At 54.5% G+C, this 70,053-nt stretch overlaps 1 protein-coding gene and 1 long non-coding RNA gene across 2 annotated transcripts; one reads left to right on the top strand and one right to left on the bottom strand.

Moving 5' to 3' along the window:
- The first annotated feature begins 26,801 nt into the window (after positions 1-26,801).
- On the top strand, positions 26,802-64,698 carry KLF13 (KLF transcription factor 13). Its single transcript, XM_086364173.1, has 2 exons — positions 26,802-27,940; positions 64,191-64,698. Exons 1-2 carry the CDS (start codon positions 27,340-27,342, stop codon positions 64,478-64,480), a joined length of 891 nt encoding a protein of 296 aa, XP_086220299.1. The 5' UTR covers positions 26,802-27,339; the 3' UTR covers positions 64,481-64,698.
- LOC147349512 (uncharacterized) lies at positions 57,169-58,722 on the bottom strand. Its single transcript, XR_015149905.1, has 2 exons — positions 58,452-58,722; positions 57,169-58,058 (listed from the first exon to the last, which is right to left on the bottom strand). It is a non-coding gene; the product is annotated as an uncharacterized LOC147349512 (long non-coding RNA).
- Positions 64,699-70,053: the final 5,355 nt, after the last annotated feature.

Raw genomic sequence — 70,053 nt, 5'->3', positions numbered from 1 at the left:
ATAAGTTTATACTCATTTTGCCTAAATAACAATGATATTAAGTAGGTGAAATTCAAATCAAAGACAAATTCAAGAAAGCTATAGGGCACAGATAATTTTTTAAAGGCAAGTTGTAAGAAGACATAGGAAATAGCAACTCACTCGTGTTCTTGCCTGGGAAATCTCATGCACAGAGGAGCCTGGAGGGCCATAGTCCATGAGGTCACAAAAGAAACAGGCACTGACTGAGCAATTGAGCATATGCACATAAGAAGACAGGATAATTCTACTTGGAAACTTTACACAAAGACTAGCTGCTGTGAGTAAGTATAATCACTTAACCCTGACCTTCTTGGCAACCAGGGCAAAAAAAGGAAAATAAAGCATATTACAAAGTTCCTGCTGTTTATCACAGTTCCACTGCTGCTTATCAGAAGGCTTGGGGAAGAAGGCTTTTCTGAATTCAGAACATATGAATTTTAGACCAGGAATAACACGCATATGCTCTATGTTAAGTTACACCCTTACAAGATTTAAGACAGCAACCCATTATCAAGTGCATTTCTATATCTGTGGTGAAATTTACCCATTTCTCACTCTAAGACATTAACAGACCTTAACGCCTGACCAGGGCAGGTTTTCCCACCAAATGAGTTGGCCACTAATTTATGAGGAAAGTCTTGATTTTTCAGAAGTATTTAGACTTTGGAACGGTGCGTAAGAGACTATGGGCCTATGACAGAAGCTGTTAATTAATCTCTAGAGATAGAGAGGAATGTTTTCCTAGCTCAGAATTCTAATTCCGCATGGATCTCAAGGATGTTACCCAACAAAACAGGCAAGTTTGCCCATGGGTGTTTTACAAGAAATGCATCCTTCCAGCAAACTCTACTGAACACCTTGGAGGTATTTGGTCTTCAGTCTGCACTTGGGAGGCAAGGGTGGGGGAAGGCAGGGCATGGAATAGGTGAGAGATGACCTCCACCCTAAGGGATGCTTTGGGGAGGTGGGTGGGGCTGATCCTGGGAGGGGGCAGAGCTACCTGCAGAGTATGCCTGGGTTGCAAGTGAACAAGACCCAGGCTCAAGCTGGAGAAAGTGGCCAGAGATGGACTATTTCATGGCAGGAAGTACAGGGAGAGGCAGGAGTAGCAGTGAGCACCTTATGCCAAGCCCGGTCCTCCTCAACTGTGGCTTCAGCCTCAGCTGGTAAGAGATGTGACATCCTGACATGGCAAGTTCTGTGAGGCTATTTTAGCAGAGAAGCCGCCTTCCCTGGGGACTCCCAGGAGACCTGTACTCCTATCTCACTGGCAGGACAGAAAGGGGCTGAGGGTAGGATGGCTGCCATGACCCTCAGGGCCGACCCCCGGGTCACCAGGGAGAGGAGGGGGACCCAGATCAAAACTGGCTTCAACTGGATGGTAGGCAATCCCTGTGCCCTCAAGGGTTGGGGAGGACCAAGGAGGAGGTCACTTCTAAAACTTGATGACAGTGTGCAAAGGCCTGGGGTTAATGTGCCTGGAGGGCATGAGGCAGGTACAGGGGCCGGCACCAGGCCCTGGGGCTCCAGGCTGGAGCTGCTCCTTCCAAGTGCAAAAGAAGCCTGGTCTGACCTCAGTGTCAGCACCAGGGGAGGAGGGCTGGGGAGTGCAGCCCACGGCTGAGGCAGCAATGCCGAGGGAGAGGATGGGCTTGCCAGCTCTGCATCCTAATGTGGAGAGTGACCAGTCAAGTTGGGTACACTGTTTTTTTGGTGGAGGTGGGGGTTATTTTTTAACTGTTTGGCCACTGGAATCTTAGTTCCCTGACCAGGGATAGAACCTGTGTCCCCTGCCATGGAAGCTCAGTTTTAACCACTGGATCACCAGGGAAGTCCCCAGACACACTGTTGATGAAACACCTTCTACTCACTCACCTTGACATACAATTGCCTGGATGGCCAGGCCCAAAGGGAGCACCCTGGACACCCAGCTCAGCCAGGGAAGCAGCCTGGCCTGGCCACACCTGCTTCTGATGGCCTGGGAAGCAGGTGGGGATGTCTGCCAGGGAACCTGAAAGCCCTGGTGCTGATTCCAAGGGGTGCAGGCTCTGGGTGGGTGTGTCCGCCGCAGAGAGGGGCCCAGCTGGAGAAGAACTCAAGAACAGGGTCCTCCTGGGGTTCTAGGTGTGTGGGGCACTGACCTCCATACAGTGTGTGACAGAGCAAAGAAGAAGAGGAGGAAGGGTGGGGGGCAGAGGAGGATGCACCAGGCCAGAAGGAGGGCAGTAGCCTCTTCACCAAGACGGGGTCTTCAGAAACATAGCTGGGGGTGTATGCTTTTCACATTGGTTTGTATTTGTTTGTAAGTGCTTTTTCAACAGTGTAGTATTCCACGGTGAGAAGAGGTTTCAATACACCAACTGTCCCCTCATCATTCCAGAGTCTGGAAAGGGAAGGGCTGCTGTGGCAGGCATACACACCCTGGGCTCTGGAGGAGTCTCTGCCTTTTGGTTGGGGTATTTGGGGTCCGCTTGCTTTTCAGATGGTGATCACCCCAAGCAGCTCTGGGGGCTCCCTGCAGGGGTCAGCAGACACAAGCAGAACTGTCTTGGTCTTTTCTGTTGTGTGGAAATCGCATTCCTGGGGGGTCACCTCTGAGGGGGCCCCGAGTTCAGGGGCTCTGTTTCCTTCCTGTCTGCTGAACATGGCACAGGCTGGAGGCCCTGGGTTAGGACCCCTGTGCCCAGGGAATGGGCAGGCTTGTGCCCACAATGGACCCTTGGTGATCCCCAGCCCCGCTCTGTACCTCAGGTCAAGGCTCTAAGGGTGCTAGACTCAGAGTCCCTCTCATGGAAAAGGTGTCAGGGTCAGAAGCCAAAGGACAAGGCCCAGATGAAGTCCAGGTCCAGGTGCTGGGCACACCGCAGGAAGAATCCCTGTTCAAAGACTCTGGACAGAGGCCCTCCCACGGGCACAACGACTCTGGGTTTTCTCCTGTCTCCATGGCCCCCGGCCAGGGCTCCTGCCTCGTGGGGTCAGATGCAAGGAATCAGGGTCCAGACCTGGAGGAAGGCCATGGGGCACAGCCGGAGGGCCCACCGCCCACCCTCCACCGTCACGTGCTCGCCCACCAGGCAGAGGCCCACAATGCGGCTTTGTGTGGCAGCTGGCTTGGTGCACAGGCCGCGCGTCTGGTGCAGCCCTGGCCAGCAGGCGGTGCCAGCCTGAAGTGCAGAGATGCCAGGCTGGGGAGGGAGGGTGTCTCCTGCTCAGTCCTCCAGGGTCCCAGGCCAGGTACCATCCAGAAAACACCTGGGCTGGGCCTTGCTGCTTCCCTGGACCCCTGGAATCCTGGGACCCCAGGGCCGGGGGGCAGGGGTCGAGGTTGCGTCCAGGGAGTGGGCAACCGCAGCAGAAGCCTGGTCATCAGTCCCACTACTGGCAGGGCCTGCAAGGCGCCCTGGCACCACTAGGCCAGCTCAGCCTGCCTTGGGGACTCCCGACAGAGCTTCCTGGTCTTAGGGGAAGAGAAAACCAGGCCAGCCTGGTCAATTTTTATAAAGCTAAATGTATCTATTTAAAAAAAAATTTTTTTTAAAGAGAAGGCAATGGCAACCCATTCCAGTACTCCAGTATTCTTGCCTGGAAAATCCCATGGACGGGGAGGCTTGGTGGGCTGCTGTCTATGGGATCGCACAGAGTTGGACACGACTGCAGTCCCTGGAGTTGGACACGACTGAGCGACTTCACTTTATTTTTTCACTTTCATGCATTTTTTTCACTTTATTTTTTCACTTTCATGCATTGGAGAAGGAAATGGCAACCCACTCCAGTGTTCTTGCCTGGAGAATCCCAGGGACAGGGGAGCCTGGTGGGCTGCCGTCTATGGGATCGCACAGAGTCGGACACGACTGAAGCGACTTAGCAGCAGCAGCAAGAACATTCTTTTTTTTAAAAAACCATCATGGTAGATAGAGGCTGTTTTTGTCACAATAACTCTAATTGACAACATAAGAAGTTGGCAAGGACTTCCCTAGCGGTCCAGTGGTTAAGACTCTGAGCTTTCACTGCCGAGGGCATGGGTTCGATCCCTGGTCAGGGAACTAAGATCCTACATGCTGTCCAATGCAGCCTAAAAGAAGAGGAAGAAAAAGAAACTGGTGACTGTTTTCATGCCTTAAAAAAAAATAATTTGGTTCACGGAGGCCCCAAATACTGACCCCACAGCACTGGCCAGACCTAGGTCTTCAGAACTGGTACTGGGGGAGGGGTGGGGGTCTCTTGGGGCCCCCACTTTTCTTCCCTCTTGACCAGGGAGAGGGTTTACTGTTGGGGTTCCTCAGTGACGACTGAATCTCTGAGCAGGGCTGGGTGTAGACAAAATATGTGCCTAGGGGAGACAGTACCCGCTCTGCTTCCTTCCCTGCCCTCACCAGCCTCCATCCTGTGTGGTGCAAGTCTGGGAGCCGGTCAGAGCAAGGGCTCAGATGTCCAGCCAGCCCAGCTCTCAGGAACACCCTGGCCAGGGGGACCCCTTAGAGGACAAAGGCAGTACTGGTGGGCTGCTCACGTTGTTCCCCCTCCCCTGACTTGCCTGGCTTCCTCTTTAAGTGGAGCAGGGTTGGGGGTGGGCAATAGAGAGATGCCTTGAGGCTGAGAAACAGCCTGGATCTGAGAAACTGCCTTGCCCAGTGGGCCCTGACTGTCCCCCTGCCTGCTGGGTCTGAATCTGCAGGGACTTAATAGGACCAAACCCACCACCCAAGACCTTATCAGAGCTGGAGAGGGTCCCACCAGAGCAGGCCCTCAGCAGGGATGGTCGAGTGCAGGGTTCTCCATAGAAAGCCTGGCAGAAAACCAGCTTTTCATTCACTGAAATGTTCAGGAAAGAAATGCAGGGGCACGTCTGTTCTGGTTCCACCTCTCAAATGACATACTCATACGTCAAACTTCATCTAAGAAGGAATACTCTCAGATGTTTTTGGATTGGATTTGCAGCAAGCTTTTTAAAAAAAATGCAAAAAAGGCCTTTCCACCTGGGCCTGAGTCTCCCAGAGATCTGAACTCATTTCAGTTCTGTGGATGCTTAGGAGGGGACTGGCTGCTGAAACAGACTTCCCCAGCCCTGAGGGCCCCTCTCCCTAACATACACACACAGCACAGAGTAGCAACCCCCCTAGTCAGGGTGAGGTAAGTGGAGAACTGCCTCTGGGTTTGAGGCACCCCCACCCAGTCCAGGCCATTCTGTGTGCCTGGCGAGGGGGTAGGGGAACTGTAGGGCTGAGGGAGCTGCCATGAGCCCTGAGCTGAGACCACATGCCCAGCCCAGATCCCAGGAAGTCACAGCCTGGGAGGAAACCTGGGGAACAAATGAACAGAAGACACTCCAGCTTGAAAGTCACAGCGAGAGGAGTGGGCATTGAAGGCCCCAGAGCAGAAAAATATGCCCAGGTGTGCCATCCTTCCAGGCCAGGAGGAGAGTCCCTCATCCCTCACTGGCACAGCCAGGCTCCAACCCCCAGAGACTAGTCTCTGCAGAGCCAGGTTCGCTGGCTCCTCCCCGAGGGTGGAGAACCTGGGGGCCAGGGGAAGGGGGTGTAGCCAGCAGGTCAGAAGCAGCCACGGGTCCTCTCTCTGAGCCAGTGTTCTCCTCTGTGCCATGGAGACCCCTGGAAGCAGTCACTGGGGTCTCTACTGGGAGGGAGGGGAGAGGTGTCATGCCCTCAGGACCTGGGTGGGAGGTGGGGGGCAGGGGAGAAGAGAAGGAAAAAATGAAAGACATTCCCCTAGCCTGGGTGGAGGAGGTGGACCTCCAGTGCCTAGCTGAGCTGGGGTCTGAGCCCACTCTCTGGAATCTCAGATAGGGACTGGTATGGCCCAGAGAGACAGAACACTCTTCCCAAAGCTGTGCAGGGTCACACTGCCCGGTGGCATTTAGAATGAAAGGAATATAATCTTTAAATAGGTTCAACTTAAAATAGAGTCTTATCTCTAAATGACAGATGCTTCAATACACAGTGTCTCTGTCATTCGCTCACGGCAGATAGTCTCCGTTTGTTCAAGACCATGGGGATGTTTTGTGATTGCACAGTGTAAAGGAAATCAATCCTGAATATTCACTGGAGGGACTGATGCTGATGCTGAAACTCCAATGCTTTGGCCATCTCATGCAAAGAGACAACCCATTGGAAAAGACTCTGATGCTGGGAAAGATTGAAGGCAGGAGGAGAAGGAGGTGACAGAGGATGAGATGGTTGGATGGCATCACTGATTCAATGGACATAAGTTTGAGCAAACTCCAGGAGATGGTGAAGGAGACAAGGAAGCCTGGCATGCTGCAGTTCTTGGGGGTCACAAAGAGTCAAACTCGATTGAGCGACTGAACAACAACAGTATAAAGGGACCACACCTGAAATATGACTGTGGGCAGCCCTGGCCCAAAGCCAAGCCCATGGGAATCACCCCCACTCCAGGAGTGTGTTATGCCAACAGCCCAGAGCCCTGTGCCTCACCAGAGCCCACCTGGCTGGGAGAGGGGAGTGAGGGTCTGACTCCACCTGGGGGAAGGTGCAGATTGGGGGACTTCAGGCTGCCCCAGTGGCCAAAGCCTGGCCATTCAAACCACTCTCCAGGCCAGAAACCCCTTTGAGAAGATAAAACTTTTCCTGCACTGACTGGGGATCATGCACTAGTACAGGTGTCTGTCCATGTCCCACCTTGGAGGCGGGGGTGGGGAGGGGCAGCAGGGAGACTGTTATTCAAACCCATCCCCCGCCAAGGGCATCCTGCGAAGCCACCCACACAAGGTGACACTTGACCTAGGACGCAGTGTGGATTTTCCCCATTTCTCATAATCACTGTAGGAGCTGTTGCACACCGGGTGTGGCCCACTGTCCCACTATCCTGAAACAGAGCTGGAGATCTAAGACCCCACCTAATTCCAGCCCTGGTGCCTGTGTGAGTGAAGTGAGTGGGGAGGAGGGTGGGCACAGGGTGTGGTGGGGGGGATGAAGGCAGACAGTCTTGATAGGCTGATGGGCAGGCTGTAGGGTGAGACAGCCGTGAAGAAAAAGGACTGGGAGGCTATGTCTGCAGCCAGCCTGCTCCAACCAGGCAGGGGTGGAGGGGACAAGGCACCCACCCCCCACCCCAGAGATGGAAAAGCTGCATTAGGAGGGAAGTAGACAGGATATCCCCCAAATCCTTGCCTGCTCCTGCCCGCTGTGTTGATCTACAGGGCTTCTCCATGGGGAAAGAGCCCTGTGTGTCCTGGAGACAAAGGAGAGGCTGCCCACTGGACTGGGGTCACCATGCCCAGGGGTCAAAGATCCCCTGCAGCCCTTCCCAGCAGGATCAGACCTGGGAGATGTTGAAAACTAGAATCAGACCCCTGTCCCCACCCCCACCCCCCATATGGCTCGTGATGTACCAGGGGAGGTTGACTTCAGGCCATGAAGCTAGACAGGAGTGGGGGTGGGGGAAGGGTCACCTCCTGGGGAGCCAGGGGCAGGGAGGTGGGTGAGGTGGTAGGATGACTTTGCAAACAGATTCAAAACTGAAAGGACTAGGGTGGGGGTAGAGGCAAGGGGTTTGGATTCAGGTAGCAGCCCCTGTGGGCGGCAGGGCCAGGAAGCTCCTGTCCAAAGCCGTCTGCCTTCTTCCTCTCTAGTCCTTATTTATCTGGAAGAGGCTCTAGGGACAGGAACTCAGGGCTGCACACAGTCCTCTTTCACGAGGGCGACGGGGGACAGAGTGTGGCTGAGCCCTCCCTCTGGGACTGCAGTGGGAGGCTGACAGCCCTTGCATCCATGGAGCCCTGCATCTGCTCTCAGGCCCACTCCCGCTGTTTCCTGAGGTGCAGAGGCCTCATGGGTCAGATCCTCATTTTACAGATGGAGAGTCACACCGCTGTGGCCACATACACATCCAGGGTGAACCAGAGGCAGCCCTGCTGGGGCCTGCAGCCTCTTCCTGGGCTCAGGGCCTGCCCGCCTTCTGAAAATTACAACTGCCCGCTGTTGCTATGGTGACTGGTTGCATCAGCCTAGCACTGCAGAGCTGGGTGCGCCACTTTGCCCCCAAAACGGTCTGTTTCTGCAGGAGAGACTCTCAACCTCCAGGTGTGTGTGTGTGTGTGTGTGTGTGTGTGTGTATGTGCGTGTGCGCCTGTGTGTCCACTGTCCTGGCCCTACACGCTACCCTTTCCCGGCTCAGCTGCCCAGCTCCCTGGGCCGGTGGACCCTGGACCCCTGTGATGCTGGGCCTCCTCCTTTCCTAGGGCACTGACTTTGCTGTGCAGGGCGAGTGCTCCTACCAGCACACAAACACACCCCGGTTCTTATTTCAACTGAAAGAAAATGAAAGTGAAAGTCGCTTGGTCGCTTCCAACTCTTTGTGACCCCACAGTTTGTGACCCCATGGACTATACAGTCCTTGGAATTCTCCAGGCCAGAATACTGGAGTGGGTAGACTTTTCCTTCTCCAGGGGATCTTCCCAACCCAGGGATCGAACCCAGATCTCCCACATTGCAGGCGGATTATTTACCCACTGAGCTACAAGGGAAGCCCAAGAATACTGGAACTGAAGGGGACTCTTTCAGGAGTTCCCTGGTTAGGACTCTCGCCACTTTCACTGCCCAAGCCCAAGTTCAATCTGTGGTGGGAAACTAAGGTCAGATAGCCATGCCCTGGCCCATCCCCGCCAAAAGAGGACTGTTACATGAGTGGACAGATCATAATCCATGTGACTGATCCCTGGAGGTGGACACTTGGGTAATTTCCATTCTCTGACTGCTGCAAACAAATCTGCAAAGAATACTCTTGAATGTGGGTCATTTTGTACACATGAGGACAATCGCAGGATAAATTCCTAGAAGTAGTATTATAGGAAAATGGGTGTTTGCACCTCTAAGTTTGATAAATATTGCCACATGTCTGTCCATCATTATCAGCCACTGCGTGCCTGTTGCGTGCTGGGCAATGAACTCAATATTTTATCTGGATTGTCCAATTTCATTTCACCAGGATCCTGTGATAGAAGCTATTCCTATCCTCATACAGCAGGCTCAGAGAAATTTGGAAATTTGTGAACTCACCCTCCAGGCTAGTGTGTGGTGGGGCCAGAGGGTCCCCTGACTGTGTCGATCTGGTGTTCAGGCCCTTCCCTTCGGGCATGCAACCCCGGGGTAGGGAAATGGCCCTCCTCCCACCAGCTGTCTCCTCCTAGGACTGGCCATCCCACATCAAGATCTTGTCACATGCTGTACCTCTGCCCACAAGGCTGTCCACTCCAGATGCTGTCCAAAGGCTGGCCAGTGTGGCCTGAGCCCTGCCTGCACAGAGGAGCCTGGTCTAGTATTTCTGGCCAGTTGTGTGGTTCCCTTGCCTCCACTTCTTTTCTCTGGTCCTGGCACCTCCCGGCTAAACCCAGAGTCCCTGAGAGCCAGGGCCCGGTGGCTCAGGGACGCGCTGGACAGTGGTCACTAAGCCTGGCCGGGAGGGTCGGGGGGGAAGGGCAGGAACAACCTGCCTAGCACGGGAGGTCTTGCTCTATCTGCATCACAAAGGGGCAGGGGCGGGGAGGAGAGGGAGTGTGTGCTTCCCTCCACCCACCGCCACCACCACATCTGCATCACAAAAGTGGGGCCCGAAGTGCCCAGCGGCTTTGTTGAGAGCCCACAGCCAAGCCTGGGTGATTGTTCCCTAGCCCAGGTTGTCCCGAGCCACACAGCCACCCTGGCTGACAAAAGCCACATTGTGGGGCAAGCGGCAGCTGCCAGCATCTGCTCCCCGCGCCACCACCCAGGGGCCTCCCAGCTTCTCTGCGGGGCGAACATGGCCCGTGCGAGGGACACAGCCAGGGTCAGACCTCAGGCCCAGGGCCAGGAGAGGGGCTGACCTTGCCTGATGAAGTGAGGTCCGGGTCGTCTGGTGACTCACAGTAACCTTAGACTCAAAGGAGGGAGGAACACTGCTCTGAGACACTCACCTGCCACACCCAGGCTGGAGCACGGCAGTATCTGGAGCCCACTCAAAGCAGCCTTTTCAGATGGGGAAGCAGGTTCAAAGAGGTTCACTGGCCAGCCTAGTGTCACACAGCAGAGCCAGGGACCCAGTCCCTCAGTGGATGGTCCTCTCAGCTGCCCCCAAGGCTCCGGGCCCCTCCTCCTCCTTTCCTGTCCTGACCTCTCAACCTTTTCTCTCCCTCGCTCACCCCTCCCTCCCTAGGGAGGCAGCTGCCTGGGCCAGCCTGTGGACTCCTCTCAGAGCCCCCTCCCGCCCCAACCCCTGCCTGCGTGGATCCCCTAGCACACGCCTGTCTGCCCTTGCCAAGCTCTTTAGTGCCCTGCCATCAGCAGGCATCCCCTGCCTCCTGGAGCGCTGTTCTCCAGCCAGGCTGAACTTTCCTGCCCCTCAAGTTCCTCTCTGGTCCTGGGCTGCCTCTGCCATCACCCGCCAACCTTCCGTCCTTGGTGGACCCACCCAGCCGCTGCACACATCTCATCTTCCCTGGGGGCTCCTCTGGCTCCCCGGAGCTCAACTGCCTTCTCCTACTCAGGGCCTCCTGGCCTGGCTGTGAGCCTCTGTGCTTTGGCGCCCTTGGTGCTGAGCCCGGAAGCCACACCTCAGTGCCTACCCTCAGCCAACATTCATGGAACTACATCCGCTTCGCAACTGTATCCAAAGGAGAACATTGCAGCTACACTGTGGGCAGCTCCGGCTAATCTGGAGGGGTGAGGGGCGGGCTGGCCACTGAGGGAAACGCACCCACATGCCTGGGAGAGCGCATGTGGCCTTGACAAGGACATGGGGCAGGGCATCCCCTTGGGGAAGTAAGAGCAGGCAAGGTCCTCCTGGGGCATGGGCAGTGCCTGGAACTAGGAAACAGCTGAGTGGAAAGGGGCTCCCTCAAAGCTCTGTTGGGGTCCAGCCAGTCTGCATAGACTCCTGGGGAGGGCCCCTCCTCTTCTCTTCCTGTCATTTCCTTCTGGGGATCCCCATAGTCCCAAACTGACCAGAAGCCCAAGGAAGGTGGAGGGGGCCTGGGATCCCTGGGCTGGGGGAAGGTGGGGGACCCACTGGAGGAGTCCCAGAACAGGGCCCCCTGTGAAGGCCTGAGCCCAGCACAGCCGACTGGATGACAAAAAGATACAGCCACAGAGGAGATAATGCCCATTGGTCGGGGAAATCAGGGCTGAGCCTGGGTCTCAGGAGGAGAAATGGGGGCCAGAGAGGAGCAGAGGCAAGAAAGGAGGTGGGGGCGGGGAGGCTGCAAGTAGAGGCTGCAGGTGGGTTGGGCATAGGAGAGGGCTAGCGGGCTGGGGAGCAGTGGGTCACCCCAAACCTCAGTGTCACAGTGGAAAGGTAGCGTTTTGAGAAGCCTAGTCCCTGGGCCAAGAACTGAACTCTCGCCAGGGTGATCCCGTGTAACATCATTCATCTTAGCAGGAGAAGGCAGGCCGTGATGCATAATTAAAGGAAGAAAGACCAGAGAGTCCCCTGGTCCCCTCGTGGTTCCACCCGCGAGGAGGCTCTGAGGGGTTCCAGCCACCTTGGCCAAGTCCATGGAGAGCTTGAAAAACCCTCCAACAAACAAAAAAACCTTGAAACATCTAGAGGTGGGTCAGAGGTATGGAATGAAAAACCCTCATCCTCTGTTCCCTCCCCCCTAGGAAAACAAGCATCATACATCAAAGCAGGCTCATTTGTTAGAAATCCAATTAAACCTTACAGGCACTGTGAATTTCAGTGACTTCCTGGACTGTCCCACCTGGTAAACACCCTAAGTCAGAAAGCAAGGTCTAAACAGGTGCTGGGATGGCGGGGGTAGTGACACAGGTGCCCCAGAGAATTGCTTCCTCAGTTTACCTAGAACTGGCATGGCTGGCTAAGGTGAAGCAGAAATCCTACAGGTCCTGAGGTTCTGCCTTCTTCTTCAGCCCCTTAACCAACTTCTAGCTCCAACTGCAGACCTAGAGCTTTGGCCAGTGCCTCTACAACAGAAGGCCAGCATTTAAGGATGGTGAAGGGGTGGGGAAAAGGCACTGGGTACCCATGGGCACCCTGAGCCACTTCTCCAGCCCTGTCATCTTTGCATGGGATACCCCTGTTTATTTAAGTGACAATTGCCTGGGTTCTGTTACTTATAACTCAAAGCATCTCTAACTGATCAGTTAGGCTTGGAATCCAGACAGGGCCCTGGCCGTTCCTGAGCCTCTGTGCCTCTCTGGGTGGGCTTCCCTGTGCAGCAGAAAGTTACCCTACCTCCAGGTGACTGCAGCCATGAAATTAAAAGACTCTTGCTCCTTGGAAGAAATGGAAATGATGCTTTCAAATTGTAATGCTAGAAAAGACTCTTGAGAGTCCTTTGGACAGTAATGAGATCCAACCAGTCAATCTTAAAGGAAATCAGCCCTGAATATTCACTGGAAGGACTGATGCTGAAGCTGAAGCTCCAATACTTTGGCCACCTTATGTGAAGAGCCTACTCATTGGAAAAGACCCTGATGCTGGGAAAGATTGAAAACAAGAGGAGAAGGGGACAATAGAGGATAAAATGGTTGGATGGCATCATCAACTCAATGGACATGAGTTTGAGCAAGCTCTGGGAGATGGTGATGGACAGGAAAGCCTGGGATACTGCAGTCCATGGGGTTGCAAAGAGTTGGACACCACTCAGCAACTGAACAACAACAGGCTGTTTCAGTCAACTCCAGCTGCTATAACAAAATACTGTAGGTTAGGTGATTCAGACAACAAATATGAATTTCTCAAAGTTTGGGAGGTTGGATTTCCCAGGTGGTGCAGATTCAAGATCTGGTGGGAATTCTCTTTCTGGTTTGCTGTGTCCTTATGTGGTGGAGAGAAAGAGACCTCTTATGTCTCCTCCTCTTCTTTTAAGGGCAGAGGGCTTCCCTGGTGGCTCAGTTGGTAAAGAGTCTGCCTATAATGTGGGAGACCCGGGTTCAATCCCTGGGTCGGGAAGATCCCTTGGAGAAGGAAATGGCAACCCACTCCAGTACTCTTGCCTGGAAAATCCCATGGATTTTCCATGGGATAGGCTACAGTCCATGATGTTGCAAAGAGTCAGACACGACTGAGCAACTTCACTTCACTCACTTCAATCCCATCTTGGGAGCTCCACCCATGACCTCCTCTAAACCCAATTACCTCCTACCTTTTAATACATTGAGCTTAAAGCTCCAACAGATGGATGTGGAGGAGACAAATATTCAGCCCATACAATGGAGCCATTTCAGGGACCAGATACAAGTGCATGGTGTTAGCCATGGGTGGATAAACACGGACCTTTTGCTAGTGATCACTGCTCTCTTCCATGCATGATCCCCTTTCTTCTGAAGGGGATGCGTGTTCTTTTCTGTCTTTATGCATGGGTATGTTCTCAGTCTCTTCGTCATGTCTGACTCTGTGTGACCCCATGGACTGTAGCCTGCCAGGCTCCTCAATCCATGGGATTTCCCAGACAAGAATACTAGAGTGGGTTGCCATTTCCTTCTCCAAGTGATCTTCCTGACTGAGCAATCAAACCCATATCTCTCGTGTCTCTGGCATTGGCAGGCTAATTCTTTACCACTGTGCCATCTGGGGAGCTCATGTCTTTATGAGAAGAAATGAGATGGTGCCCAGGTGGGGCAGGGGTACAGATGACTGGGGGCTGAGGGCAGCCCTGTAGCTTGAGATAGATGAGGGTGAAGTCCCAGGGCTTGAGACCAAGCCAGTTAAAGGCAGAAAACCCCACACCTTTATCCAGACTCAACTCCATCCCTTTGGGTTGGATGAGGATGGCAGGGGGCAATGAGATATCCTGGTCCCTGGTGACTCCCTCACAGTGCCCCCTACCCAATGGGCAGGCTCCACAGAAACACCTGCAGTAGGTGTTTGGGAGGGAGTGCAGCTTTTTTAGTTTGGTTGATAAAGAAGAGATATGTGGCCAGAAAAGAGATTAAAATCCATTATAAAAAATTTAAATACGGTTTGTATATTATGTAATCATCATTAAAGGATGATGAACATTTTGAGTGCAACTATGGCTTCTTGGCTTCTCAAAGCCAAGAAATATTTAGGAGTAAGGTGTGAACACTGTACTTTCAAATGATTCAGGAAAAAATAGATACAGAAAGATATACAGAGAGAGAAAGAGAGGAAAGGATGGCAAAAACTCAACCACTGGTGAGTCTGCATAAAAGATGGTCATTTCACTTCTCTTTCAGGGAGAAAACTTTCAAAGTTAAGTGTTAGAGAAGAAAGCAAATGGCATTTGACCTTCTGCAGTGCCCACTGAGTTAGAGAAAGCCTGGGACACCTTGCCCTCTTGCCCTTCCTGCTACTACCAGGGACGTCTCTCACAGGCCAAGCATCACCCAGAGCCCTTCCTAATATTGAGGTGTTTATAGTGTGATGGAGAAGGATGCTTAGGATTTTAGGATGAGGATGCCGGGTGGTAGAGGTGGTCCAGCTGGGACTCCAACCCAGACAGAACCCACTCCCCTCTGCTGGCTGCATGTCCCCGCTAAGACATGGTGGGGCTAAGACTCTCTGGCTCCAGCTGCACGCTTCTCCCCATCCTCCCCCTGCAGCAGGCAGGTCTCAGATACTCACCTAGGGCAGCTGCTCTACTGGCCAGGGCCCTGGGGACACCTGCTGTGTGAGCCACCCACCAGCAGGGCTGTCCCTCTGTCCATCGGGCCTCCTCCTGGTGGATCTGTCCCTGGAGCCTCAGTGGGGCAGCAGAGGGTGCTGAAGCCAAGCTGCCTGGAGACAGCTGAGAGAGGAAGCCAGGGTGCAGGAGCTGATGTGCACAGCAAGTGGAGAGAGGCGGCCACAGTGGCCTCAGAAGGAAGAACCCAAAGGATGGACAGAAGGCAGCTCTTTTGTCCAAAGGTCCTGCTGCCATGCTTCTCCAGGCCTGGTCCCTCCAGGCCAATCCTACAGAAAGCATCCAGGGCCCAGCAGGCTCTGCTTAGGCATCCTCTCCTGGCTGAGGGACCATGCCTGCTCCAAGTATTGCGGGAGAGAGGCCATGAGCCGAGGGGCAGGCTGACTACACAGGAGAAAGCCCAGCCTGGCCTGATTCCTCCCCCAGGGAAGCAGCCCAGAGGTTGGGGCAGGACAGGTATGGCTGCTCCCAGAGCCCTAGATTCCAGGCAGTGGTACACTGGGAGTGGAAGGCAATAAGTGTCCACATCGCTCCATCCTGGGGTTTCCGGGACACCATATCTCCGTGGTCCCCTTAGATCCCATTGGTCCACATGGAGTCAGAGGCATGCCCAGGTCCGAGGGAGGCTGGGAAGACCAGAGACTTCATTTTCTCCTCTAATGCAGAGGCCCTGGGGAGACCCATCTGGGGTGCAGTGGATCTCTGCCAGAGTCACTCTCAGCACAACCCTCTGGGAAGTGGCCTTGGAACCATCTTTCAAACTGCTGGAATCTCTCTCCCTCTCCCAATAGACTCAGATTTCACAGGGACCGCAGGTTGTTGTGGAGATCTACCTCTCCTTGACACTGATGAAATTAGAGTTTATCTTTAAAAGGAAATAACACCTCTTTTTCTCGAAAAAAATCTTTGGTTTCCTGGAAGAAAGGAAGGGAAATTGGGCTGTAGCTTTTCAGGCCTCTGCCATGTCCTTCCCAGAGAAGGCAATGGAGACCCACTCCGGTACTCTTGCCTGGAGAATCCCATTGACGAGGAGCCTGATAGGCTGCAGTCCATGGGGTCACGAAGAGTCGGACACGACTGAGTGACTTCACTTTCACTTTTCACTTTTATACATTGGAGAAAGAAATGGCAACCCACTCCAGTATTCTTGCCTGGAGAATCCCAGGGACGGCGGAGCCTGGTGGGCTGCCATCTATGGGGTCGCACAGAGTCGGATAAGACTGAAGCACCTTAGCAGCAGCCATGTCCTTATGAGCTGCAGAAGATTGCAACACCATCCCGCTTCAGCATGGAAACGCCTTCACTCTTGCTCCCAGTGGCAAGTTTCATTTCCTGAAGAATGCCACAGCAATACCTCTCACCCTGTATGCTCTTGGAGAATCTTGCCACTCACCCACCAAGAGGTGTCCTCCTCTTGAAGGAGGGAGGCCTTGTGACTGCCCTGATGCAGAGAGTCCTGTGGAAACACTGCTGTGTGACTTCTGGGTGCCAGGTTTTTTTTTTTTTTTTTTTTGAGTGGGGGTTGCTCTGCCAGTTATTAGTTGTGGCATATGGGAACTAGTTCCCTGACCAGGGATTGAACTCAGGTCCCCTGCACTGGGGCTTCCCTGGTGGCTCAGCAGTAAAGAATCTGCCTGAAATGCAGGAGCCACAGGAGATGCAGGTTTGATCCCTAGGTCCAGAAGATCCCTTGGAGGAGGGCATGGCAACACACTCCAGTGTTCTTGCTTGAAGAATCCCATGGACAGAGGAGCCTGGCAGGCTACAGTCCACAGGATCCCAAAGAGTTGGACACGACTAAAGCGACTTACCATGCATGCATGCACACACCCCTGCTTTGGGAGCGTGGTGTCTTAACTACTGAACCACCAAGGAAGTCCCAACAATAAATGTTTATTGCTATCTCGAACAACTGAGTTGCGAGGCATTTTGTTATGCAGCAGTAGCTAAGACAGTAAACAATTATCAATAGCTAAGACAGTAAACAATTATCAATGACCGTCACAATGAGTATGTAGAGAAAACTGGTCTGTCATTGGAAAAGATGGCAGAAAGGAGCGAAGAAGTGATTCTTTTCATGGAGAGAATGGAGATTATTAGCAACGTTTAAGCTTTTTAAGCTTTTGAATATTTTTCAAATTTAATAGTGTTATAATAAGGATGCTCCTGAAGCCTGGAATTTTAGTGTGTGTCAGAGGGGCCAGGCTTGGGACAGTCATAGTTCTGGTCACCTTCTGGAGGAGGAGGTCGGGCTGCAAAGACCCCCAAATGGGTCAGGTGCCAGAGGTGTGGCATGGATGGGGGTCCACACAATCACCTCTCCCTGGCTTGTCAGAGGAGAGTCTGAGGCAGGGAACTCGCCACTGGGGTCTCTCCCTGACCTATGAGGGGAGTCTCAAGTCAGTCCCTAAGTCAAACACAGAAGAGGTCAAGTCCCTTGAAAATCCCACAGCTCACAAATAGAGTCCAGACCTCAGACCCAAGCCCACTATCTTGGCTTTTCCCTCACCAAGATGGAAAGAAAACCTTTTCCTTCCTTCTTTCCTCCCTCCCTCCCTTCCTTTCTCTTTACTGTACGACACAGAGAATACAACCAACATTTTATAATACTATAAATGGAGTATCTTCAAAAATTGTCAATCTCTATGTTGTCCACTTGTAACTTATATAATATTGCACATCAACTCTACCTCGATTAAAAAAAAAGAATGCAATTCACCTTGAGAATAAAAAAGTAACCAGATCACCACACATAGAGAAATACTTCAATGAATTTGATTTTTCTCATTATGGAATATTATGTTGCTTACAGGATCAAATTTTTATAAAATTTACAACAACAAGAACAACAAAAACCTTTTCCTTGAATGAGCACTAGGTCAGACATTTCTTGGTTTACAGGGACCGTGTTTATTTCACCTAACTTATTTTAGTTTCCCTGGTGGCTCAGATGGTAAAGAATCTGCCTGCAATGCAGGAGAATGGGGTTTGATCCCTGGGTTGGGAAGATCCTCTGGAGAAGGGAATGGCAACTCAGTCTACAATTTTTGCCTGGAGAATTCATGGACAGACCGTGGGGTCGAAAAGAGTCCAACACAACTGAGCGACTAACACACTTTGCTCCACAATAACCCTGAATGTAACAGCCTACAGCAACAACCCTTGATTCCATGGATCAGGAATTTCAAAAGGGCTCGGAAGAGATGGTTTGTTTCTGCACCACTGATGCTTGGGCCTTATGGCTGCTCAACCCCTTCTACACTCACATGCTGGCTTCCAGGTCAAGGTGGTAGGACATCTTACATGGAAGCTCAGGGAAGTCACACCACCTCCCTTTCATTGGGCTCCATGGATTGAAGCAGTCACCAGTGTCAAAATGTTCATGGCCATTTTTTAAAACTGTGACAACACTGCAACAATATTCTAAAGCACCTTACGATCTTGCAACAATTTCTCCCTTGAAGAGAGCTCCCACAGGCGACGTGGGTAAAGCTGCTGTAGGTAGAACTATGTGCATCACTGGGATGGTTCAGATGATGAGCCTGGCTCCCTCCCCCTCAACCCACCCACCAGTCTGGGCTGCAGTCTCTGAGTTGGGTCCTCCCACCCCAGGAGTTACTGCTTCATAATGAAGCGTGGGCTGATAAAGGTCTCTAAGGTGAGACTTCAAGGACACAGCAGAACCCATCCCCATTCACTGAGGACTCGTCTGGGAGGGGCTGTATGCCCTGAGGCACTGCATATGACATAGCATTGTCCAGTGGCTGGCCCAGAGCATTGGGCATCCGTGTCCCCTTGGAAAGGAATCTTTGGAGGGCCTGTCTCCCAGTGACCTGCCAGAGCCGACGCAGATCCCTCAAAGGGCCTCCGTCAGCCGTTCCCAGTGGGAATTATTTCTGCTCTTAGAGAAACGGACTTCTGGTTGGAGATGGCAACCTCTTGGCTGCTCTCAAGCTACCTGAAATGTGATTAAAACAAATTCATGGGACTTCCCTGGTGGTCCAGTGGTTAAGACTCTACATTCCCGATGCAGAGGGCCCAGGTTCAATCTCTGGTAGGGGAACTAGATCCTGCATGCTGCAACTAAGATCCAGTGCAGTCAAATAGATAAAAATCAATACATTAAAAAAAAAAAAAAAAAACTAATTCATTTTCAACTTCTCCTTTCCTTTTCCTTGGGGGAAAATATTTCTTTTTTGTCACCTGAAACAATATCCCTGGTTGTGCAGTTCTCTGCTTTACACACGAAAGAAGTTTCATACTAAAGACCAAATCCAAATCCCAAACCAGAAAATTCTGGTTCAAAGACCCTCGAATAAAAACAATCAGCCCATACTACATTTGCAATATTTTAAATCAACCAGTTTAACTATAAAATCAGGTCTAATAGCTACGGACTTTCTCAATGTATGGCTTCCCTGATGGCTCAATGATAAAGAATCCGCCTGGCAATGCAGGAGATGTGGGTTCGATCCCTGGTATGGGAAGATCCCTCAGAGAAGGAAATAGCAACCCACTCGGATATTCTTGCCTGAAGAACCCCATAGGCAGAGGGGCCTGGGGGACTACATTCCATGGGGTCGAAAAAGAGTCAGACATGACTGAGAGACTGAACAACTACTCTCGATGTACTGTCCTACATAGGAAGCCCACAATCCAGGAAACTAGATATGCATGTGAGGATGTGAATGATGGATGGATATTAAAGGTGACCACACAATCCTGGTGCCCATACTCAAGAGACTGGGCATGACCCCATCCCACTTTCTAACTCCCTTCTGCACTAACAAAAAAAATACTGCTTCCCTGTATCCTGTCAACTATCCTTCAGTCCTTCCCTAAGACCTACAAGCAAACAGCCAAGAATTAAGTCTTTATCTTACATTGTTCACTGCAAATCTGCCCAACCCTGTTAACAGGAATACTCATTAGACAGGATTCCCCTGAGAACCCAGAATGGACTAACCTGGCTCTAATTTAATTGATCTGATAAATTCTCACATTAATTAGCTAGCTTCCCAGAGGCTGGGGATGCAGGCACCAGGACAAGGCCAGAGAACCTGGGCTCTGCCTTTCGCTAGATGTGGCCTTGGGGAAGTCTCTGGACCTGACTGAGGCTTGATTTTCTTACCTGTAGGGTGGGAAGGCCTGGCCCCCTTTTTGTGCCATCTCCAAGCGAGTCAATAAGTCAACATGTCAGGGGAGCTCTGAAGCATTTCCCGGAGGCTGGGACTTACTGACCTTGATGGGTGCTGAGCAAGAACCTCAGAATCAACTCAAAAGGATTAAATACAGCATTTGGCTCAGTATACCCACCAGGGAGGGGATTGCTGCTGCTGCTGCTAAGTCGCTTCAGTCGTGTCTGACTCTGTGCGACCCCATAGACGGCAGCCCACCAGGCTCCCCTGTCCCTGGGATTCTGCAGGCAAGAATATTGGAGTGGGTTGCCATTTCCTTTTCCAATGCATGCATGCATGTTAAGTCGCTTCAGTTGTGTCTGACTCTGTGCGACACTATGGACAGAAGCCCACCAGGCTCCTCTGTCCACGGGATTCTCTAGGCAAGAATACTGGAGTGGGTTGCCATTTCCTTCTCCTGGGGGAGGGGATTACAAGTTATGAATGGTTATTCGGGTGTGTGTGTGTTGAGGGTGGGGGTGGACAGTCCCAGAAAGAACAGACAATACCCACTGAGACCAGAGACCCTCCCAGATCATCGTGGAGGAGGGCAGGTCCCATGTCGCTTGTGCTCAGGCGTTGAAGCCATCTGCTCCAGGAAGCCTGGAAGAGACCATCCATCATTTTAACATGCCTTCCTCACACATTGTTGCTGACCCTGTAGATATCTCTTAAGTCTTTGGATAGCGGAGTCTCAGAAGCATTTCCCATTTCATCTCTCCCCTGTGTAAACCTGTACCAGATGTGAGGATAGCTCTCATTGTTCAGGCCCCAGTGGGTTATTCTGCCCTTCAGCACCACTGGGAGACTGGACATGAAGACAGTTTTCTGCTCCACCCCCATGTCATACAGCAGAGAATGGTTTGTTCCCCTACTAGCACGGCAAGCCATCAGTGACTCCCTGGGAAAGAGGAAGGATGATGCCCAGAGTTGTCACCCCACAGCCTGGCTGCCACCAGGAAGCCAGCCCCAGAGGAGAATGCTATGGAACAAAGCACAGACCTCACTCCATCTGCCACCAAGCTTCTCTCTATAAACCATGTTCTATTGTTCCCCTTCGGTCACCTCCTCTCCCACTTTTGTATTCATTAAGGTGGGCTAAGTTGCAGTAATAGGTAGGCCCTGGATGATTATGGCTCAAACACAGTGACCATCTGTGAGCACCCTTGGCTAGATTTCTGGGTTCCAGGCTGCTCTATTTTGTGACTCCATCATCCCCCATCCCCTAGGGCTTTGTTGACATAAGCATCCACTGGGCAGAGGGAAAAGAAGAAGATAAAGGAGGAAAGATCCACTCTCTAAAAGCCTGCAGTTCCTCTGCTCACAGTCCCACCCTGGGGACTTAGTCACCTGGTCACACCTCACTGCACAGGTCTGTGGAAAGTATGGTTGCTCACTGCTGTAGAAAGAGGGGATGGATTTTGTGGATATCTTAGGCCAGTTGGGGTGCTGAAACACAATATCTGGTGTCTTATAAACAACAAATATTTATTTCTCATAGTTCTGGAGGCTGCAAGTCCAAGATCAAGGTTATCAGCATATTCAATGTCTATTAACTAGATTTTTGAGGAACTAGTAGGACCAAAGAAACCATATCCAAGCATTAATAGAGTTTGTGTCTGGAACTTAAGATAACCCTTCATTTCTAACCTCCTTCAGGCTGGAAGCACTATGGGGAAAGTGCTCAGCCCTCTAAGGGAGGCAGATTCCCATTGCCCACCACCACCGCCCCCCACTCCCAGGGCAGCCAAAGAGAATGATGGTGGAGGGGGATCCCCTCAAAGTGGAGGAGCACCCCACGGTGACCTGGCCTCCCAGGGAGCGGGGCTGGATTGTTCACACACTCACTCCAGGATGAAGGGCAAAATTTGCCCAGCAGTGTTCAGAATCACTGTGAACACCGTCTGCTGGGGTTGCCCCCTCCTCCCCTTTCTGAATTGGTCTGTTTGTTGTGTATTCTGTCCCTTCCCATCACTGCACATTGGGGTTGTGTATTGGGGCTGGGGGTGGGGTGCAGCAGCCTACAGAGGTAATGGATCTCCAGTCGATGCTTGAATCTCTGTCTTCCTGCCTGTCTCTGATCTCTAGGTCAGGATTGATAAGGTTTCCCACCAGGGGAGGGGGACAGTGTATTTTGTGTATGGAAAAGAAGGCATGAGGGACACTCTGGGTCCCTCTGCCATGGCAACCAGCATGTTCTAGACAGAGGCTGCTCCATCAACTTGGGTGTCCCCAGGCAACTCACAAAGGAAGTGTAGCATTGCCAGAAATTAACACTTGAGATTTACAGGCAGTCTTTCCTGCAGCATGGCCCAGCTTCTCCTGACAGGTACATGGATCTTGTCTACTTCATCTCCTGAAGAAGTGTCCGTGGAGCTTCTGCCCTGCTCCAGCCTGGCCTGGTGCTTCTATGCTCCTCCCTTTCCTTCTGTGTTGAATGCCTCTTTCCTGTATCACACGCCTCCCTCTTTCTCAGTTGGCTTCTTTATTTTGGTGAAATAAAATTTTGAGACCTCATTCATCTCAAAGTACTTGATTTACACTTTTGCTGGGTGATGACTGGAGAATAATTTTCCTTTAGATCCCCAAGGCTTTGCCCCTCACCTTCTGACTCCTGACCATCTATCTGTGACCTGCTTCTAATGTCAGGACACTTCTGTCCCCATTATTCTGCACTTCAACAGTGATATGCCTTTGGGAAGAACTATTTTTTCCCTGTTGAGCTTCTTGTGGGTTTTTCAACACATGCTCTTGAGCTGGGGAGATTTTTTAAAGGATGAATTCATTGATGATTTCTTCCCTTCCACCTCCACCCCTGTGTTTCTCTGATCGCTCTTTTAGGGTTCCTATTATTTCATTAATGGACTTTCTGGATGGTCCGCCTTTGTTTCTTCTTTCCTGTTTCCCATTTTGGAGGTTTCTTTTTGTTTTGCTTTCACAGAGATTTCTTCAACTTTATCTTCCAATCCCTCCTGGCAGTATTGTTTTTTAAATTTTACATATGCAGTTGCTAAGTCATGTCTGACTCTTTTGAGACTTCACAGACTGTAGCCCACCAGACTCCTCTGTCCATAGGATTCTCCAGCCAAGAATATTGGAGTGGGTTGCCATTTCTTCCTCCAGGGAATCTTCCTGATCCAGGGATCAAACCTGTGTCTCCTGCACTGGCAGGCAGATTCTTTATCACTGAGCCACCTGGGAAGCCCTTTATTTCCACTACTTCAAATTTCCATGAACACTTTTTGTTTGCTCACCAAAAATTTCTTTATACATGGCCTCCCTTCATGGGTTGCTGTAGTTTCTTTAGTTACTCTGACGACATGACTTCGATTGATGGTTACATTGCTGTGTACTTCTCTCTGCACAGTCTCTGTTTCCTCCAAGTTGCTGTTAAAAAATCTATTGGGGCTTTAGATTTCATGACACAGGATTTCCTGAGATGTTTGATCAGCTCTGGCCACCTGTGAAAGCTGGACTAGAGGTTCTGTATCTGTGGGGGCTCGGGAAGTGCAGCCTTCCCTGGAGTGTGGTCTGGTGGGTGGTTCCACTGGGCAGCTGCATATGTAAGGAAACTAAGGTGTTCCCCTTGGCCTGCTTTAATGCCCCAGGAAAGACCCTTCTAGCCTCTTGGCTGCCCGCGTTCTGAAAACCCAGAAGGGAAGCTGGAACATGGTCTCAGCATCTAATATCTACAGGTTCATTTAACTCCTCTGTTCCTATTATGGCACCTCTGCCCTGTGCATGGTATCTCTCATCCCAAGATGCTTCCATTTACCTTATTTATATTATTATTATTATTTTAATTTGACCATGCTGAGCTGCATGTGGAATCTTAGTTCCCTTAACAGGGATTGAACCCATGACCCCAGTATTGGAAGCACAGAGTTTTAACTGCTGTACCACCAGGGAAGTACCCTTTAACCTTCTTTAGATGACAGACATCCCATCTTTGGTCAGGATGGGGAAGGCAGCATAGATCTGCTGAGACAGTCTGGGTGCTTCTTAAGCAATTCAGTTCAGTTCAGTCACTCAGTCGTGTCCGACTCGTTGCAACCCCATGAACTGCATCACAGCAGGCCTCCCTGTCCATAACCAACTCTCGCAGACTTTCAGCCAATTACTATCTTAGCCCCCATTCAAACCCCCATCCAGAGGTGCCTAGTGCCATCCATTGGTGGACCTTGTGGGGACTCCAGAGTTTTTTTTCTTGGCTCCCCACACCCTATCCCACCCCGCTACCATTTCAAGACTTCATTGTCTCAGGTCTGTATAGTATTCTAGCTTCAACAAATGTGTTGCAGTTACTTGTTCCCTTGCTTGCCCTATTCTTGCCAGTTTCTTTCTAACAACAGGTAAACACTGCTGTGAAAGGAGGTTCTACAAGTCAGAGTCAACACACACCATCCATCTGCCATCTCCAGTGGAAACCTCAGCCCCCTTTCCAGCCCAGCCTCTCCACTCTCCAGACACATCCCCATTCACTTGCTCTGGGCTGATCTTTCCTGAATTGTGTGCTCAGTCGTGTATGACTCTTTGCGACCCCATGGACCATATACCCCACCAGGCTCCTCTGGCCATGAGATTTTCCAGGCAAGAATACTGGAGTGGGTTGCCATTTCCTCCTCCAGGGGATCTTCCCACCCAGAGATTGAACCTCGGTCTCCGGCAGCTCCTGTTTTTGTTTATTCCATTCCTTCCATCTGACACTTGATCCCCACCCACCCTCAGACATACAGAAGCCATATCTGTCAAAATCTTATGAAGCAAAAATAACACAGGCCAGCGGTTATGGTGAGATTTTCCCCTGAGGAAGAGAATGTATGTATCTGGAAGACACTCCCATGTGGGGCTGGGATGAGGGTTGCTGGGCCCCAGAACCCCCTTCTATGAACAACCGTTAAAGGCCTGAGAAGCAGGCCTAGGGTGTGAGTTTTGCCCCCCAGGATGCTCTGAGAGTGCAGCCCAAACACTCAGGGAGGCTGCATCCATGCAGAGACCTGGGACTGTTCTGGGCTGTGGATGGGGGTGGGGTGTGTGTACCTGAGGAGGACCCTTGACCCAGCCCTATGTCCGTCACCCAGAACAGAGGATGGTCACTTGTAGCCCAACGCCTAGAAGGGTGCCTACTCCTAAGAGGCCTGCCAGGGTGTGCCCAGGCTGGAGTGTGTCAAGGAGGGGTCATGGAGCTAGTGGTACCTTGGAGATTGAGCAGAATCCTGCTTGCTGGAGGGAGTGGGGAGTTGGGTGGATGGCTGGTAAGTCAGCACCCGGCCAGCCCCATCCTAAATGAAGTGACTGATTGTGACATGTGGTGAGACTGCAGGAACATTCTGAATCATTATTTGGTCAGAACACAAATCTCTTAAATGTCATCAACACAAGTTGGCTGGGAGAAGAGAGATTATTTCCTGCCAGTAGGAGACCCTCTTAGAGGAGGAGTCTGACCCAATAGGCCAGTACAGAGCCCCACCCCGGCAGAGCACACTGTGTGGTCTTCCCAGGGGTCGCCCACCAGTGAGCTGCTGGAACTTTAGGGTTTTAGTCACGGTTCCCAGGGTTCCCAGGGCACCCAGACGTCCACACCAGTTTACAGGTCACCACAACATGCAACCCAAAATGCGTTTGTCCTTGGTGACCTGGAAAGTTTTTTCTACCCAGGCCTCAAGATAATTTGGTGTGAAATGGCTGCTCTTAATTTTGTGCGCAGGACGACACTGTCCCAACCACCCCTCTTCTCTGGTTCGAGGGATCCAGTGCCTGGGCTGCCCTCCTTCCACTCTCCCCGCGCGGGCAGCTAACACGTTTGAATGTCCATTAAGGGCTGCAGACCCCGGCCGGTCTCTCCGGGCCAGGGGCTTGCTGCGCTCGGCTTCAGCCTCTAACCTCTAGGCTGATGGCCTAGGCCTGGAGAAGGGCGGTGGGGTGGTCTCGGAGACAGCGAGGGTGAGGGCGCCGGGGAGAGCCAAGGGCAAGTGGGCGGGGCGGGGCAGGGCAGGGAGCGTTTCCTCGGCGAGGCCCGGCAGCGGGTGGGCGGGGCCCGCGCAGTCGGTGGCGTCGGAAGCCTCCCCCGCCGGGAGGGAGAGGGGCAGCCGGGAGAAGTTGGCAGCGGGCCTGGGGAGGGGAGCCAGAGGAAGGGGCCCCGCGTTCCATGAGCAGCGGCGCCAGCGCCCCGGCACGTAGTTCACTCCTGCGAGCATGGGACGCGGTGGGCACGTCACCCACGCTGCCAGGCTAACCACCAGCCTGGTGCCAGTCCGCCTCCGGTTGACCCAGGCTCAAGGGCAGTGGGGCCGGGCCCAGTTCCCGGCTGCCCGGGACGATCGAGAGCTCCGGGTGCCTCCCGTCAGTGCATCCCCTGCCCCACCCGAGACCCCGCTCCCTGCTGGGCCGCGCCAAGCACCAGGCTCGGCAGGGGAGGAGCTTGCAGCGGGCGAGCGGCCCGAGTCTCGGGGCGCGGCCGCCCAGGAACCCAGCTTCGGCGGGGTGCGGCGGGGTTGTTCCGAGCTGGCCGGAGCGGACACGCCTCCTCGCTGGGCACCTCACTCGGGAGGGGAAAGGGAGAAGCGGAGGCGAGCCCCGCAGGGTGCGCCCACCCGGCGCACGGCAGAGGCGGGGCGGGAGGGACAAAGGGGCGCCCTCCTGAGCGCTCGCCTCCGCGCCGGGGTTCAAAGCTGTCACCGTACAAAAGCTCCAGCAGGAAAATACCCCGCGAGGTCCCAGCCGCTGAGGGGTGGGGGAGCGACCGCGCGGCCACGCCCCGGCCTGCCGCCCTCGGACGTGGTGCGTCAGCGTGCCCGGCTCACAGCTCTAATTTCCGCCCCTCCTCCCGCCGCCAAGGGGGCACGCCCATTGGCACGCGCAGGCCCCTAGGCCGAGTGGGAGTCTCTCACTGTGAGGATTGGCCGGGCCGTGTACCCGCGAACCAATGGCGCCAGTCCTTGTCCTCAGCCACGCCCCTTCCCCAGAGGCGGGCGCGCGACCGCTCCATCCCGCCGGTGCGCGCTCCGGGATCCCCGCCCCCTCCGCGTGCGCGGCTCCCCGCCGCCGCCACCGCCGCCTGTAACCTGCGCCGCCAGGATGTGGCTGGGGGCTGACGTCGGGTCCAGATGTGGCCCCGGCCCCGCCCACCCCCGGGGCCGGGCCGCCCACACCGAGCCGCGGCGCGCACGGCTGCTGTCCCGCCTGCCACAATGCGCGGCGAGGCTGCGGCCGCGACTTGGCGCGGTTGTCCCTAACGTCGCCGCTCGGCATCCTTAGGATAGGCCGCCCCTGACGTTGCGCGGGGATCCCACTCGCCCGCGCCCCCCATGCGTTCACTCTTCGGAGCCCAGCCGGGCGGGCGCCTAGCAGACGCGGAGCCGCGCGGGTGACGGCAGAGGCGGCTGCGCGCCTAGCCCAGCCCGCGGAGAGGGCGCGCCTCGCCCCCGCCCCCCGCCCGCTCTCCGGAGGCCGTGGGTGCGGATGCGCCGCTGACGACTCGCAGCAACCAGCAGTGCCGCCCGTCCGCCGGCTGGATCCCGCAGCATGGCAGCCGCCGCCTATGTGGACCACTTCGCCGCCGAGTGCCTCGTGTCCATGTCGAACCGCGCGGTCGTGCACGGGCCGCGGGAGGGGCCGGAGCCCGGACCCGAGGGCGCGGCCACTGTCGCCGCCACGCTGCCCCGCGTCGAAGAACGCCGCGACGGCAAGGACAGTGCCTCGCTCTTCGTGGTGGCGCGGATCCTAGCGGACCTTAACCAGCAAGCGCCGGCGCCCGCCCCGGCGGAGCGCAGAGAAGGCGCCGCGGCCCGGAAGGCGAGGACCCCCTGCCGCCTGCCGCCCGCGCCGCCACCCGCCCCCGAGCCCGCCTCCCCCGGCGCCAGTGGCGCGGCGGCCGCGCCCCTCAGCCCGGCGTGGAGCGAGCCCGAGCCCGAGCCCGAGCCCGAACCCGAGGCGGGGCTGGAGCCCGAGCGAGAGCCGGGGCCCGCGGGGAGCGGCGAGCCCGGCTTCAGACAAAGGGGCCGGCGGGGCCGAAGTCGCACCGACCTCGAGTCCCCGCAGAGAAAGCACAAGTGCCACTACGCGGGCTGCGAGAAAGTTTACGGGAAATCCTCGCACCTCAAGGCGCACCTGAGAACTCACACAGGTCAGTGGGGCGGCCCGGGAGCCCCGAGCAAGCGACCCGGGGGCAGTACTAGTGGCCCGGCCACGCCCCCGGAGCCACCAGCTGGGTGCGAGGGCGATCAGGCCGGGAACAGTCGGGGCCTCGCCTCTTTCCCCGTGGCTCCGGGCTGCGGGCAACCCTGCGCGCCGCGCGAGGCGGGTCCGTGCGCTGGGAGCCGGCACCCGCCCGGCGACCGCGCCCCCGCCGGGCACGCCCCCTCCTCCGGCGCGCTCGGGCGGGGCCGCGGGGGCGAGTGTCGTCATCTGGCCCGGGGGCGGGTACCCCGCCCAGGCCCGGGGGCGCGCGGGCAGGTGCGGGCGAGCTGGATGGGGGTCACTGGTGGCACCCGGGGAGATTGGCGGCCCGGACGCCCGGGAGCCGCGGGGAGCGGGTGTCCTCTCCTGGCCCCTCCCCCGTCGGTCGGGCGCGCGCTCAGCAGGGGCGGGCCCGGCTCGGGCGCGCGGCGGGCGAAGTTCACGCGGGGACAGGGCTTTCTCCAGCCACTCGGCACATTCTTCGCTCTCCTCTTCCTGTAATTTTTCCAGCGCTCTAAGGTTTAATTTGTCGAAACCGGAGCCAGAGGGTGCCGACGCGGGGGGCGGTCCCGGGTCCTCGTCCGGGGCTCTTTGTGGGAGCCCCGCCCATCCGGCCGGCGGGGGCGCGCCGGACCCGAGGGGCTCCTTGGGGCCGCGGCGCTGTCTCCCGAAAGGAGCGCACTGCCTTCTGGCCGCGGATCTGTGCCGCCTTCCTCGCGGCCTCGCTCTCACCTGCGGGGGCCGGATGCGGGCGGGCAGCACCTGCACGGGGGCGGGTGGCGGGAGCCGACATTCTAGGAGCCCCGGACCGCCGCCCGCCCCCACCCTAGGGCAGCATTTTCCTCTCGCGGGCCCAGGACTTTGTCGTAGATTCCTCTGTAGTGGTTTTCTGTCTTTAAACACAAAAGTGGAAACAACCTTTCAATGGATGGCATGCTTTCTCTCCCAGTTTGGTTTAAAGAATTGTGTATTTCCTCTGAGCCCGCGCGAACTCTTCTGGACACAAGTCTTCCACTTTGGGGACCGGTTCAAAACTCTCATACGATTAACCTTGTTTCAAAAGTTGAGGCGTCTCATTTGTCAAACAGTTCACAAGCTGATTAAATGACTAATTTAAAAGCCGCAGTTTTCAAGGATCTAGAGCTGAAAAGCTTTTTCTCCCGATAAATTTGCAAATGAACCGCCCCACGGTCTGCAGGTGTTAGGAACCTCGTATCTCACGAACTGCACCCCCCACGCCGGCCCCGCATTTCTGGTCCCGCGCTATGACCGCTCAAACCGCTTGGCAGGTGGTGGGGTCGCGGGTGAAGGTGGGGCCATTTCTAGGCTGAGTCAGAATTCGGGCTGTGTGGACTCCGGGGTGGGGACGTTGTTGCAAGAGTGGGTGTGGTCGTGGGGGAGGGGCCACGCTGGATTCTGAGCCAGGTGGACCCCGTCCCCTAGTAGCGGGGCCGCGTTTGGTTTGTGGCTGGAATTGAGCACTCGGTTGAGAGCCAGGCCAGTACCGAGCAGGGGACTGTATTGGAAAAGCTTTCTGAATCCTGTGTTACTGTGGCCTCCCAACCCGGTAAAGAGTCTGCCTGCAGTGCGGGAGACCCGGGTTCGATCCCTGGATCGGGAAGATCCCCTGGAGAAGGAAATGGCAACCCACTCCAGTATTCTTGTCTGGAAAATCCCATGGACGGAGGAGCCTGGTCAGCTACAGTCCATGGGGTCGCAAACAGTCGGATACGATTGAGCGACTTCTCTCTCTTTCCCAACCCGGCAGCATCCGGTAGCCAGATTCGCGAATTTCGGAGGGATCGGCCCCGGGGCGGGGCTCGCCCGGGCCTCCGGCTGGGGCTGCCTTCCGGATTACCTCAGGCCCCTGAGCCAGGCTGCCTGTGCCCTACGCGGCACGGGGCAAGATGGCTAGATGTTTAGGGCAGGGGCGCTGGGAACCCGCGCCTTCGCAGTGGGGCGGAAGCCAGCCTCTCCGTGGTGCCTGGAAGCCAGAACAGGATGAATCCATTCTTTGGCCTGCAATGTGCTAGTCTGTTCATTCTTAGAGCAGGGAGCCGGCCCCGCCTTCCAGGTGTGCAGAAACTCGAATCTCTGCCTCCAGAGCAGATCTCCAAGTCAGGAGTGCACAGGGTCCCCTGGGGCCTTTAGAAATGTAGGTTCCTAGGTCCCAGATGCTGACTGCAATTTAAGGGATCCCTCCAGATGCATCTGCTTATGAACTAAGGACCTACCTGTGGCCCAGGGCACCTTCAGGAAGCCTGAGCCCAGGTGTGCAGAGCATAAGTAACTGGTGATCATAGAGGGCATAGGGGCAGCCCACAGAAGGGAGAGGCTAGGCAAGCTGGCTGCAGGGGCTGACTCAGAGGCGATTTGCGAAGACCCAGGAGGCAGACCCTGGTTTGTGGGCTCCCAGAGTGTTCTGGTGGGGAGGGTCTCTGCAGGCAGTGACTCAGGTTATGCTAGGCCTTTCAAACTGTTGGGACGCCCTAACAATAGTGATTGTATGGTGGGGGGCGTGAATACCAATATGACTTTAGCCAAGGAGGCAGTTGGAAGGTTGCTTTGCCTAGGGACTGATTTCCATGCCTCCTTGACCACCTGGAAGGTCTGCAGGAAACGGGTGTGCATATGTGAAAATCCTTTGGGAGGTCCTAAGGTCAGCTTTGACTTCGATTTCCCACCACCACCCTGACCAGCTGCATGGAAAGAGCCGCAGTTAGCTGTGTGGCAGTGTGGTCCCCTGTTACATTCCCCACTGGTCATCCTCAGGACTGATGACCTGCTGTCACCTTTAGGTAACTGGTGTTAGAGCATGCGCATGCTAGAACAAAACACACGATCATCTTTGCAACTGAATCCCCTTACTGTTGATCATAACTTCCCAGCCCAGACCTGGGAAGTTTGCTTAACCTCACTCTGGGGACTCCCTAAACCAGGAGCAGATTTTCTTGGAGTCTGAAGGGCTTTGATTTGAAAATTCAAGGACTTGGAGAAGGGAAGCACTGGATCCCTCTGAGGACACCCCCAAGCCCCTCTACCTGGCAAAGTCCCACATGGAAGGGTTCCTGCCTGCTGGGCTTGGTGGAGCTCAGGCAGAGTGGGCCCAGGCTTTCTTCGCAGACACATCCTGGATCCATTCTTCCCTGTGGGTTCTCACAAACAATTGTTTTCAGATAACCTTTGTACCCTATTCGCCCTCCAGCGCCAGCAGCCAGAACCTCTCCTTGCACCCTGGGCTGGGCCATCTCAGCAGGTCTGGGGGGCCTGGCTAGAAAGGTGGATCCAGCCCCGCCTCCTGCAGTCCCAGAGTTAGTTGCTCCTGCTCACCTGGCCTGTGTGGGATGGAAAGTAGAGAAGGTTGCATTGTCTCAGCCATTTCCTGTGATCACTTGGGGCAGGGTTTGTTTAAAATTTATCTTGACCCCCTGAACAAGGGATTTGATCCCCAGGGCCGTAACAGGGGCCAGGATTTATTCCTAACTCTCCCCTGACTTGAGCTCTGGCGTTAGAACGTGGTATTCCAAGCACACTGCCTGCCTAGACCCCTGGCAGGTGCTCCCCAGGCAGCTGTGTTGGGAAGGCAGCCTGTCAGCGTGGAGGGTGGCTGCCAGGATCTCCTTCACCCAGAGCAAGCCACGCTGGCAGAGGGCCAGCACTTTGTCTGGGCCACAGCCAGGCCAGTATCTCCCGCCCCTGCTCCCCCACAGTCCTAGCCTGCCAGTCGGCCTGGTTGTGAAACTCTTCAAACAATGCAGAAGTGTACAGGCAGAATTCATGAGCCCTCCCGTCCCCCAGCTAGCCACTGTTACTCTTGTTATAGATACATTTCTTTCCAGACTCTTTTAATGCATTTTTGTGTATATACACATGCCTGTTTATCCACGGAGTAGGTGATTTGAAAACACACATGTAGGATCCACAGAACACATCCAGTCAAGGCTTTTGTCCTGTGTGTTTGCTTAGGGAGGCAGCTTCATTCTTTTTCCTGGCTGCCTCATACTCCAGTGTGCAGCTATGCGGCGGTACTCTCAGTCACCCAGCCTCTTACTGCAGGCACAGCTGTGCTGCTTTTCTCATCTGTTTGCTGTTGGAAACCATGTAGCAGGGGACTCTAGTGTGTGTCTTTGTGTCCACCTGGCATTTGTGGGGGATCAAGACTTAGCGGTATTAGTGACAGCATAGGTGGCGCATGTGTGGTGGAACTACTCTGTTGACTTAAAGGACAGGTTATGTTTTGAAAGGAAACAGACCAAAAGACCCCAGGGCTAAGGGTCCTGCTATATTGCTGGCTGCCCTTTCTTTTTTTCTAAAAAAACAAAACTTCTTCCAGTTCTCCTTTTGTACATGTGAAAGCATCACATCGAGAACATTTTTTGAAGCAACCTCAACAAAGCTGTGTTAGCCATGCCTCACGACCAGCCGTCCTGCTATCCTGACATGGCTTACCCGCTGGTGCTCAGCCCCCGCTGCAGTGAGGTATGCCCCGTGGGCTGCCCAGCACAGCCTGCACTGGTGGGGGAGTGTCATGTGAGCTATTTGCTCCCCACTTCCCTGCCTAAAAGCAGACTGGAACCCCCCCCAACCCCACCCCCACACACATATCCACTTCCATGTGAGTGGCTGGTAGAACCAGGTTTTACTTAATCAGAGGCCCTGTCTGTGTGTGGCCTCTGGAACCAACAGGGTTAGGGGAGTCCCCCTTCAGAGCAGTTGCTGCTGCCAAGTCCACTCATTGAAGGGGGCTCGTGGGGACCCCTGGCTCTCAGGGCCTGTCTGCCCCAACATGACTTCGAATGCCGGTGGTTGTCTAACTCCTGGATGTAGTGCGTCAGAAGGGCAAGGCTGAGATGCACTGCTGGTGGCTAAAAGCCTGGGAGAAAGGAAACCAAAGGCTTATTCACATGTAGTAGTAATGTGTTTAAATGCATAACTTGAGAAACCCCACAAACCCCACAGCACTAGAGCAGACAGACCTGGGGTGTCTGCAGAAGCCATGCCATCCCAAGGGTCTGTGCCCCGTGACACCTGATCTTCCCAACAGAGGTCTGGAGCTTTCAGGGCATAGTTAAGGTGTGTCTGGTTTGGGCTGAAAGAAGGCAGTGAAAAGAGTTTTCAAAATAAAAAACCTGTAGAATGACACACTCAGCTCTCAGGTTGTGTCCAGCATATCTACACTGCTCGCCAGGGGCCAGGCCTTCCATTTGCAATAGGACCCTATGGAACAGGCATTGCCATCGCTATTGCTTTTTAAAGGACAGCCAGGCTCAGACTGGTTAAGAAATATGCCGGAGGTTGCAGAGCAGGTGAGGGTGGAGCTGGGACCTATGCCAGGCAGCCCCGCTCCAGAGTATGTCTGCGTGTGTGACGGCTGCGCCCATGTGAACCTGGGGATGGCGGGTGAGCAGGGCCTCAGGGTGTCAGAAGCCCATGTGCCCCTTGCACACTGCTTCCCCCACAAGTCCTTATTACTTCTGAAACATTAAATGATGGTACAGTGTACTTTCATATATTCTCCTGCTGCTGCTACTGCTAAGTCGCTTCAGTCGTGTCTGACTCTGTGCGACCCCACAGATAGAAGCCCACTAGGCTCCCCCGTCCCTGGGATTCTCCAGGCAAGAACACTTGAGTGGGTTGCCATTTACTTCTCCAATGCATGAAAGCGAAAAGTGAAAATGAAGTCGCTCAGTCCTGCCCGACTCTTAGCGACCCCATGGACTGCAGCCTACCAGGCTCCTCCGTCCATGGGATTTTCCAGGCAAGAGTACTGGAGTGTGGTGCCATTGCCTTCTCCATATATTCTCCTAGTCGGTAGTTAATATTCTCTCCCAGTTTAAAAAAAGTCTTTCTTCCCTCCTTCCCGCCTCCTCTCTCTAAATATTATATTTTCTACCTTCTTTGCCTCTCAAAATACTATTTACTATGTAACATACAGTCCATATTCAGTTTCCCTGATAACCAACCCCTCCCCAGGTGGCCCACACAAGAGCCAGGATGTGGTTAATCACACATTACATTTGGTTGTCCTCATTCTTCAGCATCCCTCAGTCTGAAAGCACACCACCTCTCCGCATCATTGGGTCTTTGGTTCATTGGCATTTTAGGACCCAGGCCAGTTGCCTTGCAGAAAAATCCCTCCATCTGCACTTGTTTCATCGTTTTTCTCATGATCAGATACCATGTAAACCATCTTTGGTAAAAACTATAGCACAGGTCGTGCTGGTGCCCCAGAGGGGGACATGCGGTGCTGTATTGCAAATGAAGGGGTGTTTGCCAAGCTGCCCCACTCTACAGGAATGTCCTGCTCTCAACAATAAGAACCACTCTGAGACCGTGGCTTGTCAGAGGGTCCCGCTGGTCGTGCGTGGAGCCAGGTGCCATGCTGGGGTGCTGTCTGCTCACCTGCACTCAGCCCCTGCTGCCCGGTCCACCTGCCTGGCTTCTGTGCATCCCCCAGCCTCCTTGCCTGGACCAGTGCTGGTTTTTCAGGTGTGTTGTTGGAAGTCTTTTTTAAAGTCAGAGGACAACTCGAGAGTCCCCTAATGTTAGGTTGAATCAGATGTTTCTGGATGGTCTTTGTCACGGTTTAGGAGGTGGTCATGGGTGTGTTCTTCACGGTCAGCACACCCACACCCGGCTCTGTGCCCATAGTGACCCGTCTCCCAGACCTGGGTGGGCGGGTCCTGCAGCCCATGGCACCCTTAATGTCCTAGTAGGTCTTGACATACTTTCCAGAAAAAACCCAAATCTGGATCTAAGTCCACACTCCTGAGCCTGCTTTCCGTTCCTTTTACAGCCCCAAGTTGGAAGTCAGTGTCCTGTCAAGATGGGAATAAACTTGTTAGTTAAGTCAGGAGCACCTGCTCCTGTGTGACTGGAAGCGGGTGGAGAGGACAGAGTCACCTGGAGCTGAGCACTGGGCTCAGAGGACTCGGTCCCTGCCCTGGGCCAAGACAATGGAGGCTGTACCTCTTGAGTTTTTACTCTGAGGGCAGTGATCTAACATGAGGCACTTAGTGTAGGACAGGAGAACCCCTCACCCAACCCCAAGTTCTGCCATTTACAAGGTATTCTGTCCCTTGTAGCTGGCCTGAGTATCCCAGCCTGCAGCGTGTTTCCATGGAACCTGTTTCTATGGAACCCATGACTTCTGGTCCCGGTTGTCTGTTTTACACGTCGGGGCCCACACCCGCCCCCAGCCTTTTTCCAGCAAGGAGGCTCTGCAGGGGGTGAGTGGGCCCTGGAGGGGAGACAGCACTCCTTGGTCCTCTGGTGGCCTGGCTGTCCCGTGTCCTCCACCTGCTCCCTGTCCCCACTGAGTCAGGTGGGGCAGGGCATCCTCCCCATTCACCGTGGGCCTTGTGTGTGCAGTGGGGGGGGCGGCCTGGCCCAGTGCGGTGGATGGGGTGGGTGTCCTCCCTGTTCACCATGGGCCTTGTGTGTACAGTGAGGGCAGCCTGGCCCAGTGTGGCATCTGCATGACATCATTCTGAACCTGCAGCATGGATTGGGGAGCCACACTCCAGGTTTTTACTGTATGCAGAGGGAGTGGGGGTGGGAGTAATCTGTTGATTGTTCTCCTTTTCTCAAGTTCATCACGCAAAAACACTTGCTAACCAGGAACTTGGCCGCCCTCCGTGGCCATCAGCCAGTCTGTCCCAAGGTGACCTGTTTGGAAAAGTGCTGAGACTTGAGGCTTGGATTAAGTGTCCCTGTGCCGTAGCCTGTCCCGCACAGGTGGGTGGCCTATGGTCCCTGAGCACAGGCCTGCCTCCTGGAGCCAGAGAAAGCGCTTTGCAAGAAATAGTTTGGGGCCCAAATTGGCGGTCACTCACTGGGGGGTATGAGGCTTGGCCTGTGCTGGGTCCTGTCTCGGAAGGAGCTTCTGGCAAGGCCCATGTCCTGCAGACGTGGCCAGCTGGAAAGAAGCACAGGTGTGGGAGAGGGAGGGGGCTTAGGAGCTGGGGGGCTTCCTGGCTCCCACCTGGGGCCCCAGCAGGGTGACAGCTAGGCAGCCTGGCAGGGGGTCTGGGGCCCAGGACGGGGCTCCTTACACCCTTGGGTTAAGTTGGAGGTCATCCTCCTCCGATGGGAGCAGGACAGGAACTTCCTTCCCCTGTACATTCCTTTTCTGAGCTCATTTGTTTTTAACTCTTTTAGTATATTAACACTCACTTTAAAAATGGAGAAGGAAATGGCAGCCCACTCTAGTATTCTTGCCTGGGAAATACCATAGACAGATGAGCCTGGTGGGCTACAGTTCATGGGATCTCAGAGTCGGACACAACTGAGCAACTAACACACTTTCACTAAATAAAAAAGATAAAGTGTTTGGGGGCTAGAGGAAGAAGCTAAAGTTAATGGCAGATCAAGAGTGGAGGTTTTTGCAAGAAAGTGTTGGGAAACAGAGAGGAACCATAAAAGGTACACACAAACCTCAGCACTCAGCCGCCAGAAGGGGCCGACCAGGGCCTGGGAGGCCCAGGCATGTCCTTGGCGGACAGTGGTGTTTTGCCTGGGCCTTTGGCCAGCTGAGCTGTTCGTCTGAGATGGGGGGAGGGTCTGGGAGCTGGGGGGTTAGCATCTTAGAGTAACGAACCTTACAGGTTTTCACTAGGGGGAGAGATAGTAAGTGTGGATTCATTACACAGTTGCCACTGATACTAATCTAAGCTGTATGGTGAGTGATAGGCGGTCTGGCCACTTAGGGGCCCTGCCTGCTTCCCTGACTTCTGCCCTTTGTCCTCCTTCCCCCTTCGGGTCACTCTGGTTTGCCCACTGATCGTGGGTGATCCTCTCCCACTGGGAGTGAGCACTGTGGGGCAGGCAAGCGGGGCTCAGGCAGATCTCCATCCATCACTGAGGTCTCGCCCAGTTCCCATTCTGGAAGGACTTCCCCATGTTTGTTCATCAGTTGTCATTTTTGTCCCCGAGGATAGGGAGTGCAGGGTCAGGAGGACCTCTCGAGACTCCCGCTCCTGCAGCCCTGGATGCTCAGGGCCGTTACTCAGGTTTCCTTGTCTTTTCTAGAGAACCCCTTTGGGCCGCTTGCCTGCAAATCCTGTGGCCTTTGGAATTCCCTGACATCTCAGTGGTTATGGCTGTGCACTTCCACTGCAGGGGTTGCAGGTTCAATCCCAGATCAGGGAACTAAGATCCCACAAGCCTCACGGAGCAGCTAAAATATAAAAAATAATAACGTTGCCTTGTTGTTTGGCCTAAGGCACCAGGGTATTCCCTGGGATAGTCTGAAGGACTTTGCAGGATGCCATCTTTTATGATCATGAAATATCATTCAGTGTTTTCTCTGAGTCCTCTTCCGGGTGGGGCCTGAGCATTCACTGCACACGCGTGGTGCTGTTGTATTGGTGATAGCTGTTGTGTTGGTGATCGAGGTGGTTGCCCTGAGTTACCATCAGGCCTCTGGGGTTTGCTGGAAATTCAGCCTCGTCTTCTTTGTTGTTGTTCAGTTGCTGTGTTTTACTCTCTGCGACCCCCCATGGACTGCAGCATGCCAGGCTTCCCTGTCCTTCACCATCTCCCAGAGTTTGCTTAAACTCATGTTCATTGAATCGATGATTCCATCCAGCCATCTCATCCTCTCGTTCCCTTCTCCTTCTGCCTTCAGTCTTTCCCAGCATCAGGGTTGACTCTTCACATCAGGTGGCCGAAGTATTGGAACTTCAGCTTTTCAGCATCAGTCCTTCCAATGAATATTCAGGGTTGATTTCTTTGATAGGCTCTCCTTCCTGAACACTGGACTGGGTGTTACCTGCTCACATCCTGCTTTGGACAGGTGGCATCAGCCTTCAGTTCACTCACTTGAGCCTTTGAGAAACGTCAGTATTGATCTCCCTTCCCTTAATTGTCTCCCTAACTTGTGACCCAGTTGTTTTAACTTCTTCCATGTTCAGCTCCTCTCATCATGTGTTCAGTTCTGCACGGGGCCTTGGGAGATAGACACTGACATGCATGTGTGCATGTGCTGTGCATGCTTATGTGTGTGAATGTGGTCAGCCTCCCGCCAAAGCTCAGGGCAGTTGTTTCTTTGGAAGGAGGCCTGTCAGGAGGCCTCTGGCCAGGTGGCTCTGGCTGCAACAGGTGTGTCGTCACACCCAGCGTCACCCTGAAGGAGCCTGGGGAAGGCACAGTGTGTCCAGAGTGGCTGCAGGGCCAGCAGGGATCCTGGAGCCATGCTGGAGGGTGTGACTCCCTGGGTGCCAGTAGGTCACGTGTTCTGGGCTGTTCTGCCCTGATCTAGGCCGACAGCCTGGTATGGGGGTCTGGTTGTGGCTGACCTGAGCTAAGTAGCAAGTCCAGCCTGGTCCTCATGTTTCCTCCTCCTTTCTCTCCTCCCTTTCCTTCACCTCCTCCTTCCCTTCCTCTCCCCCAACCTGGGATCTATGCACACTGCCAAGCTGTCCTCAAGGGTTCCAGTCCTGGGCAGAGGCAGGTGGGTGCAGGAGGAGCAGGCCCAGGATGCTGGAGAAGCCCTTCCTTTGTGCTGTGGCCTGGCTCAGCCTGGGAGAGTGGTAGAGGGCTGGGGTGGGGCTGTAGCTTCCTCCTCAGTCTTCTGGGCCCCTGGGGACACCCAGGCGGCCTTTCCTGTGAGGTGTTGAAGGTGGCAGTCTAGCTGTTCCCAGTCAATGGTCAGCATCCTCCTACACAGCGCAGGGAGAGGTAAACACTGGGTTGCCTTGGCAACCGGCTGAGCCAGGGCTCAGAGTGCTTGTGGTAAGAGAAGCTCTCATTGTCTCAAGTTTCTGGGATGAGCTTCTATTTTGATTTTTTTTTTCCCTTTAATTAGCTGGAGTGACTAAGATACCAAGATGCCTGACCTGGTTCCTAGAATTTCTTAATAAACATTTATATTCCTTTTATAGGAGGCATGTTTCCTCCCATGATTCATAGGCTTTTTGTTTTAAACTGTGGAGAGGCCCTGGCATGGCCGGGGAAGGGGCGGGGGTTGTGATGGCAGGGTCCTGGCCCGCAAGTGCTTACTTCAGCACCACCCAAGGACTGTGTTGACTTTGAGGTTGATGAAGCTCCCTGGAGAGATTTGGGGAGATACCTCTCTCATCTTAGGGTGTTCAGAGCCCCATAACATGCATCCAGAAGTCTGTCTAAGCCCAAACAGTACCTTTCCCCCCACCCCCCAGACTCTTCCTGGGAGGCCAAGATAGGAGCTCGTGTATACCTTGATACAAGGTGTACTTTGGTGTTTGCTCTTAAACCTTGCTGCTCTCAGAGGTGGCTGGGCTGGGTATCCCTGGGCTCGAGAGGGTCTAGCCAGGAGGGGGCACCTCGCTGGGTGACACTCAGTGACAGGCTCTCCTACAGGCCTCTCCCTTTACCTGGCACTGCCCTGCTCCATCCGCCCCCACTGAGAAGGTGCCAGGTGAGTCTGCAAGGAAGCTGACCTTGTTGGTTTTATCACGCATAGAGCAGACCCACGTGGCCATCTACAGAGTCGGGCCAGGCCTGTGTCCAGGGCCAGTCTTTATAGTGGGTATGCAGGCCTCTTGGCTCCCTTCCTTCAGCACAAGACAGGGCTGCCTCGTGGGCCCCCCACCCCTGGCTTTCCTGCATGAGAAGCAGCTCCCTGAGGAGGCGGCTGTTGGGGTTGCAGAGACAGTGTGTTGGGGGTCCTGCCATCTGTAAGTCCTGACCATCTGGGCTGTGGACTTGGAGCCATGTTGTTGCTGTATCTCTGGTCCCGGCCCCACAGAAGCTTGCACATGCGCTGTGTCTTAGTAACCTCGGTCAAGAGCCTCTCAACGCTTTGTTTTCATCAGAGGAAGGGCTTTTTGTCTGATTGTGTGCTGTCATTTTAACAGACGCAAAGTGCGGTACGGTGTTGGCCCGGGAGAGACAACAGATGGAGCCTGCTTCACATTCTCAACTGGGCAGCAGGTTGGGCCGTGCTGACCACTGACCCCTGAGAGCGTGCACAAGGCACATGGTGTGTGTGTGTGGGGGGGGTGTGTCTGTGAGTGTGTGTGTCTGCAAGTATGTGTACAAGTGCGTGTGTCTACGAGTGTCTACTAGTGTGTGTGTGTGTCTACAAGTGTGTATGTGTCCATGAGTGCATGTGTCTATAAGTGTGTGTGTGTGTGTCTACCCCATGAGAGCAAGATTCCCCCCACTGCTGCATTGCTCTTGGGCACCTGAATTAACAGACATTTTTGCTGACTTCTCTTTTGGGGAGAAACAGATGACTTAGAATGACTTTTTGAAGTAGGTTCCAGCTCGTGCATCAGGACCTCACAGAACCACCCCGGAGCTCATTGTGTGGGTGAGCTGTGTCCCAACCTCAGCTCTGGTCTGTCAAAGGCCCCTCCATCCATTCTGGGCCACAGAAAGGCAGTGGAGATCCTGTTGCTATGGAGATGTGCTGCCCAGAGTCTGTGCTCAGGCTGGGGAGTGGCACCCTCGCAGGTGAGCCTCACTGGTTACTGGTTACCAGGCACTCAATCCTGACCACAAACTGTAAAACAGGAGCTGCCGAACTGGAGCCTTGAGGTGGAAGCCCAGGTCCCTGTCCCCAGAGCAGCTCTGAACATGCCTGGGCCAGGGGTAGAAGCAAGGGTGGCATCCTCCACCTCCCCACCGCTGGGTATCCCTGGTCTTGACCATCTCATGGTGATGAGCAGCAGTGCCAGTCCTGCCAGGGCACTCCACCTGGATGGATGGGCCCTCTGGGTGGGGCTTCCAGAAGCCAGCCGTGTTGGGAGAGAGGCTCACCTCTGGGGGGGCCCCTTTGTAAACCGCAGCCTCTTCAGTTGGAAGGACAGAGGTCTCTTTGGCAGTGGCCATGGCCCCTTCAGGTGAAGGGCTCTGTCCCCATGGCCAGGGGAGCCCCCTCAGGACCATGGGCTTCCTGAGCCCTGGGTCTGAGCAGCACCCAGGGTGTTTTCCAGGGTGACTGTTCTCATGGACTCCAGGCCATCTGGGGATTTTCTCCACTTTCTTCTCTCTCTTTTGGGGCTGCAGTTCTCTGTTTGCAGATTCGAGAGTTGTGTCCTAGAGGGAAGTGTGGGAGCTTTGTTGAGGCCAGCTCGTCAGCTGCGGAACCACAGTTCTGTCCTTCTCCTCGAGGCTCTCACCCTCGCATCAGTGCATTTGGCATCAAGGTGCTTCCTGTGCAGTCTGAGGGGCCACGTGGAAGGAGCACCTCTGTGCTGAGTGACACCTGGGCACCTGTGTGGCCGTCCTTCCTCTCTCTGGCATCTGGTTGTTTCAGAGGACATTTGTGGGATTCCAGGTGGGGCAGGGGCAGTTCCACGGGGTTGCTGGACAGAGGATGACGCTGAGTGACCAGGCTGTCAATGTGTGAGGTCCCCGAGCCAGATGCCTCCAGCAGCCCTGTACCTGCGCGGCTCTGCCCCTGCCTCCGCCCTCGGGATGCTCACCTGCTTGGAGACGGTGAGGAGGCCAAGTAGGGTCCAGCCTTCTGCGGGGCCCACAGCGGGAAGCTCCTTGTGTCACCAGCACCCTGGGCCACAGTGATGCCAACCAGGTTTCTTGTGTTAGGGTACGATTTCTCAGCACAGGAAATGACTGGGAACTGTTTACTGCTCACACAGTCCAGAACTTCTGGAGCTGGCCAGCCGGGTCCTGGGACACACTCTGGTTTGCAGGCTCAGATGGTGGCCCTGTGAACCCCATGGAGGATGGAGTCTTGCAAACCCTGGGTCAGGTGGCCAGAGGGCGCCTTGGCTCCCAGGCCAGGCCTGCTGTCTCCTGGTCCCAGTTCCTGAATCACCTGGGGAGGGGGGAGGTGTCTGCTTCTCCATCTCCCTGGAGTCTGGAGTCATCCATCCCTTGGATGACATAGTGGCCCCCACCCACTATGCTTGGAGCCTATCACTTCTGTCCGGAGGCTGGCCTCACTCCCTCCCTCCTCTGCATACAGGACCAGTCTGTGCTGACCTCTGGTTCCCCCTCTCACACCTGCGGCAGGGCTGGGGGGTCAGCAGAATGGTCTCCTGAGTGTCTTCATCACCGCCCTCACCCCTGTTATCAGGCCAGGGTCAAAACGTGTCCCTGAGTCCAGCCAAGGGTGCCGGGGTGCTGGGAACTGGCAACAGCCAGGTGCTCGGCTGTTGGGGTGGCCTACCCCTGCCCCACTGACGTAGGCCTAGCTTGTGGGGAGTCACCCCGCACTCGGGGGCCTAGGCTGGGGGGCCTGTTTCCAGAGGTCGGCAGGGAGAGCTCAGGGAGGCCTGGGCTGTCCTTCCACCCCTCCCTGGGGCCAAACCTGGTCATCACAGGATCTGTCCTAAGAATGTGGAGAATGAATTCTGGTTCAGAGGTTTATGGATTTTTTTTCCCTAAAAGCAGTAGAACCTTTCTGTCAACAATATCTCAGTGGATTCCAAGACAGAAAAGAGCTTGAAGGACGGCTGGCAGGGCAGGGGTCGGGGTGGTGAGGGCCCTGCGGCCAGGAGCACTCTGCGCCCCTGGAGGACAGTGCCAGCCTCCCCAAGGCTGGGCAGGCTCCCGCCCCCACACGGTGGGCACCAGATGACAGGCTCCAATGCCCGAGGCCATGAGTGGGGTGCACCAATCCTTAGGGCCAGCCTGGGGACTGGGGTCTGTGGTCTTGGGAAGATGCTTCTGGGCTGGGGATCTGCGTCCTCCCAGGCCTTCACAGACTTGGCTAGGGTGATGGGTCTGGAGGAGGCAGCGCTGAGAACCCAACCACACCGAGGGGCAGGGTGGGCCGGCCAGGAGTCATGTGAGGTCCCACGTCCTTGGGCAGTGGGGTCCCGGCCACACTGTAGCCAAGGTCAAGGCAACAGGGCTGAAGCTAGGGGCTGGCCTGGCCAGTGGCACACACGGACCCGAGTGTAAAGCCACATGTGTGGGGTGTGCCTGACAAGACGGTGCCAGGGCAGGGGTTTCTTTGCTGTCCTGAGTGCCACGAAGGCCCTGGCTCCCACTGGTGAGGGAATCCTGCACCCCCTCAACTTCCTCCCTCCCCAACCGTGGGGCCCTGTGCAGGTATGTGGTGGGAGGTGTGTGGTGACGGGACCCTTGGGGGTGAAAGGAGGCACTGGGGATGGGGAGGAGCGGATGGAGTCTGGAAAGTGGGGAAGCTGAGCTGGGTTGATGTCCCTGCTGGGCAGCACCTGCCTGGCTGGGGGTGTCACCGCCACGAGGCCACACTGAGACCCCGGGCGGGGATGGGTTGGTGCCTCCCGTCATGGACACCACTGACCTGGGGCATTGTGACAGGCACCGTGTTCAGTAGGTATGATAACTTGGAGGCTGAGAAACCGGCCAGGGAGGCACGGAGCTGGGGTTTGGTGTCCCCCTTCCCCAGCATCCCAGGCACCCCCTGGAGCTCCACTGGTGGCTCCAAGGCTCCTGAGGAGAAGGCTCCTGTGGCCCACCCTGAACCACCTGGGAGGCCAAGGTCACAGGCACTGGCCCCTGTGCCTAGACCTTGATGGGCTGACTGCGGTTTGGGAAGTGCACTTCCTGGCGCTTGTGGGTGGGGAGAAGGGAAAGGCGGGTCTTTCCAAAGCCGTGAACCAGTCTCCAGTAAGGCGGGGGCAGGGGGATTGAGTTTGGACTGTGGGGTTGTGGGAGCAGAGAGGCACTGCCCTGTCTCTGGGGGGTAGTCCAGAGGCAAGTCTGGGCCGGAGGGGCGTTGCCTTGGGGATGAGAGCCAGGCTTAGGGTGTGGGCATCCAGGAGCCAAGAAGGGGTGGTGGGAAGGTGGAGTCTTGTGGGGGTCTTCAGCAGAGTGGATGGAGGCCCTGAGGGAAGGGCTGGGTGACTCTGGAGGCCAGGGAAGAAGAAAGGAAAAGTGGGTGTCACCGATGTCTTTCATGTCCCCCAGGGCAGGGCCCCAGGGCTGCATGTATACCCCTCCCCTCCAAGGGTATCTTTGAAAGAATGCACAGGAGGAGGGAAGGCTCTGGCAGCTTCTTTCTGCTCTTTCTGGGTGCCCCTTGTCTATTTCTGAAGACAGGACCCAAACCCTAGGTTTTCTGCTGATGGAGGAAAGTGGAAAATGCACAGGACGTGGTGGGATGTCAGGCTACCCATGGAAGGGTCCAGTCTAGAAAAGAGACAAGGACACGGTGGACATACACGGGAGCAGCCGGCAGCTCCTTCTATCACCTCTGACTTGGCTTTGTGCTCAAGTGACAGCAGAGCCCAAGGTCTGGCTGTGTCAGCCCAGCCTGGTGCTCTCTGAGAAGAGGAGGGCCATATGTGGCATGCATGTGCAGACACACGTTTTTATTAAAAATGATATATTAACTGCAAACAATTTTGGAAAATTTGGAAAAACTCAAAAAAGAGATTATGTGATACCCAATTTTACCTCTTCAGAGCAGTTGTCTGGCTCTGTCCTCACCTTTAGGTCTCTTCTGAGACTTAAAACTGGGGATGGTAGACAGCCAAGTGGAGAACTCCATAGCATCTCCCGGAAAGCTGTGTCTTTTCAGATGACCCAGATCCACCATCCGTGGACCCAAGGGCAGCTTCTGAGTCGGGTCCCATCGACAGTTGGAGAATGTGTGCTCCACCCATTTATGACTTGCTGGTAGTGCTCTGGGACCGGGTCAGATGTGTTCCTGTTTCTTGTAAGAAGTAGCTTTACTGGAAACTATGATTTTAGCACATTGCACTTGTTTTTATTTCTGATTATAAAAGCCAAGTATGTTCATGAAAGAGGATTTGGGAAATGGAAAAGCATTAAAAGAAAAAGAGGAAAAGCAGTAACTTTAATCCCACCTCCCACGAGACACTGTGTTAACACGTCTGCCTGTATCTATTTTAACATGAAATGTGGGATCATCCCACACAGTCATTTTACGTTTGGCCCTTTCCCACTGTGACATTCTGTGGTGGTCACGTCTCCAAAGTGCCAGCAGGCCCCTGGACCTGGCTTCTCATGGTTGCCCTGCACATCCTCGTCTGTTCATCCCTGGTGTTCTTACTAGGCCCTGGGTCGGGGGCTGTGATACCTCCAGTGACTTGCTTTCCTGGAAAGCCTGTGACTGACTGTCACTCATGGTGGGCTCATCCTTGTTATCATCCTGGGAGCAAGCACAGGAATGCGCACTTAGGGGCAGATTGCCTTCTAGAAAGGAAGAATGAGTGACACTCAGTGATGCATGAGAGCACCCAGCCCAGCACCCTGGCAGGAAGAAGGGTGCTGTTAGACGTCCAAGGGCTTTGCGGTGAGCTGAGCTGGCTGGTAGGGAAGGCCCCAGACTTGCTCTTTACCCCTTACCCCGGGCCTCTCAGACTGCTCTGCTATACCTCTGGGCCCTCAGGGCTAGAGGGCGTGAGACCTTGGATGCTGAGATCTCCTGGCTCTGGGAAGCGGCCATGGAAGCTGTGTTCATCATTGGCTCAGGCCTCACCCACAGCTCTCCATCTCTTCTCGACACTGGTCTCCACAGCAGACCCTCCACCTGGACTCCAGTTCCACTCTTCAAATTACCCGGGCTCCATGCTCTGTACACATGGACCTGGTGGCCCAGGTGGCGACCAGCCGACCCCTGGTCAGAGTTTCTGGAGACGTAAATGGCACTGAGGTCAGTGCTGGGTCTAGGCCAGCTTGGCTAGGTGTGGGCCAGCGCTCGCCCTGTGGTGGCTTCGAGGACTGAAATGTGCACACGTGTGGTGGTGGAGTCACTTGTGGTGCCTCAAGCTCATGGCCCTGGGCTGGCCCCGGGGAAGGGCCTCCGGCAGCCGCTCTGACTTGGGAATGGGCGCCCCATCCTTGGGGCCACAGCCACCCCATGGCCTGTGTGTTCCAGGCCAAGCCGAGCACCCTTAGGAGCAAAAAGGGGCTTTGCTTCCACCTTCCCGGGAGCACTGGGTGTGACCTCTAGGGGAGCAGAGCTCCCTGACCGCCAAGCGGCAACAAGACCGGGCCCCCTCCCTTGTCTGTCTGCAGCCACTGTGCAGCCAACCCCTCTCAGGGCAGTCAGGAGTCACAGCACCCACCTCCCAGCCATGCCTGTGTGCTCAGGGCCTCTGCCCACCCAACCGTGTGACCCAGCATGTCACAGACCCTTGGGCCTGGTTTCCTGGTGTGTCACCGGCACTCCCTATGGAACCAGGGCAGGGGCTCGTAGGCCTGGTTTCAGGGCACAGTCACGGGAGTTTATACCAGCCCTCCCTGGAGCAGAAGTCAGCCAGGCTAGTGCCAGGGAGGCCATCCCTGCGGCTGTGGGAGAGAAGGCCAGCTCGCAGGGCAGAAGCAGCAGGAAGTCCCCGTGGGCGGGAGGAGGGGAGCCCCAGGAGGGGCCAGGATGGGACCTGCCATCTGGCCGCCCACCCCCGGGTGCCCCCTGTCTGGCTGGTCCCAGCAGGGCTTGGGTGGCGTCCAGATTTATTTTCATTTTCAATTCCCTTTATTGCTCAAACCACCTCAGGGCCACAGAAAACAAACTGTTATCCTCAGCCGACCTCAGTTCCCTGGCCTCAATTGTTTGCCATTTGCTAATTTTAGCTTCTGATCATTTCCACCCTCATCCTACCCCCAAAGGGAGACACACACCAAGAATAGTGCCTGGAAGGGGGGCGGTGTCTGCGGCCAGAGTTCCCACAGCCATCTGGCCGCAAGCAGGGGTGGCCGGGGCCTGCAGCAGAACCCCCAGATCCTCTTGGTGGGGATCCTGTACCCACAGGGCTTGGATGTGAGGAAGAGGAGGAGGACTCTTCTGAGTCTGTTTCTCCTTTTAAACAGAAACCAGGCTCTTTCTGGGAAGTCCCCCTCCCCGATGGCCCGACCTGGCTCTTGGACCCCTGGAGACAGCAACTCCAGAGCACTGCCCACTTCCGGGCTGAGGGGACTCACACAATCCAGGGGCCCATGTGGCGTTTGGCAGGGAAGGCTCAACCCCCGCCCCAGCGCCAGGGCTTCCGCCCAGCCTACAGGGCGCCACCCTGGCCTCCGTAGGGCGGACCTGGAGCCGCTAACCAAAGCCCAAGCCTAGGGTGCGGCAAGTGGGCCTCAGGCACTGGAGGAGGGACAAGGTCCAGTGAGCAGGTTGGCCTCTGAGCCAGGCCTGCTGGAGGAGAGAGCAGAGCCTTCAGCCCTTGATTATCTGCAGGGTCTCCAGGCGCCCCTAACATGTCAGGGCCCCGATTTGGAGACCAGAGTCTGGCGTGTCTTGGCCTAGAGTAGCGCTCAGTAAGGTGGAATAAAGACACAGAAGCCCAAAGCCCCCCATCCTCTGGTGACCACGGAGCTGGGGAGTGGAGAGCCCCTAACCCTGCACCCACTGACAGAGCTGCATGAGGGGAGCAAGCAGCTCCAAGACAAGCACACTGTCAGAGACACAGGAGCAATGACTGAAACAGCAGAGAGCTCGTGGGGTGATGCAGGCTGATGGGGATATTCTATGGTGGGGTGGGGCAGGCACCACATCCACCCACCTGGTGCCCTCCATGGCTTTTGCAGACGGGTGATGAGGCTAGCACAGCAACTCTCCGAGGAAAGGCTGGGCTGCCAAGAATGCTGGACCTGTCCCTCCAGTATTATCAGAGTCACTCAGGGTGGGGGGCGGGCAGGACCCGAGGCCCGCATCCACGTTCTGGCTGTGACCCGTCCAGAGGCAGCCGTGTGGCCTCTTTGGTGGTGACCCCCTTGCCCCCCTTCCCAGTCTCAGTTTGGGGTGTTATCCCACTCACCTTCAGAGGTGCTCAGGACTAAGAGATGCTGCAGGCATCCCAGGTGTTGCTCACGTTTCTTTTCCTGAGAACTAAAGTTGCCCTTCTGCCTGGTTTTCTCAGCACTGCTATTACTGCCTCATCCCCTCGCCCCCGGCCACGTGGCTCTCCCCACAGGGTGGGACATGCAGCCTGTCCTCTAGGGGACTCCTCTCCAGCTCCTTGAGGCCCTGGACTGGTGGTGCTGCTGTCCTGGGACCTGCCGCCATCTAGGCCCTGTTTCTTGGAGCCTCTGCTCCTCAGTGGAGCCTAGAAAGGCGCAGGAGGCTCTTTCTGGAGACTCGTGTATCTGCAGTGTTTTGCTCCTGGCCTCGTGCCTGAGTCCTCTGGGCTGGATGTCTGGTCCTGGGTCTCCTAGTCAGCTTGGGGTTCAAGGGGCCTTGCTTTGCAGTCTTGGGCCTTTGCTGTGGTTGCTGGCAAATCCGCGGCCACTCAACTCCTGGCACCTGACACGCTCCCCTGTCCTTGGAACTGTGGGTGTGGTTTCTGTCAGGGGTCTCTATGGGGGTGGGGAGGGTGGTTTTCTGGTTCTCACCTGGTTCACCCTCCTCAATAGGCTGTGTTCCTGAACTTGGCCTCGCTCTTGCCCACCCTGGGTGACAACCCCCTGTGTCCTCCGGCTCTCTGGGCTCCGTACCTGGATCCTTTAATTTTCTTACCTTTGCCCTCTTATCATCCATTTTCTCATCTTTTGCTCTTTGTCTGTGGTGCTGTCTCCATGTTCTCTGACAACTCTGAGACTGGATTTTAATCTCTGCCATATCCCCGTATTGTGTGTCTTTGCTTTCAGACTCAGTTTCTGGGTCTCTTCTCTTTAAGGAGCATCCTGTTTTTGCTTCACACATGTCATATCTTACCTCTGAGCACCAGTGACAGCTCTGGGAGTTGCTTCTCCTCACCTCTGCATCCCCCAGGCTGCCTTTTTCCTCTGGCCTGCCTGCCCACCCATGTCAGAGGCTCTTCTTATGTGTCTGGTGGCCAGTGGTGATTCTGCCCAGAGGCTGGGAGCTGCCTGGGGGTGTACCTGCCACACCACTGGGTAGGACAACCCCTTCCCCTCACAGGCGCCACTGCTGCCTTGGGCCACAATGTCCAACCGGTCAGCTAGGGCCCTTCTTTTACTCTTGTCCAGAGATGTTATCCAGGAAGGACAGCTAGAGCCCCAGCCAGAAGTCTTCTCAGGGTACACAAGGAGGCAGCCATTCAGGAGAGTGCTGCCCCTGAGGCCGGTGATGGTGTGACCCTGGTGGTCCTGCAGTGTTGGAACCCACATTGTGGGTGGGGAGGACTCGGTCCATGTAGGGAGGACGTGGTCCAGGCAAGTATGAAAGGCAGAGTGCATATTGCCCCCTCTATCATGAAAATGCACCCAGTGGTTTATCTAGAACTCAGTCACCAGAAATCAGCCCTGAATATTCATTGAAAGGACTGATGCTGAAGCTGAAGCTCCAATACTTTGGCCTCCTGATGCGAAGAGCCAAATCACTGGAAAAGACCCTGATGCTGGGAAAGATTGAAGGCAGGAGGAGAAGGGGGTGACAGACAATGAGATGGTTGGATGGCATGACTAACTCAATGGACATGAGTTTGAGCAAACTCAGGGAGATAGTGAAGGACAGGGAAGCCTGGCCTGCTGTAGTGGATGGGGTCGCAAAGAGTTGGACATGACTTAGTGACTGAACAACTATAATAAATTGGGCAGAATCAATTCCCAAAGCCCACTGTAGCTGCAAGGGAGTTGGGCAGGAAGCATTTTCCCCTGGTGCATTGTGGCTGCAGAAGCTAAAGTCATGTCATCTAGAGAAAAGAAGATCCAGATAGCAGGTGCTGGGATAATGGACACTTGGCTGTTTCTGCCACAGTCACCACTGGGCAGTTCCTGCACATTCATCCTTGGAATGGGCAAGCATTCAGCAGGGAAGTGTCTGGCTGGCAAAGGTAGCCACTGTGTGAGCCAGTCCTCCTAACACATCTGAGGAACCTTGGAAATCTCTCACTTTCACCAGCATTTACTTTTTTCCCCAACAAGTGGGGCTGTATTAGCCCTTTGCACTATCTAAGAAGTACTGACTGACTTCTCAGAAATAAGCCAGGTAGCCTGGATGAGAGGGGAGTTTGGGTGAGAATGGATACCTGTATATGTATGGCTGAGTCCCTTTGCTGTCCACCTGAAACTATCATAACGTTGTTAATCAGCCATAGTCTAACACAGAATAAAAAGTTAGAAAGAAGCCACGTGCTCACTGCTCTCATGATCCCACAATGTGACTGCAGAGTTTTCCGAAATTCACTGACTACTATAGTAGTCAGCTCTCTTGGGCTTCTCTCTACTGGGACAGGTTCCTAGACTTTCCTTGTTCCCCTTGACCTTGACCATTGTGAGGGGTGGTGGCCAGGGATTGTATAGAATGTCCCTCAGTTTGCATTTGTCTGATGTTTTTCTTGGAGTGAGACTGGGTTTATGGCTTTGGGGGAAAAACACCATAGAGGAGAAGTGCTCTTCTGTGCTCAGTCACTCGTGTCTGACTCTTTGCAACCCCATGGACTGTAGCCCATCAGGCTCAGACTCTGTCCATGGGATTTCCCAGGCAAGAATACCAGAGTGGGCTGCTGTTTCCTAGGGTTCTTCTAATCACTTTATATTGGTAGGAGAGCAACAGCTGGTATGTACTTTGTTACTCAAACATTCCAGCCTTGGCCAGGGCCAGGTCAGGTTGGCTTCTGGGTCCCTTGCCCCTGTCATGCTGACTTCTGTCCACTTCTTCACTGTCTGGCATTACAAGCTGCTTCTGGCTCATCTTGTATGTTTACCACTCCAGTCCCAGAGTGAGCCGTGTCTCCAAGGATCCCCATTTATGTTTGTTGTAAAGTGGTATTTAGAGACCAAGATCTAGGTGCCACGGGTGTTCCTCATTCCTGGGGGTGTCACTGCTTTTTGCTTTTGTCCTGGTGGACAGAGCCAGGATGTGTCCTTGCCCACAGTCTTCACTCACTTAGCTCTCTGTGTGAACACAGGACTGAGCATGAGTTCACACCATCTCAAATTTGGCGGCGTCCCTCCCCTACCCCCAAGGAAGGACTCACTGCCTGGTCCAGAGGCTGTTGCCTCTCTGAAAGCAAGACCCAGGCTCCCTCCCCTTGCCTTGCATCTACCTGTTTGTTCAGCCCTAGAGCACATGTGAAGCATTTTGGGATGGTCTGCCCTGGATTCTCCTCTAAGAGGCTGGAGCTCTGTTGAAGTGTGGGCTCCTTCCTTGTCCCTGTCTCCCCACCCACCCAGACACCATGTCATGTGTTTGTAATATGGCTGGTGTCTATTGTCCCAGCCAGCCCCCATCCTGGGATCTCCAGCCTTCTCTCCAGGCTAAACATTTACAAACATTACAGTACATTCTTGTTGAAGTCCAGTCTATAGTTTTGGCAAAGCAGAGAGTCTGTAGCCACCCTCCCAGTACCAGGCAGAAGAGTTCCATCACCCTAAAAATTCCGCTCTGTGGTCGACCACAGCCCTCCAACCTCTGGTGCATTTTCTGTCCTTACAGTTTTGCCTTTGGCGAAATGTCATATGAGTAATCATACAATGTATAGACTTAGGGGTCTAGCTTCTTCTTCGTAGCAAGATGCATTTCAGATGCATCCACCTAACCAGTAGTTCCTTCTGTTTTGTGACTGAATTGTGCTCCACTGTGAGGACGCAGCTCATGTTAAACCCCTCACCCACAGAAAGTGCTGACTGCCAGTGTTGGCTGATGGTGAAGTCCCTTGATGAATGCCTAGGAGTGGGACTGCTGCTTTGTCTAGTGAGTCTGTGTTTAACTTCTTAAGAAACTTCCCAGCCATCTTGTAAAATGACCATCCCACGTTGCATTGTCACTAGCAGCAAACAAGTTTCAGCTGCTCCACCAGCAGGGTCAGTTTTTTTGGATTTTAGCTGCTCTCATTTGTGTATGGGCTTCCCAGGTGAGGCTAGTGGTAAAGAACCTACCTGCCAATGCAGGAGACATAAGAGATGTGGGAAGATCCCCTGGAGAAGGGCATGGCAACCTACTCCAGTATTCTTGCCTGGAGAATTGCCATGGACAGAGGAGCCTGGAGGGCTACGGTCCATGGGAGTTACAAAGAGTAGGACACAACTGAACACACACACACACTTGTGTAGGGTGCCACCCTCTTGTTTTACTTTGGTTTCCTTGATGACAAATGATACTGAGCACTTTTCACATAGCATTTGCCATTTGTGCGTCTTTGATAGTTGAGTTTGGGTCTCTCATCGGTATTATTATGCAATCAAGTGTTCGCTTATTGTTGAGATTTTAAAATTCTTTGTATATTTTGGATATGAGTTCCCTGTACTTACTTTTTATTTACTTTCAGGGTGTGCACTGGGTCTTCATTGCTGCAAGTGGGTTTTCTCTAGTTGCGGCAAGCGGAGGCTGCTTTTGTTGTGGAGCACAGGCTCTAGGCACACGGGCTCAGTAGTAGTGACTCACGGGCTTAGTTGCGCCACAGCATGTGGGATCTTCCTGGACCCGGGATTGAACACGTGTCCCCTGTATTGGCAGGCAGACTCTTAACCACTGGACTACCAGGGAGGCCCCAGTCCCACTTTACTTTTGATTAGCCTTACATGAAGAATATTTTTATCAAGTGAGTAAAGCTGGGTCTTTACTTGTGGATCCTAAACGCGTGTCCTCACTTTTCTGGGGTGTTTGAGAAGATCTCCAATGAAACTGACTGAAATGTGAATCCTGGGCTGTCCGGGTCGGGGTGCCACCAATCACAGACTCCCAGACAGGCTGTTGACGGCACACTGCTCCTAAGGCAGGAGGATTCTCCTTCTGAGACGGCAGGGAGAGGGCTGGGCCTTGACGGAGCTGCTCCCCTCAGCTCAGGGAAGACACTAGTGGGTTCCCTTTGGAGGCAGTTAGTGACATGACCACCAGAACAGAGAGGAAAGAGATGGAATCATCTATTCTTGGGGTTCAGCTCACATGAGTTGCTCATGGCATTAAGTCCCCTGGAGGAGATCCCCTGTGTGGAGCAGTCTGGGGTCTGGAAGCATTGAGGGAGCGGGGGAGGTGACACACCTCACCCCACCTGCCCCTTCAGGAAACGTACGGGGATGTGAGTCGAGTGTGTGTGTGTGACACACAGAGATGGACTCAAGCCCTTGTCTGGGTGGCTGCTGGCCGCCTGCTGGCAGAAACCATTGGTATTTTATTCTCGCTGTTAGAAAGGGGACCTTGGGTACAGAAATTTTCAAATGTGTTTTGTAACCCTTAGCAAAAGCAGGAAAAAGACCTTTCTGAAATGCCTGGTGTGTAGTCCTTCTGACCTTCACAGGCATGTGCACCCATGCGTGTCGGTGAGCTCCCTCAGCAGAGGCCTGGGTGCTGGCTTCCACGGATATAGGCCCAAGTCTGAAATACCTGTTAAGTTTGTTGATCTCCCATGGTTCAGTGGGTTAAGAATCTGCCTGCAGTACAGGAAATGCAGAAGACCTGGGTTGGATCCCTGGGTCAGAAGATCCCCTGGAGGAGGAAATGGCAACTCACTCCAGTATTCTAGCCTGGAGAATTTCATGGACAGAGGAGCCTGGCTGGCTACAGTCCATAGAGTGGCAAAGAGTCAGACATGACTGGGCGGCTGAGCGCACACACACGTGTAGATAAGTGTAAATGTGTGTGTTCATCACCATTGTGTTGCGTTCTGACTGTAGAAAGCAGTGCAGCTGAAAACCATAGTGATGGCAGGATGAGGTCATCCCAGATAGCTGTGGGTCCTCCACGCAGTGACAGCTCTGGGGCACGTACATCTCCCCCACGCACGGGACAGTGGGGCTGACTACTCAGAGGTCTGTGTTCCTGGTTAGCCGGTGGGGACAGAAGTGTGAAGTGGACCCCTGTCTGGTTTGTGAGAGCATCAGAGAGAGAGCTGGGCTGGCTTCACACCCACCTGCCCTACCTAACACATGAATCCTGGCTGTGGTGACCTTGGGAGGTGACTCCAAGGAGTGCCACCTTGGGGCAGCTTTCACTGGCCATCCTCAGCATCAGTCCCTTACCAAGCCATAGAGGATGGGGGCACCCCAGCCCAAGCTTCTGGGGACACTGCCATGAGTGGGGGCTGCAGAGTGGCTTCTGCTCTCCTTCCTGGCCCAGGTCCCTTGGAAACCTGCTCCAGGCTGGGCCAGAGAAAGGCAGAGGGCCAGGCAGGGTGTGCGGAGAAGGGCCAGCCTTTGTCCCCGGACCTGGAAGGCTCCCAGGAGGGCACTTCTCCCCAGACAGCATGTATATCTTCAGGGAGGGAGAAGGCCAGGAGAGTCGGGGGAGCGGGCAATGGGTGGCCTCCCCCTCCGTGTGTGCAGCCTGATGTGCTGACTAGCACCCAGGCTTGCAGCAGGGCAATGCCCCTGAATTCCTGCTATGGCGTCTGCTCCAGCAAACAGAATCGGGTGTAACTACCCCATGTGACCGAGGCTGGCCAGACACTGGCGAGTCTGGTGACCTGGGCTCCTTCCTGAGCATCTCGAGTAGGTCCCCTGAGTCTCCCAACTGTTGTAGCAGAAGTAGGTCAGTGACAGGATTTTTTTTTTTTTTTTTTTTTGCATCTGCTCGCTCAAAAACCAAAAGCATTTTCAGATGATAGTAAAATGGCTTACTTGTTTTTATTCTGATTTACTTGTTTTATGATGTCAGCTCTGCAAAGTCTACCGTTTGGCTCTGTTTTGTTCGAGCCTCGTGACTTTTTTTCTCTAAGGGAAACGGCCTACTTCTTGTCCCTGGAATAGCCTGGCTGTAGGCACCAGGCCTGGAGGCATAGCCCAGGCTCAGGTTTTGAGGGTGCAGCCTCTGGGTGCTCAGGCCTTGCGGACAGACAGGCCAGCCCCTCAGGGAAGAGAGCTGCCTGGCTCCTTCCACATGGTGGCTGCCTACAGGGATGCCCTTGCCCGGGGTTGGGGGTCTGCCGGCCCTACCCTGAGGAATCGAAGGGGGGCCTTGTGGCTCTGTGGGAAAGGTGGTCACACTGGGGCAGGTGTGGCTCCCCAGGCTGTCTGGATGATGGGCGGTGGCTTCCAGGGTTCCTCTCCTGCTGTCACCCCGGATGTTAGTGGCCAAGGTCAGCATGGGCGGCTGGCCATAGCCGAGCGTGGTCCATGGTGGGGAGGGAGGCAGTCCTGACATGCCATCCCCTCCTGTGAGCCAGGTGAGGCCATTCTGACATTTGACCTCAGGCCCCATCTTACAGATGGTTCATCCTGACCCCCCACCTGCCTCTTGGGGTGGGTGCAGTCCTGAATGGCGCACCCACGCCCATGCACCTTAGGGACTGGTTCCCTGCCTGCGAGGCCCACCCAGGAGGCACAGGGGGAGGAACCTGAGGGCTGGGGGAGGGGACACAGGAAGAGGAAGTAGGGCCAGAGTGCTTGCATAGCTTCTGCCTGAGAGCAGGGGGTGGTGTGCCCCACCCCCTGGGCCAGGCCCTCTCCCTGGGGCCCTGGTGGCCCTGCTAACCATGCAGAGCTGGCTTTTTTGGGGCGGGGGTAGTGTGGGGCCCCAGGTTGGCCGAGGGCTCATCTGTATCAAGAAGCAGTCTGGTCCCCGTGGTAGTCTCCGAGGACTTCTGTGCAGCTACTGGTGACTATTGTCACCCCAAGGTCTCCCCCACCTCAGAGGCTTTTCCATGTCATTCCTGCTCCCCCATGCTGCACACACCCTGCCCTCATCCTTTCTTTTTTGGTCCAGGAGGAAAACCTTTCCCAGGAGCCTGCACAGGACACCCAGTCCCTCCCTCTTTCCTGGCCCTGGCAAAGGACTCCCATTCTCCTGCCTTGAACTTGGCGTTTTCATCCTGGCAGTAGGATGAACTCTCCTGGGTTGCAAGAGGAGGATGGGTGGCAACCAGTGTCTGCCCCATCCACCCAGGCTGGTGCTAAATGGTCAGTTGTGGGAGAGTGGACAGAGCGACTTTTATGGCGGGAACCTGGGGGGCCTCCAGGCATGATTACAACCCCGGGTCTGCTGCTGTTGGAATGCATCTCTGCTGTCTTTTAAGCCATACCAGGTCTGTCACACTGTTTATCAGAGAGAGTCCTCCATCCAGTTGTCTGCAGTGTGAGCAGGGCTGTGGAGTCTGGGTGGAGTCCCAGTCCTGCCCTAGGAACTTGTAGAAAGGCAGAATTTGTGGCTGCCATTTCCGAGTTTGCTACGGATTTCTGTTTTTAATTTTAGGTAAAGACACTATATGTTTCAAAATCCAGGGCATTTAAGTCCCTTTCCAAGGAAAGTTTTCTGAGTCCTTGCCCTCCAGGCGCCCAGCTCTCTGCACCCACAGACTGCTAGTCCTGCATCCTCAGGTGCCCACCCAGAGCATCTGAGATCCAGGCAGACCTGCACGCACGTGAAACTTGGCCTCCAGACTGAGTGTCCTGCTTGGGAGCTCGCTTTTCTCACTCAGTGCCATCCCCCAGCGATCTTTCCATCTCAGTTCAGAAAGAACCCGTTCAGCTCCTTCTTCATAGGCGTCTGTGGCGTGAGGGTCTGTTAAGTGTATGTAACAAAGCCTAGAAGAGCAGGAGTTGTTTTGAGGCGTTCGCCACACTGCGAGAGCAAGCTCACATCCCATTTTGTAGGTGTGCGGGTGTAGTCTGCAGGATAGCTCCCCCAAGTTGCATTGTGAGTTCAAAGGATACACAGGTCTGTCATTTGAGTAGTCATTGCCAGGCTGTCCTCTGCAGAGCTGGTGGCAGTATGTACTTCTATCAATAAAGAGTGGGTGTGCCAGCTCACACCATCTCAGCACCTTGATAGGTAAGAAGGGGAGTGTCTGTGGGGTTTTGCTTGTATCTGTCTCCTGATGGGCAGTATTGAGCATCTTTTTGGATGTTCAAGAGTCATTGTACCTCCTGTTTATGAACTGTCAGTTAGTGCCCTCGCCCATTTTTCTATTGCGTGTTATTTTTTTTTCCCTTTTAATTTCTGTCATCTCTTCCAGTATTGGAAATTAGTCCTTTGTAACAAGAGCTGCAGATACATTTTTCTCAGTTTGTTACTTATTTTTTGCCTTTCCTTGTGACTTTGTTTATGGAGATGTATTTTATACTTTTGTAGTCAAATTTATCAGTCTTTTCATTTATGGCATCTAAATTTTGATTCATAGAAAAGAATTTCTAGCATATAAAAGGAATGTTCTCTCATGTTTTCCCCTAAAACATCTGTGGTTTTACTTTTCCCATTTAAATCTTTGACCCTTAAGAGGCAATTGTTACTTAGTTGTCCTGAGTAAGATGTTTTTGGACCCTGTCCCTTGAACCCTGCCTTAGATGTCATTTTCTGCTCCATAATTTCCATGGTCCTAGAATCTGGTCCAGGCATTTCTGCTGTGCTGTACTGCCAGTCAGCAGCCTGTGCAACGAACGGCATGGTAGATCTGGTGGTCATTGCCCCCACTTCAATATTATTTTTCAGAGTTTTTTTTTTTTTTTTGCTATTTCTATTTATTTTTCTACATGAATTTTAGGACCATGTTATCCTATTCCAAAACAAAGCAAGGCAAAGCAACAACCCAGAATGCCTACTTTAAAAATACACCTGCATTGGAAGTTCCTTGGGAGTCTAGTGGTTAAGAATCCACTGTCCAATGCAGGGGACACAGGTTCGATTCCTGGTCAGGGAACTAAGATCCCACATGCCAAGCCTTCAAGCTGCAGCTAAGACCCAACACAGCCAAATACATATTTTTTTAAAATACACCTGCACCCACTGTACAAACGTGGAGACATACGGGTCTGCAGAAGGCAGATTTGCTTGTTTAACTCGAGCCCCCAGGCTGTATGTAGCAGTCTCCAGCCAGGTACCACCTCCCTTCATGTCCTGCCAGCCCTGGCATGTGCAAGAGTGCACAGGAGCGTGTGATGAGACACATGCATGCACCATAGCATTGCTGAAGGAGAGCAGCACCCCAGGCAGGGCCAGGCAGTTTTGGCAGAAATGAGCACTGGCTGGTTGTCTAGCCAGGGACACTCCCAGGAGCTCTGCCTGTGATAACCGCCTATCTCCTCAGAACACACATGTGTTCTCACACTAAACCTTCACAGTTACTGTGAGATGCAGCCAAGACAAATGAGCAGGAATGCAGGTGCGGGAGAGGGGCAGGCGCTGACCTCTGCAGGGTTGGCTTCCAGGCAGAAATCACTGCTTCTGCCCGCTGAGTCCCAGGGCAAGGGGGATCCCACCTGGTGGCAGTTCTCTCTCCTGGGCCTCACCTCCCTCATCTGTACAGTGGTGGGTAAGAGCTTCCAGCCTGGACTCCCCAGGACACAGGGTTTGTAAGTCACCAGCAGAGGAGCCGAATGGTCTCCTAAAGAAAATAGAAGTCAGCTTCCCCCTCAGAGAACAGGCCTTTCTGTTGACCCTGAGGCTGCCGGTCTGGCTTTCTTCGGAGGCTGGCAATTGATCGGCCCCGGTGGTCAGCCATCTGCCGAGATGCCCGGAGTGGGAGGGAAAGCAGGCCTCCCAGGAGTGAAGAACGTGGCCGTTTTGAGGTTAGGAACTGGAAGCGGACACATGCCGGAGACCACAGATTGGAGCGATCTATTGATGAATGGCAGGCCGCTTGCTGGCAGCCAGTAACTGGAGCCTGGGAGCAGCTGTTTCTCTATGGAGGCCTCTGTCCGTGCCTCCCCTCTGACTGGACCAGCCTTGCCCCTCCCCCATCATCCTCCACATACCCGCACAGATGCCGTGTGCTCACCGAGGTGTGCTCTTGTGGATCTGGGCACCCCTGGACCACCTGCTTCTCTGTCCCGGGGCCCCGGGTCAAACTTCTCCTCCCATCTCCCTTCCCCAGGTTTCCCGAAGCTGAGGCCGGTAGAGCCCAGCACTCACTGCCCAGAAGGGGCCCTGGTCTGCAGGCGCGGCGCTGGTCCTGGCACCACCACTGCCTCGACTGCCCACCAGGGGCTCACACACAGAAAAGAACCACGACGCAGTTGCTCTTGCAACCAGCACCTCCCTCACTGTGTGGAGGCTGGCAAGTTTGGCTGAGGCTGGATGAGCCGAGTGAGGTCACGGGGCGCACACGCCCTTGACGGAGGGCAAACGGGAGGCGGTCTCTGGACCGGTCGGAGCGAGCGGAGCCTGCGCACTAGTGAGCGCGGCTGCACCTGCGCAAGACGGGCCCCGGGGCGGGGCGCCGTTGCGGGGGTTGGGCGAGGAGAGCCCTGGGCTCCCGCCCGGCCTCTTGTGGCTTCTCAGAAAGAACACGCTGTCCCCGCCCAGGCCTGCGGCTTGGGCAAGAGTGTGGGACGCCCTGTTCCCTGATAAGATGAGGCAACCGCTTTCGGCTGCCTCTCAGGGCGCCAGGGAACATTTATGTAACCCCCGCCCTGCGTGCCCCTACCCCACCCCCACGACCCACTCCCTGCGGGACTGCGTTCCCCGCAACTGCACACGGCCAGGCCCGGCCCCCCACCTCGTCCCCACACTACATCCCCAAGGATCAGCACCCGCAGATCCTCAACCTGCCTCCACGGTTACCCTTGTCCCTCAGTCCTGGCTCCTTGGGGCCTAGCATTCACTGGCGGGTACCCACCCCTCCAGCGTGGCAGGCCCCTACCCCAGTCCGTGGATCTCCAAGGCCCGTCACTGTGACCCTGACCCTCCTCCAGTTTACCTCTCTCCTCCCCGAGCATCCAGTCCCTTTGCTGTCACCCTGCCTCTCTTCACAAAGTCTCTCTTCATCCTGTCCTATGGCCCCCTCGGCCCACACACCTGCCTCCCTCCTGGCTTCTGAAGTTGGGGGTGGTGGGCAGGGAGGCTGCAGGAGACCTGGACTCCCTTCAGGGGTCTGGGGTCTGAGTCCTTTCTGCGCTGGGCCGAGCGCCCTCCGGTGGTAGCTTGTGGTACCGCTCCTGTGTCCTGATTACATCCTAGGAAGAGGCAGGTGCAGAACTTGAGCTTGGTTTCTTCTCGGCTTTACTTAGAGCATGGGTGGACCCCCTGCCCGACCTGGGCCTGCTGGCCTCCCGCCCGACTCTGGGTACACCCCGCGCGCGCGCGCGCGCGCGCGCACACACACACACACACACACACACACTCAGCTCAGCCACCATGCCACCTGGGGCCAGTCTCCAGAGCCCCACCCTCCAGAGGTTTTCAAAGTGAGGCCCAGAGACACCTGCAGGTACTGCAGACCCTTCTGGGGAGCTGTAAGGTCAGAACTATTTTCATAACAGTAACATTATTTGTTCTTTATTCTCTCAAAAGAATATAGTGGAATATCCCAGAGGCTGTGTGATGTATGGTGACATCACCCCTCTGACGGCTACTGGAATGTGTGCTTGAGTTTAAATATTTTGTTTTAATTTCTGTGATAAATCTCGATGGACATAACCCAGGTGAACAAAAGCTCCCTCCCTGGGAGGGAAGCTCCCTCTCACCCTTCCTAAAAGGGTGAGCAGTGCTGTTGGGGAGGACTCCCGTCCATGCTGCCTTTGCCCCATGCTTCTGGTCCACCTCCTGGGTGCTGCTTGAATGTCACCACTCAGAGGCCAGCTGAGCCAGACCCAGTGCCGCTTGATGCCAGCATGAATCATAACTTCTGAATGGTTTATCCGTCTGTCTATGGACCGGCTTATTGTCCGCTGGGAACAGGCTGCTAGAGGAATAGAGAAGGGAGCAGGGAAAGCTCTGTCTGCGAGCATCACACCCACATCCCCAGGGCCAGGCATTATGTTTGTACTCCATCGTGCTGCTGATGCCTGGGCAGGCTGAGGGCTGCTGGCTGGCTGAGTGGTGATGCTGGACCCTCCCACCTGCTGCCACCAGGCTGCCAGGCACCAGCACTCTGTCCTGTTGAATGTCGCCCCTCCCTGCTGTCCTGGGATCATGCAACCCTCTCTAATTATATCCACCTAAGGAGCCTCCCAGAGTTGCAAGCAGAAGGACCCTGAAAAGGACAAGCTCTCAACGAGGACACAGGGGCTTATTAGAAAGCAAGGTTGAGTGTGACTTTGGGTTGGTTTTGTGACCCCCACCCCTGGCTCCTCCAAGCAGGCCCAAATCTGAGAAGACTAGTTGATAAGAATAAAAGATAAAAGTGACAATAGCATCTCAGGAGTCATCACTGGGCATGTACCAGGCCCAGTGCCAAGGGCTGCTTGAGTGCAGTCCTGTAGAATCACCACCTCACTATGAAGATGGGGCACTGTGTTCATTTCCTGTGGCTGTTGTAACCAGTTACCACAAGCTGGGTGGCTTGAACACTCACAACAGAAGTGTGCTCTCTTCACTGTGGAGGGCAGCAGTCTGAAATCAAGGTGTAGGCAGTGTCAGTTCTCTCCCCGTGTCTGGTGGCCACCCCAGATACCGAGTCCCTTGGCTTATGGGCCCATCATTCTCTGGAGTCTTTTTCCTTTTTTTCTAGTCTTTGTGATCTCATCCCATAATCTGTACCTTATCGTATCTGGAAAGACATTTTTCCCAAATAAGGTCACATTGCCATCTTCCAGGGGTAAGGACTTGGATATATCTTTGGTGGGGCCACTCTTTACCCCCATGGCAGGCAGTGAGGCACTTGTCTGAGGCTTTAAGTCAGTATATAGTGGAGAGAGGGGCCGAGTCTCACCTTGAGGTTCAGCACTGGTCATGTGAAGGACACCACCATATCCTGTGCTGGGCCTTTCCAAGTACTTTATAACAACTGTGTGGTGTCATTCTGCTAGAATGGAGTTTGAACTTTTTTTTTTTTTTTTAAGTTAAAAATGTTTTTGCCATGTGTCATGTGGGATTTTAGTTCCCTGACCAGGGATCGAACCTGCGTCCCCTGCAGTGGAAGCACTGAGTCTTAACCACTAGACTACCAGGGAAGTCCCCTCATTTGGCATTTTAGTTTACTTCTAATTTAGACAATTTTCTTGTATGCCTTCTGTTTTTCCTGGGGTTTCTAATTGCCTCTTTTTTCTTTTAAGCAAAGAATACTATGTGCTTTCACTGCATCCTGACTATATGCATTCAGCCTCTTGACTATACTCTCTGGTGTGTGGAACTCCCTTTCTTGTAAACCTCCCTGTGTGATTCCTGGCCCACAGCTCCAGTGCCCCATCAGGTCTCTTCCCTCACTCCTGTCCCAAGATGACCCTTCATTGTTCACTCACTTCCCTGGCTTCTCCTTTTCTTCTTATTTTTGCTAGTGTGTGAGAGGTACTCTTGGGAGCATCTGTTGCTCTGTCATCTAGTGTGGCTTATAAGACGGCTGCTGTCTGTCCCAGCCTCTTTCCCTCTCAGATGACCTGCTTCTCCCCTTTCTCTCAAGTGAGTTCTGTGGTCTCTTCTAGTGTTCTAACATTGCAGATACTCTTGGCAGGAGCCTTTATTCACTACTCCGCCCACCTCTATGCTAACCCTTTCCATGTTAGTTTCCTGTCTCCTTTTTTTACTGTAACATTGCTGTGGTTGTTCAGTTGCTCATTAGTGTCCGACTCTACAACCCCATGAACTGGAGCACAGTAGGCTTCCCTGTCCTTCACCATCTCCCAGAGTTTGCTCAAACTCATGTCCGTTGAGTTGATGATGCCATCCAACCATCTCATCCTCTGTTGCCCCGTTTTCCTCCTGCCCTCAGTCTTTCCCAGCATCAGGGTCTTTTCCAGTGAGCTGGCTCTTCGCATCAGCTGACAGATTCTATTCCATTGTTTCTTTGGTAATTTCCTCTCCTCCATTCTTTTCTGTTCTTTTACTCAGCAGTGTCTTCTGTTAGATGTTGCACCCACAGGATCAATTCCCTGTGACTCTGAACTGTGACCTCCTGCTGTTTGTAACTATCAGATGGGAAGTGGTTTGCTTGCCTGCTTGATTATGAACCCCCCTGCCCACACACCCTTCTATCCAAAACAAAGTCAGTAAGGAGAGCATACAGAGCCATACAGAGCCATACAGAGCTCTTAGCTTCAGCACTGCTAGGAGACAGAGAACACCGCAACATTCCCATATTTTCTAGAGCTGTTTCTGTTTGTTTTTTCTATTTTCCTGGGATAATTCCTTGAGTATGTTTCTAGTTTTTCTGTGGAATTTTTGTTTGGGCAACAATACTCTCAATTTTTAAACACTTATTCTCTGTACTCTGAACTTCCTTTTTATGGTATCCTGTTTACGCATAAAATTTTGTCTGAAATATCTTGAGAATGCTAGTCAGAATTTTTAGGTTAATATTCTCTTCTGTTTCCTGGCTTCACTCTTTTTCCTCTGGAGTGAGTGGTTTTGTTGCTCTTGGCCTTGCCCTTTAATGCCACTGGTTTTCCTTGGCTGCCTGGCCACCTTTGGGTGTCTGTTTGTATTTAAGGTTGATGGCCTCATTGGGGGTGGGCAGTGTCAATTTCCTCTGTTGGGCCCTGATGGACAGGCTTCAAAGACCAGCTCTCAGCTTGAGGGCCAGAGTCTGGGAGGGAGGGGGAGAAATGCAGCAGGAAGGGGTACTCTGTGGTCACCCCCAGTGCCAGAGGCTGCCCTCTAGGGTGCAGGAACTCCCTGCTGGTTCTCCCCGTGCAACTAATGCCTTTTTTGTGTGTGGTTCAGAGTTTGCCTCGGTGAAGGCTGACCTGCCTCTTGCTCTAAGCTGTCCTCACCTTCCTCTCTTGGGTGTCACCCCCAGTCTCCTCTGCTGACTGTTAGCCAGGTTGGAACTTCTCAGAGAGGAACAGCAGCAGACTCTAGTTGGAGCTGCAGTCAGTCTCTTGGCCAGTGTCTGCGTGCTCAGCCATGTCCGACTCTGCAACCTCATGGACTGTGCCCACCAGGCTCCTCTGTCCATGGAATGTTCCAGGCAAGAATACTGGAGTGGGTTGTCATTTCCTCCTTCAAGGGATCTTCCTGACCCAGGGATCTAACCTGCATCTCCTGCATTGGCAGGCAGACTCTTTTTACCACTGTACCGCCTGCTGCTGCTGCTGCTGCTAAGTCGCTTCCTGGGAAGCCCATAAACAGACTCTTAGTCCCAGAAAATTGTCTGTCCTGACCTGTTCATAATATAGATGAGGAGATTGCAGAGGGTCTGAATGGCTGGGTGTTGGGGTCGGCAAACTGTCTGCAGATCCTGCAGGATTTGAGGCTCTGGGGTTAGGACTTCTGTGGGGTGAGGGTGATCTGTGGGGTCAGGGTGATATGGCCAGACTTGCAGGCTTGCGAGCTCTCCCGTAGCCTTCCCCGATCCCAGCTCCCATTCTTAGAGCCCAGGGACCAGCCTGTGCTTCCCGCCGCTCAGGCACAGCTGACCCAACACAGGCTGCTGGATGGCACGCACTTGAGGGGGCCGCAGCACCTGGGATCCTGTCATTTACTCCCGGGAGGGGTCGGATGGAAGCAGATGGGACGGGACAGGAGGGTGCTGGCGCCCACACGGAGGTTGGCGGAGATGGGGAGCCAAGGAAGGGGCGCAGGGAGGGCGGGGCAGCCTAGGGTGTGCGCTGAGACTGACCCTAAGCCCTCTCACCCGCAGGAGAGCGCCCCTTCGCATGCAGCTGGCAGGACTGCAACAAGAAGTTCGCGCGCTCCGACGAGCTGGCACGGCACTACCGCACACACACGGGGGAAAAGAAGTTCAGCTGCCCTATCTGCGACAAGCGCTTCATGCGCAGCGACCACCTGACCAAGCACGCGCGCCGCCACGCCAACTTCCACCCGGGGATGCTGCAGCGGCGCGGTGGGGGTTCGCGAACCGGCTCGCTTAGCGACTACAGCCGCTCGGACGCCAGCAGCCCCACCATCAGCCCGGCCAGCTCGCCCTGAGCGCCTGCGCGCGGGGCGGGGCCCGTGGCAAGTCACGCCCCCACCCAGGCCATGCCACGCCCTGAGGCCCCGCCTCCTTACCACAGCCATGAGCAGATGCTCTCACTTCTCGTGATTCCGTGTCTTTTCATTTTGTAATAAGAGAGGGAAAAAAAAAGAAAGAACTTTATGAAGTCGACGACGACAACAACAACAACAAAAAAACCAATTTTCTTCACCTCAGGTGTCAAATTTGTAAAAAACAAACAAAAAAAACAAAAAAAAACAACAATGAAAAAAATTCCAAAAAAATTCCAAAAAACACCATCCACAATTGCACAAGAGACATACCCACGCAGGTGAGATTCAGCGGTGTTGAGCCCGCCACCCCCCCCCCCTTTCTCAGGGATGGACATGTTCCAAGAGGTCAGTGAGGACACCCCCTTCCTGCCGCCTTATTCTGTACATAGATTTCCACTCTGGAGTTTCCTTTAAGGTTTGGGCACACACTGGGGGCGGAGCAGTGCAGGTGGAGCTCCCCGCGGGCGGCAGATGGAGCGGTGGTCACCAGCCTTGTGCTTTCAGGGCAGACCCTTGAGCAGGGCCCACGGCTCCCTTTTCCTGCCGCCTGCCCAGCCTCAGGCTTGCCCCAGCGGCAGTGGGCTAAGAATGCAGAGGGCTCCGAGGGACACCTCAAGCCGTGATGGGCAAGGGGAGCAGTCCTCCTCGGGGACCCTGCCCAGGTCCCTCTCAAGCGCTGGAAGCAGAGATGCAATCCTGGGTTGGGCAGACCGATGCACCATCTGATGTCTACACGGCTGTGCAATGCTGTGTCCCCGCAGAAGGCGCCAGGACCTTCCACTATTATACCACGTCCTCTGACTGGCCTCCTACAAGGATGTCCAAAGGTGTCACCGGTGCATCCAGTTCCTACATTTTCGCCGACTGACCCTGCTCATGAGACGCCTTTGTTTGACACGGTGGGTAAAGCAGGGCTCTGTGCGTGTGGCCTGTGGTGGCCTTGCGTAGCACTCCATGGAGACTGTTCGGTAGCAAGAGACCGGAACATTGTGACTTGGAACTTTTGGGGGGTAGCAAGGCGGATGCTATGGGAAATGCAGTCAGAGAACATACATTCTCCTTCCTCCCCGGGGAGCACCGGACAGAAGTTGTGGGAAGTGCTTTTTTTTCAGACCCACCATGTCCCCAGCTGAGACTCAGCGAACACTCACCTTCTCCATGAGCTGTGTCCCCTGGACTCCTCCCTCCCTGGTCTCCCCCTCCCACTTGGGAGGCCCCAGCCCACCCCCAGCCTTGGGGCACTGGGGTGTAGGGTCCCCATTGCCAGCCTTCCCGAGCAGAGAGCTGGGGACATCTCTCCGGGAGCCCCGACCCGGGCAGGTGGGTCAGGCAGGCTCCAGCATGCTCCCCTGTGGAGGGCTGGGGCAGCCCCCGCCCAGGCACCTCCCTGGCCTTCCTCCAGGGAGTCAGGGCCTGTAAATACAAGTCCCCAGGACAGTGTGTGTATGTGTGTGTGTGTGTATGTGTGTGTGTTGGGGCAGGGGTGTGGGTTTGGGAAGGACTTGGGGTATCTTGCAGAGACCTCTGCTCATTTCGATGAGGAGGAATGACCCTTGGGACCTCAGAGGGCCGTAGCAGGGCTTCCCTGAGCCCAGAGTGCCTTGGTTGTGGCCATCTTGCTTCTGCCCCCACCCGATCACAATGAGGGGTACAGCACGGAGGAGCCCCGGAGACCCAGCCCCAGCTGGTGCTCATGGGCCCTGGGCGGCTCCAGAGCACATGGGTGCCCCCATGTCGTTAGCAACTGCCCTCCTCTGCGCTCCAGGTGCCCATTTCTAACTCTGCTGTGTCAGCTGGGGTCAGCCAGTGGTGTGATGGGGGCTTCTAAGAGCATGGCAGGTACGAGGTGGGCAGGTGTATCGTTCTTGCTGTGCATGGGAACCAGGCAGAAGCGGCATGGGGGTGAGGCCTCACCCTGGCCTCTGTTGGGGCTGGGTGATAGCCCTGCTCGCATTTGGTCCAGGACAGAGAACAGAATGTGCTGGACACCTGGACAGAGCAGTGCCCTGAGCACCGGGGGTGAGAGCTTTTCACGCCCAGTCCCCAGGTGAGGCCGGCAGGGCCCTTGGAGTTCCCTCCCAAAGCCGTTTCTGTGTGGGGCTGAGAAAGCCACACTCCGAATACATTTCATGTCTCAGGAACTCACATTCCAGGTTCAGGAATTTTATTCCAAAGTCCTTTGGTGCGCTCACTGCCCACACGCGGTCCCCAAAGTCAGGGAGGGGGGCGACATGCCCTGCGGGAGCCTGGTGTCTCCTCGCGACCTGGCTGTGGCATTGCCGAGGAAAGAGGGTTTCAGAGCCCATGTCTCTCTGCACATAGGAAGAGGGGAAAGGACTCTAAACCCAGTCATCTTGGAATAAAAGAAGAGCTGGTTTGTTTTGGAGGGGGGAGGGGGGTGGGGGAGGGAGGGAAAGCGGGCGTTTGCTGTTCCCAAAGAGAGCACTTAATTTAATTTTTCCTCTAAGTGACCCAGGGCTGTTCCGTCTGCTAGATGGAAGGGTAACATTGCCTTAAAACAGAAATATGCAGGCACGGGCTATTTTTGGCAGATGAGTGTGTCCTCGTTCCCAAAGCAGTTTTGGTCTAATGGCAGGGTGCGGACCTTCCGAAGTGGGCCTGGCTCAGGACACGGGCTGCTGCTTCTCTGCCTTTGGGCATCTGGAGAGAACTGGCTGGCACCTGGAGCTCTTGGCCTAGAGCTCCAGCCAGCAGGCCATCCTGGCTCATCTGAGGCTAAAATTCATCTCACTTGAAGGGTGGGGAAAATCCATGCATCTCAGGCTAGGTTCGAATGGGCTTTTGCTAGCATCTCATCATCACATGTGGAAGGAGGGAGTGCAGGGCCTCCCTCCCTCAGACCCCCGTGGGAAGTGGTTGCATGGTGGTGAGGGTGGGTGGAGGACACTGCTGAACAGCCTGCATTTTTTTTCTAAGAAGTAGAATGTCTTCCCGGCCCAGGTCTGTTTCAGGGTCTTTCATTTTTCTGGTTTATGGCCATGCTTGCTGGCTTCAGTGTGACAACTAGAAACAGTAGTGAAAACTCCAACCTTTGTGTGCTGACTCTAGTTCTTGTAGGCCAAGGGGGCAGAGATCTCAAAATGAAGGTTGCCGAGGTTCCCCTCCAAGAAGGCCTACAAGCGACCCTGGGCTCAACCTAGGGGCTGGTGTTTGGCCCTTGTCCCAAACAAGGAAGCCCTCAGCGTCAGCCATATTAGGGTTGTCAGCACCCCAAACACCTACCCTGTTCTGTAGCCATGAGGAAAGATGAGCCCCTTCCACAGCGGCCCATGGGGTGCTGTGTGGGGATGGGCAGTGGTGCCCTTAATGGGAATGTGATCCTGCAGGTGCCTGCCTTGCACCCTGCTGCAGCCCATGCACCGCACTTGAGGTGCAGGGCGACCCCTTTACTCTGAGGCTAGGCATCCGGGCAGGTGCAGGATTCGCCAGGGTGCAGCCTCCAGGTGCACACTTCAGCAGCAGCACTGGGGTCCCCAGACCTCCCCATGCTCTTGGTCACAGCTTAGGGCGGGGTGGGAGGCAACTTAGAGGCAGGGACAGACAGTGGGCCACCAGTGGCCCCTAGCCTGTTTATTGGGACATACGGACAGGGCTGGTGGCTTTCTGGGGTCCAAGTGAAGTGCGGCAGAAGTGGGGTCTCCATGCAAGTCTCCTGCCCCCCAGCCCACTGTCCCCAGAAGATCCGGCCGCTTTTCTTGCCAGAAGCAGGGCTAAGGTGGCTGCCGGGTCAGAGCGCCCCAAGGAACTTGCTCCTTGAGTTCAGCGAGCAAAGGACCACCCAGCAGGGAAGCACGACCTGAGCAATAGCGTCCCCTTGATGCTCAGCTCCTGGTTTCGGCTGTGTTTACAAGGCTACCTGATTTTTTTTTTACTTCTAACAGCTGTCACTTTTTTTTTCTTTTTTTTTAATTTTCTTAACCCTTTTACAAAGCTATTCAAAGACTCAGTGCTGAAGGGTTTGAAGATTGATGGGTTGGTCACACTGCAGCCAGTAAGAAATGCTCTGCAGGTCACCCACATCTTTGCTGTCCAAAGATCCCACATTCAATTCTGGTGACCGTATATCTTCCAAAGCTAAAACCAAGGGTGTGGGCCGAGACTTTTCTTGAATTCAGGATTGCCCTGGGGAAAGCCAGGTCCTGTAACTGATTTTCCTGACTCCAAGACTTGAGCTTCAAAGGTTTGTCCCAGACACATTCCAGAGAATTTTGTAGCAGAACTCAGACGCACCGTCCAGCTTACTACTGATAAATGCCTGAACACCGTTCAGGGAGAAGCCCTTCCTCCTGCCCACTACTCTGTCTCATCAGTTAGAAGAGTTGGATGTGGTGGGAGGCAGGAGCCCAGGGCTGTACTTGGTTTCTACTGAACTCTTCTTGCCATATGGGACTTGCAGTGCCCCCTGGCCCCGCCCAGCCTCTCCCCTTCTCATGCAGCTTTAAAACCTTACTACTTTTATTTAAAGAAGGATGGATGAGAGCAAGTTGCTTCCCCTATCCTGAACACATTGCATTCCCTGTGGGGGACACAGGAGACATGGGGGGTTGGGGAGGGGTGCATGAGCAGCCTTCTCCCAGGGCTCCAGGATGTCTTCCTGGTGATATGATGACAGGCTGCTGCACATATTTGTTTGGAAACCAAGCCAAATACCTGCCAGGCAACCAGAGGTCTGGGTGAAGGCTGTCTCCCCTACTCAGCCCAGGAGCGCCTGTCCCAGGCCAGCTTGCCATCCCTGGAGCAGGGGGCCACCTCCCAGGATCCATTCCTGGGTCAGGGTGCCTGTCTCTGGGCGTGTGGGCAGGAGGCTTACCTTGGAGAGTCCCTGTGCCAAGCACCGAGGACCCTGAGGGCTGGAGGGTAGCTGAGCAGCTGTGCATTGTTGGGGGTAGAGCCTTTATGGCTCCCACAGGCCAGGAATCCGCCCGGGAATCTCTGTGTGCTGGGTGCACTAGGGGTCTCAGCAACCCTAGACTTAACAGACGACCCCTCCTCGTCCCAAAGCCATTGATGGAGCTTCTCTGGGATTGTTTGCCAAACCCCATGGTAGACTCCAAGGGTCCAAGACCATTTCCATCGAGCACACTTTTCTGTAGGAACTTTTGGTTTTGTTTTGTTTTTTTAACCAGCACCACACCATGCTTCCGAAGGCCACGTCTCGTCTTTCCCAGATCACTACAGTGAAGTATTACAGTTGTACAGTTCCCAATCTGGCCTTGGCTTGCTCGGATAAAACTTTGTATGTATTTTGTAAGGCATAGATTCTATATTGTAATGATGTCCTATGCAAAAAGAAAAAAAAATTAACGAAACTGTAAATTTTATTGTTTTCACGTGTATGCATGTTTAGTGACGTTTACATTTTGAAATAAAATTTATGATTCATTATTTGCCAGAACTGTTTCTCTGATGGGCAAGGCCCTGGAAGGGGAGGGAACCAAAATGGCCCAGTTTAAGAAGTTGGATATAACTGGCCCAAGGGGTAGACAGCTCAG

This window comes from Bos grunniens, chromosome 21 (assembly GCF_055505025.1).
Source record: "Bos grunniens cultivar Pamir isolate PY7600 chromosome 21, Bosgru_T2T1.0, whole genome shotgun sequence".
NCBI lineage: Eukaryota > Metazoa > Chordata > Mammalia > Artiodactyla > Bovidae > Bos > Bos grunniens.
Note: the sequence above shows the minus strand (reverse complement) of the source record. Positions and strands in the feature narration are given on the sequence as shown.

Excerpts from the sequence above, each read along its gene's own strand:
- KLF13 (XM_086364173.1), top strand. The coding sequence starts at position 27,340 with ATGGCAGCCGCCGCCTATGTGGACCACTTCGCCGCCGAGTGCCTCGTG. Across the intron at positions 27,941-64,190 it reads GCACCTGAGAACTCACACAG|GAGAGCGCCCCTTCGCATGC; the intron begins GTCAGTGGGGCG and ends TCTCACCCGCAG.